Genomic DNA, 52,251 nt, shown 5'->3' with positions numbered 1-52,251 from the left:
ATGAATATAACTATAAGGTACTTGACCCAGACTACAATAAATATGGATTAACTTGCAGTTATACGATTATTACAGAAAATATCAGTAATTGGTTGTAAGGGTATTTTTGTTTACTTGTGTACGTCAAATAGTCTTTGGTACAGTGTTGGGTTGCCACTTGATGTCCAATGTAAAATATGGGTCCTGAATCAGAACCAGTTGAGAACCACTGATTCAGAGTCAAGCACTTTCTTTGGGGGTCACACTATTGTATTAATTTTCATCTCATTACCGAATCCACAGATCTGTTGTTAGGTAAGTCATCTATCAATGCTACGAAGCGGAGTCCAAAAGGTTAAAGAATGAATTCTCTCGGAGGAAAAAAATCCCTATGATAAATCGCAGGTGCTTTGTAATGTTCACATTGAATTAATGACTAGTATTCATCACAGAATTTTTTTTTGTCAAAATCAGAGAAGTCGGTGCCAGTATTTAAGAGGCTCCTTAAGGAGATCTATAAGCAATGCGGTAATTAAACCTGAATGATGACTGTTATTTACGTGCCATGCTGTAATTGGTCACAGCGCAGTGTTATTAAAAAAAGTCTCCAACAACGTGGGATGAAAGCTGCTCAGAACCTGTTTAGATGTTCTTATTGGTTTAAGTACTTTCAAAGTGCAGTTGATCAACATCTTCACTCTCAGCTGAAAGTAATTTGCTGTGAGCTAAGGTTATGATGCATTGAAGATCAAAAGGAGTGTTTCTAAATGTTGCTTTGAAGCGCCAGACTGTATGCAGATTATTTTCTTTGTTTCAGCCCAGTGCATGCTGGGCTGTTGTCTGGCGGGCAGTACTACAGAGGGCAGAGGCGGATAATTTATCACTGCATATTACCTGATTAATGAAAATTAAAGCGGGCTGTTTTGGGCTGGCTAATTGCTTAGATAACAAGTTCAAGCTGCTAGCTTTTAGGTAAGCTTGTTTGTTTGGGCTTAGGAGAGAAAAACAAGGGCACTGCAAACAGATGAGAAAATTCTGTAGTATTGATGAGATTTAGAAGTTGCGCAATTTTAACGAGATCATTTTCAAGGTTCCTTCTAGCTTTTTACCTGGATATTATCAATTAATAGAGACTGCACACTATGATTCCCACCTATACTACTGGATCCATTCTAAATGTTTTCCCATATGGATCATGCAATAGAATCATTTCCCAGAATGAAAACTAGATCATTTTCTCTTTTCAGCAGGGTTGGAAATAAAAAAATAAAAAAACAGACTGAATCCACAGCGCCATGGCAAAATAAATCATCCTTAGCTAAATTGTAAGCTTGCAGTCTGAATTGAATATGATGAGAGAGAAAGACAACAAAATAAGTCAGTAGTCCTATTCACCAACATGAAAGCCAGTTTTGTCCATGGTATATAATTTTTTCTCTGTCTTGTTTTCTTGTGATCACAACATAATAAAAATAATTTTCTCGAAATCACAACTTAAATGTTAATAACTTGTTAATTATTTGCTCTTAGAGATTGTTTTTTTCTTCTTAACAGAATACAGTGATTTTTTAACTCATATATATAAAGCCTCTGAGCCTTCACTTGATTATCACATTTAATTATACACACTTACTTTAGTTAACAAAAGACGAAAAAGACATGAACAGTGAAATTAATAATAATAAGCATTATTAATAAATGTAATAATAAATGTTAAAAATGTATTAAAATTTTATAAATTGTATTGCTTCAAAAATGTGTTAACCACAGCGGCTTACTAGTTGCGCTTAATTTGGCAAACACCAGATGGCAGTAAATTGAACCATTTAGAGAAGCTTTGAGTAACAAACCGATTTCAATATATATATGTAATGAAAGCCCCATATCTCCAGAAAGCTTAATTTAACATCATTACTCTATGGATAGAAGATTATGACTGAGAGATGCAGGTCAGCAGACTTGCGAGTCACAAGATAAAAGTGAGATAAAATCCATCTCCTTGACCTAGAGAAGCCTACACTGCATGTTGCGATAACCTGAAGATGAATATACTGTGCCTGTGATGTTATGAGGTGAATGTGCTTTCTCATGAGGACTGTAAGGCAAAATCACAAGCACACAAGAGAAAATTAAGCCGTGATCACGAGAAAACAACATTTGCTATGTCGAGATGAAATTTGTCAGAAAAAAAGACAGAAAAAAGTAATAGACCATGGAAAAAACGGGCTTTCGTACTAACTAATCTTATGAGGTGATTATTTTTAATGTATCTCTCAAATACACTTTTTTTTTTTTTTTGACTTATTGGAATTGATAAGGAACTATAATTATTTTGTGGAGAAAGTTATGGAACCAAAAATTCCTTATGATTCCCATCCCTACTCTTGAGCCTACTCTGATCTATCTTGTTTTACTATTTAAATAATTACAATCAAACTTATCAGCACTCATACATACAACAAATGAGGGATCATAGAGGCTTGTGCAGGATTAGTGGAGGTGTGGTTTTATGTATGTAATGCTGTTGCCGAATGTTTGCTATTCTTTATTATATCATTACCGTGTAACTGCACTAAAATGATTAAACTGCGTAGAAACTCTATTGTATGATTGAGGTGTTATTACTAGTGGAGTACAGTGTTTAAGAAGCAAAAGCAAAAAATACTATTAGTGGGTAATCTCACAAAACCAGTCAAGAACATGTCTAGGTCACATTCCGACCCAAAATCAAAAGAAATAAGAAATTATAATTTTTTTAAAAGAAATGTCTTTAAGACCATTAAGATTTTTTTGCATAGTGGCAATATTTTGTGACAATTCTTTTGTGACAAAAGTGACAATTTAGCACATTCTTATTACCATAATGCAAAAACAAATCTCATAATTTTTTGTGTAATGTGAAACAAATGATAATATATTATTTAAATTGTATAGTATTTATAGGCATTGTAATGCCTTTATTTTTTTCTTTATTATTTATTTTATTTTATTTTTTTGTATTACATTAATTAGAATGACCATTTAGAATAATGGTAATGACAAAAAAAGTTAAACTCCCAGTAATTAAAATTTTGGGGGGAAATGTGGGTAATTGTCATAATAATAATATCAAAATCACAATGATCCAAACAACAGGCTTCATTTTCTTTATACAAAATATAGTTCCTTATTTCTTTTCTAATGATTGTGGGGTGAAATCATACCAAGACCTGTCTTTGTGAGATTTATCTTAGTATGAACTCATCACAACAGAAAAAAATGTGTCCTTAGTGAATAAAATTGCTCTGATTCTGCCAAGGACTTTTATTTGTGTGTGTGTGTGTGTGTGTGTGTGTGTACAATGTTTATGCGATTCCATGTATCTCAGCTTGTCCAGCCGTCTCAGTTTGCCAAAGGAATTGTGCTCCTGCCAATCAGTCTAGCGCTGTCATAAGGTGGGCTGGCCTCTGTATTCTGACAGCCATGACACATATCTCATTGGTGTCCTTCCCTACTGCTCTTGAGGGGCTTCTATGACGTCTGGCCATTCAGGCACTCCCGCCGCAAGCACTGTGCAGGCTTCCACCAGTCTCCACTATGGCACCGACAGATGGTGCAGTCGTCCACCTTCACTTCAATGCCAGCCGGGATGATCGTCGTTCCAGCGAAACAATTTGGACCTGTCACATGGGAGAAAAAGGGAAGGTTTAGGGATGGAGAGATGAGAGAGAGCTCTCATGAGTGTCTTTTGGAGGAGATGCTGGAGTGATTCAAAACTCAAGAGGGTTTGAAAGTGGAACAGACGTGTGGATGTTTTTCACAGACATGCACTGATGGGCTTGTTTTTGTAACACTAAAGCTCTTTTGCTGCTCTTTTTCCCTATTTTTTTCGCTGTCCCTAATTCTCTTTTTCCTCTAGCTGGCATACTTAGCATTCTAATGCACAACAGGCTGCAGGGGCTGCTGAACAGCCTTGCTGGCACTCTGTGTGATCTGAGCACATTCAGCTCTCTTCCATTCTAATGTGGAGTACGAGCCTTACAGAAAACCTTTCTGATGTACAAACACAGCCCTTTAAAACCATGTTTGCTTTACTAGCAACCATCAAAACTTTAGAAGTGCAGCAATTTGGTCTCAAATAAGGCTATAGAATTAACATAATTTGCTTGAAACTTGCTTAATATCTCTAATAACAATATGCAAGGGACAATGGTTATTATTGCAATTTATAAAACAGATAGTTTCCATTCTAACTTCTAACAGGATGAGCCACAATCGGAGCCATTGTAAAATGCCTTACATTTTAATTAATTAATGAATGCGGCAAGTTGCAATGTTGCTTGGCAACCGTAAATGGCGTACAGTTAGGCCACGTCCACACTGATACATTTTTGTTTGAAAACACATTTATTTTGCTTAGTTATTTTGATGTTGCCACCATTTTATAAAAGCAATGAGCCACAAAAATCTGTGTTAGAGTAATTTTAAGTTAAGAATTAGCACATGTTAACCTCCCCTGAATTTATAAACTGAATAATAAACCTTGACAGGGTGATCAGGACCCAAAAAGTAGCTTATTGCATGGTTACTAACCATATAAATAAATACAGAAGCAATAAAACTATGTGAACCTTTTAGAATTCTGGTTTTCTGCATTAATTGGTCATAAAATGTGATCTAATCTTCATCAAATTCACAAGTATAGACAAACACAATGTGCTTAAGCTAAAAACACAAAAGCAATTATAACCTTTCATGTCTTTATTGAATATATCCCATTTAAAATTCACAGTGCTGTTGAAAAAGTAAATGATCTCTTGGATTTAATAACTGGTCGATCCTCCTTTGGCAGCAATAACCTCAACCAAGTGTTTCCATTAGCTGCAGATTAGACCCGCTCAACAATAAAAAGGAATTTTGGACCATTCATCTTTACAGATCTGCTTCATCATATTCTTGTCATTGTGAATGCTCTCTTGAGGTCATTCCACAGCAACTCTATTGTGTTAAGGTCTGGGCTCTGTCTGGGCCACTCCAAAAGGTAGATTTTCTTTTTTTGAAGCCATTCTGTGCATTTATTCACATTGTCCTGCTGCATCACCCAACTTCTACTGAGCTTCAGCTGGTGCACAGCCACCCTGACATATCCTGCAGGATATATCTTGATAATCTTGGGGATACATTTTTCCCTCGATGATGGCAACGGTTCAGGCTCTGAAGCAGCAAAGCAGCCCAAAAAAATGTGATGCTCCCTCCACCATACTTCTCCGTTGGGATGATGATGAGAGAAATGGTTACAAAGCAACAATTCTTGATCGTAAATCTTCTGAGATCTCTTTTTGGCGAGGCATGGTCCATGTCAGCAGATGCTTCTTGTGAATAGCATTCTCAAAATGTTTGTGTGCTTTTTAAAAGTCAAAGTATATCTAACCCACACCTACAATCTAGATTCATTAATTGGATGCCAGGTTTGCCAACTCTTGACTCTATTTTGCTTTTGTTCACATCATTAGCCTAAGGGTTCACATACGTTTTCCAACATACACTGTGAATGTTTGAATGATGTATTCAATTTATACAAGAACAATATAATCATTTGCATGTTATTACTTAAAACTGATTGTGTTTGTTCATTATTGAAACTAACATAACGATAAAACCTGATTTAAAGACAAATTTATACATAAATGCAGGTAATTCCAAAGGATTCACATACTTGTTTCTTACCACTGTAGATATAATTATTGATTTGAGTTTAAATAATTTTATTATGTCAAACGAAAACTGCGGATTGATACGAAACATGAAACTAGCACAACTATGTTGGAATTTGGTTGCGGTCAAATATACAGTTTAGTGGTCATTATTCGGTACCAAATTATTTAATTAAGAGTGCTGTAACTGACAGATCAGAACGAAGTATTCTAGAGAGCCATGCAATAATTATTTTATTAAAAAATGTGTCAATATTTCAATGTCTAATATAAAATGTTTAAAGGCTCTACTCAGGGTTTTAAATTAATTTATGATCAATTCCAAATAAAGCCTGTTTCAGCAAGTCTGTCCCCCAATGATAACACATTAGTGGCCTGCTGTGGATTAAACGCCAAGCAGTTGGTTTAATTAGCAAATATCTATGCATTTATGTCCGTATTTACACATGCAAATTACAAATGATAATTTATAAATGATAACAAATCAACAATGGAATAGGCAGACTCGATGTGTTGGAATGATATATAGTCGCTAGAGTGGCCATAACATTCCTGTGAAGAGTTTATGGGACTGTAATGTCTTTTCACCATAAAATTGAAAGCTGAGGAGGACAGCCACATTTGTCTGAACAATTCTGTTGGTGTCGTTTTATTTGTGCCTCGCAAGCAACTGACATGAAGGTATTGTCAAGGGATTTCTGATAATGGTAATAAGCATTTTAAAAACATTAGCATTAATTGCTACGTGTTCAAAGATAATTTTTTACAATATCTTACAAAATTATATATTATTAAGAGAGACCTTTGTGTTTAATAGCACAAATGTGGCAGGTTTGATTGAAATAAAATTACTTCCTCTCTCAAAATTGTGCATCAAAGTCCCTTTAAAATCAACATAAAATCAAATTTGACCCTATTTACTTTCCTAATACACGTTCCTGGTCTTACTGTGCAGGACATCTTATATCCTGCACAGTAAGACCTGAGTACAGGTCCACACAGCCCGTCCTTTTAATATATGTGTGGTATAACTATTTAAGATTTACTTCATAATGAGATATAAATCAGTAAAATATCTGCTGTGAAGAAGTGTATACACCATAATTTCAGCGCATAAAAATTAATATTTTATTAATGTTTCAGCAGTGACGATTTCTCAGGGCCAGCAAAGCTTTCTCTGCTGGCGTAACATGCCAAATAAGTAAATATATTTAATAGACTTTTATGCCTATGAATTTACAATCGCTTTCCACTCCTAATTCATCTTGAATAGCAAACAACAAAAAGTTTATCCAATCAGAATTTATTCCTCGATGCTTACAAGCAATGTTTGACAACTGTTTCACAAATCACATGCCCGAAGCATGCTCCTTAGCCAAAGTAGCATGAGAGTCTGAGCTCCACCTCGTCAGGCCTTCAGAATTTCCACAAAATCCCTCAACAGTGTAAGTGAATAGGGATCTAAAGTGACATTGTCAGATTCATCAGCCAATCAGATTGATTTATTTGTTCTTGGTAGGTGTGGTCTTTAGGATATGTCCCAGTCCAGGCCTTCTAGCTTGCCTTGAGTAATGCAATCATGCTTTAAGTGATGTACTAATTTGAAAGTGAACAGCGTGAGATCGTACTGACAAGTCGGCCGTCAACACTGCTGTTATTGCCGTTGAGAAAGAGATCCTTATGGATCTAAAAACCCGAGATGTTCTGCGTGATCGTGTGATTGATTAATTAAACAGGAATGAGGACTGATTTTCACTTCATGCAAATTGGTAAGTGCTTTTTGCATTGTTATAGCAACATCAGGAGTTTTCTAAGTGTAAATTAGGCTGCTTGAGCATTCAGTGTTGGATCAAGTTTTGAAAAGTAACCGTGTAATAAATGGCAAATATTATTAGAGAGATTTTTCTTGGTGTTAGGACTTCTTGGTTCTGGCTTTCATGCATGGATGTGTTTTTAAAACGTCAATTGGTATTATTAGTTGGCTGCGACATCATTTACGCTAGGCATACAGTGTCTTATTCATTGTGAAACTGTGTTTTCTTTAAGGCATGAATCGCACTGAAAGCCTAGACTTAAAATGCACAGGCCATGGCTGTGTTTAAGCATATATGCAAAGCAAGTCCTTGAAAAGAACTGCTGATTTGATGTGGCAGTATTTTCTGAAATATGGTTCTCACTCTATGTCACTGAAAGTCAGCGAGGCTGCATATTGTAAAAAGAGTTCAAGTATCATCACCTCCATTTTACTGTGGGGGAAAACAACTAGATTGCCTTTTAACCACATCACAGACATGTTAATAGACTTGCAGAAGGGCAGTTGGGTTTGCTGTGCACAAATTGCTTAACTTCCAGAATATTGTGCATGCTCCTTAGAGACCTGCAAAAGTCTTACATGAACTTGAATATTTGATTTCTATTCGTAGAAATTATGAGCAGTTGGCAAGAGTGCAAGTTGTGTTCAAGTGATGAAGACAGAGTCCTAGCCAAGAGTAGTTCAATAAAATGTGTCACCAATGCAAGGACACTTTGGCCAGGTGGACAGGTACCAAACAAACAAACAAACTGAAAAACATTCATGTCCTACTCTACACCACAGTGGCCCTGCATGCCTTTATGACCCAGACTGCTTTTTAATAAATAAGACAATATAATCCTTGATTACAACATCACTGCACATTGTACCTGATATAAACAGTTTAATGAACTATGCCTAAGGTTGTTAGATTTTTATTATTTCACAACACTTCTGTTTTCAATATAATGTAAGTGGGTGAGGATTTATAATGCTAAGCTCCAAAAAAGGACTAAAATTGGCTTAATAATAACTTTTAAATAGTTTACCAAATAGTGAATAAAGACTTAAATTTCTTCTATCCATTACACAAAGTGATCGTATTGCTTCAGAAGACTTGGACTACATTGCATGTGCTGTATTGATTATGGTGGTTTTATTTTGTTGTTGTTGATTTTTAGCTCAGCACACCAGAGATACTATTTACTTGCATTATGGCAAATAAACACTGTGAAGTCTAAAAAACAAAAAAAAATTCACCTTTGTGTCTCAAGAAAGTCATATAGGTTTGGAGCAACATTAGGATGAGTAAATGACAGAATTTAAATTTTGGGTGAACTATACCTTAACATTTTGGTCTGTTCCTCACACAAAGCTATAATATGACTTCAGAAGACTTGGAATATAGTGCATGAGTTATACTGACTACATTTATGCCACTTTTGGAGCTTAGCAGTAGAAATTACCATCCACTTTACTTGGAAAACAGAAGCTCCAATTTCTGCCTTAGATCTCCTTTTGTGTTTCATGGAAGAAAAAATAAAATAGGTTTGGAATGACATGAGGGTGAGTAAATGATGACAAAATGTTCATAATTGAGTATGTTATTCATTTAGGTCACCCATACACCTCTTTCTACTTGCTGAACATAGGTATTACCGAAGTTACTCTGAAGCAGTGGAGACCCACGTCATTGCCCTAAAGCTAGCCTGCAACCCTCAAGCATCCAATTACTATGGTAACCACTGAAGCCACTGAGAGATGGTTGCCCACGATTGGCTCACCCACATAGAAACATGACCAACTATCTTTCCAACAATGTACAATTTGAGCTTAGTATTGCTGGACAAATTTTGTAATTAACATTGTTTCAAGTGCCAATGTTTAGAGGAATAATTCAGTAATTTGCAGTCAGTAGCAAGCCTGCAGATTATTTGATGTTGAGGCTTCAAAAATAATAGCCCAAAACCTATTTTAAGGTTCCAATTAATTTAATTAAAAGCACTAGGTCATGGCAGGTTTTATTAAAGGAGAGGTGTGTAGTTACTCATTTCAGTTTTAGTCAGCTATATGTAAGCCATTGGTAAAGTTGACAACAATAAGTACGCCATTCATAGGTTGAAATCTCTGAAATATGTAAACACGTGAGTCTATGGCACTATCAAATCATTGCTCTGTTAGTTTGAGCATCCTGACCAGCCTGACAGGGACATTATCTCAACCAATGGTATGAGTTTTGGGAGGGATTATCTGTTTGTCCGACCGATTTAAGACTTTGAAAACAGTCATTATTTTTGCAAATACATTTGGTGCTGCTAGTGGTGTAAATATTACTCTTCAACTTTAAAGGGGACCTATTATGCAAAATTCACTTTTACATGGTGTTTGGACATAAATGTGTGTGCCAGTGTGTGTACAGTACACAACCACACTATAATGATAAAAATCCACCCATCCATTTTTTTTTTTATCCCCATTAATCATAAGCACTGTCTCTGAACAAGCCGTTCTCAGATTCTGTACAAAGTGACTTCACTTTGTACACTTACCCACGACTGTTGATGGACACTCCTGACAGACATGTTTGTTTGTGTGTTGTGTTTCATTATAGCGCATAGCGAACATTTTAACAGTATTTGTGTGTGTGTGTGCTGCTCATCCATCGTTGCAAAACTGCTTAAAAAACTCTACAACAAATAAATAAACTTATCAAATAACTTCCTCGTTCATTCTCAAAGTTGTTACTTCTGATGGCGTCTCTCCCTCATCAGTGTCTGACACCGGTTCAAACATATAGGGCTGAACACCACTATTTTTGCTGACAGTCATATTGCTTATGATGTATAGTTATCTGAAGCAGAGATGTCAAAATTCTGCCCTATTCTGGATACAGGGAGCACCAGCTCATTTGCATTTAAAGACACACACACAAAAACTGCTTGTTTTTATTCCCACCCAAGAATTGGAATTTTCAACATGGTATTATACATTATCTGTTGGGTATTTTGAGCTGAAACTTCACAGACATTCTGGGGACACCAAAGATTTAAATTACATCTTGTGAAAAGGGGCATAATAGATACCCTTTACCATTACTTCAAGGCTTCCACATTGTTTGTCTTGATATGATTTGGCAGGATGTCAGGTGCGAGCTGTATGTTTATAGCAAGAAAGAATATGCATTGTGAGGCAAAGAGTTGTGCTATAAAAGAATTATGCAGTCATGTCTGAATTTGGATTGACTGAGACTTTGCATTCCCAGTGTCATTACTGATACTCTGCCAGCTCTGTCAATGCTGGGATAAGTGTCTCTTGACATTTACCGTCTCAGTTTGTCCATGTGGAACAATATGAGAGATTCAGTGACAGACTTCTTGTTTGATGGTTTAGAGCAGTTCTTAAGCAAAAGCTATTTGAACAGATTTAACTAAGAGAAAGTCCATCACACTAATTATTTTGCCCGTTTCCCTAAATTGCAACACACTAGAACCTAGGTAAGGTTGTCTAATATATTATCTTTAAGATGTCACTTTAAGTCAAAGTCTTGATAAGATTAACAGGAATAGAATAATAAATCTCAAAAATTTAAAAATAAAATAAAAGAAATCTCACAATAGAATACATTAATGGGAATATCAAGATTGAGGTGTAAACAATTTTTATAACTTTTAATCATGCAATTTTAAAGTCCACTTGTTAGCATGTAATTTTAGTCCACTTATAATATTAGTTTTATTTAATGTTGTTTTTTCCACTCCTTCTCAAACCTTTTGAAATAAAGTGATAGGTCCTCCAATAATATAAATTCTCTTATCATTTACTCACCATCATGACATTCCAGATGTATATGACTTTCTTTCTTCTGCTGAACACAAACAAAGATTTTTAGAAAAATATTTCAGCTTTGTAGGTCTTTTCAGTGCAAGTGAATGACGGCCAGAACTTTGAAGTTCAAAAAAGCATATAAAGACAGCATAAAAGTAATCCATACGACTCCATTGTTTAAATCCATATCTCCAGAAGCAATATGATGAGAAAACAGATCATTATTTATGTATTTTTTTACTAGAAATCTCCACTTTCATTTTCACTTCCATTGTTCTTCTTTGGTTCTTGGCAATTTGCATGTTTCATACATATCACCACCTACTGGGCAGGTAGGAAAATTTGTAGTAAACAAAGGACTTAAATATGGATCTATTTCACTCCCCCACCTGTCATATCGCTTCTGAAGATATGGATTTAAACACTGGAGTCATATGGATTACTTTTATGCTGTATTTATGTGATTTTTTTACCTTCAAAGTTCTAGCTACCATTCACCTGCATTGAATAAACCTACAGAGCTTGTGTTTGTGTTCAGCAGAAGAAAGAAAGTTATACACATCTGGGATGGCATGAGGGTGAGTAAATGATGAGAGAATTTTCATATTTTGTTGAACTATCCCTTTAAACATATGTAATGTTTTTATTGCTACTTTCATATGTGAAATGATGAGCTTGTGAGAGATTTTTTTTTCAGCTTATTTTAAATGGTCTTTTTGTACAGGAGAGGATGTTTTGAGTTCTTCAAATTATATTATGTTTTAATAGTGCCTTTATCTTTAAAGCTGTAATCATTAAAATGTGTTATTACTTCCCAGTAGTGTCACCAAACAGAGTTGTACAAATACTTTATTATATAGATTCCAGAAAATCTCCCCTTTCTTCCGTTGGTTTTACAAAAAGATAGTCCTGCCCCAAACTCACGCCAGTGTGGTTGGGCTGGATGGGCTGCTCAAAAAAACAGAGGAACAGTGCTACATAGTTAAATTGTTAGGTGAAATCAACCTACAAATGGCTTACTTATAGTTGACTTTGCATATTAAGCTGGGATAGGAGAAATTATTTTAATATTGAAAAAATTACACACATCAGCTATAAATGATCAACCTTTCAGGAAAAACCAGCTTAGATCAGCATGAATTTCCATAATGGACCAGACTAGTTTGAGATGCGTAGAGCTGGTGCAGCTGGTAGACCAGCATAACAATTCTGTTCACCAGTGAATAATGTTCAAACAGCATAATTTTCTGATGAACATGGCTGACCAATTGACCATGCTAGAGAGCAGCATTCAAAGCACAACATATGCTTATGACCATAAATGCCTTTTCAGCAGGGAATAAAATTTGATTCCTCATGATATGACCCTTTAAAGATCTTGGAAGCAGACTTGCCTGTGTCCTCCAGGACAATGGCTTTACCGTAGCCTCCCTGAAATGCCACCACCACGGGCTCATCACAGAGCACTGTCTTTCTGGATTAGTTCTCTTCCAGGCTGAAGGCGAGGTTTGTGTAACGGTGTGTGCGCATCTCTGCATGTCTTTGTGTGCAAGTAAAGGATGAAGGCGCAGCTAGTCTCTATTTAGCAACTATACTTTACACCACACTTCTGATTGCAATGTGGATCCTGGAGAATGTAGGTCAGTGTGTGCCAGAAGGGTACAAGGGGGGAAATTCATAGATTTAAAAGTTGTGGTTAGAAGATTAGATATGATTTCTTAACTTATCTATTTTCAAACATGTCTCCCGAGGCACTCTAAGGAGCAACACGATTTCTTTAAAGTTGAATACCGAAACTATGCTGCAGTCGTGATTCTGTGTCATCCTGATAAAATCTGACAAAAAGATTATTTGAATGACACTGTCAACCTGTAAACCTTATGTAAAACCAGATTTTCTTTCTTAACCAGCACTAAAGGTGTGGCTATTCTAGAGAGTTCTACCCCTTTTTAAATGAATATTACTTTTAAACAATAAGTTTAAAAACTTTTTTTTTTTAGATAAAAACTAGGATTTTGGGGGGCCTGGGTAGCTCAGAAAGTATTGACGCTGACTACCACCCCTGGTGTCGTGAGTTCGAATCCAGGGTGTTCTAAGTGACTCCAGCCAGGTCTCCTAAGTAAAAAAATTGGCCCAGTTGCTAGGGAGGGTAGGGTCACATGGGGTAACCTACTCGTGGTCACAATTAATTGTTCTAGCTCTCAATGGGGCGCGCGGGTAGTTGTGCATGGATCGCGGAGAGTAGCAAGAGCCTCCACAAGCTGTGAGTCTCCGCGGTGTCATGCACGACGAGTCACGTGATAAGATGCGTGGATTGACAGTCTCAAATGCGGAAGCAATTGAGATTGTCCTCCACCACCCGGATTGAATACCTGTGCCACCATGATGACCTACTAAGTAGTGGGATCTGGGCATTCCAAATTTCCAACTTCTAAGTTGTACAAGTTTTTAATCAATAAAATGTAAGCTTTGTTTTTTACTTAGTGTTGCAGCTCCTTCTCAATTAAATACACACACTCACATGAGGCTTTATCTCTGTAACCTCCCTGTTACACTTTTGCGCATTATAAATGAAAAATGACTGACTGTGAATAGCACATTTCAACAATGGCATTTGGAACCTGAAACTGTTGATCTTGCATGATTCTACATCTAAAATAACAAACATAACAGTTTCAAATCAGTTCTACCTTCTGAAAATGAGTGTAGATTGGTTATCACATTGAAGAATTTGCCATTTGTAAATGTCACAGGTTGTGGTACTGCCAGGTAAATAGTTTACATAAAAGAGCATAATCTATAAATTGGCATTTGCTAATTCAAATAACCCAGTTTTAATCAATAATTTGAGCTTGATTAAGCCTGTGTCTTCTAGGTTGCTTGACCTATACTCACTGTGCCAATCAACATTTTATATGTCCTACTGACTTAATTAGCTTACAACTTGTGTTTGTGCAGAGCGAGCCATACCTTCTGTACCGGGCTGACTCAGGGATATCTCTTGCCCTTAGCCATCCAGTGAGCCACTGGAATCCAATAATTGTAATTTTGAGATTGCTGACTAGTGCAGGACACAAGAGATAGAGGAGTCCCCATAGGCCAATTAATCGTTCTTAGCATGCCTTCATTAATAGGACACTGTTTATCTGCACCAAATTTCCGCTGTAATTGAGCCCACGGTTGGTAATCAGCACTCACTAGCTGGTCATAAAGATGCAATAGACAGATTTGGTGGGTTTTAAAGTCAGCATGAAAAATTTGCAAACCATTTCTTTTCTGTAATCTTGCATATTTTGGAGTGAAACAGAATATTCAACATGAAACAATTAATGCATTTACATATTCAAATCAATTAAATGGTGACTGTAGCCATTTTTGGGTGAACTATTCCTTTAAATACAGCTATTTATTTATACCACAATATAACATCTGTCTCACTGCAATTGCATGATCACTGATGTATGACAGTCAGCAGAACTATTTGCTTACCTTTGGGACGTTAGAGAGAGTACTCCAAGGTATACTGCAAAGTACACCTTGCAGGTATTTTAGTTTAGTTTCCCATGAAATATACAGAGCCACAATCTCAGTAGAAGCTATAATAAGAAATAGGCTGATCTTACCATTTTTACAGATGGGGCAGCACTGCTCCGGCTCGTACACTGGGTTGACACACTCTGGTACTGCACAGTCAGCGACCACACAGTGCACCTCGTTATTTGGCTCACAGCGACACCATTCACAGGTCGAGGGCTGGAGAGATGGAGAAACAAAATATGTTGAGGGATCTTTACAGTTCTAGCAAAATACATACCACAGTTAAAGTGAACAGCAAACCAAACTGCACCTGATTTAAGAATAGTTCACCCAAAAATGAAAATTCTCTCATCATTACCTCACCCTTATTCCATCCTAGATGGACTTAGTATCCTAGTATGAGTCTCTTTCTTCTACTGAATACAAACAAAGATCTTTATCTCAGATCAGTTGGTCCACACAATGCAAGTGAATGGTGGCCTGAACTTTGAAGGTCCAAAAAGCATATAAATGCTGCATAAAATTAATTCAGAAGATCATTCTTTAATCCATTTCTTCAGAAGCAATATGTTTGGTGTGGGTGAGAAACAGATCAACATTTAACAGATGTATAATAAAAAAGGACATAAATATTGATCAGTTTCTCACCTGCACCTATCATATCGCTTCTAAAGATATGGATTTCACCAATGGAGTCGTATGGATTACTTTTGAAAATCCAAAAAGCATATAAAGACAGCATAAAAGTTCTGGCCACCATTCACTTGCATTGTATGGACCTACAGAGCTGAGACATTGTTCTAAAACTCTTTTATAAGTTCAGCAGAACTAAATAAAGTCACACTCATCTGGGAAGGCACATCATTTTCGGGAGAAATATCCTTTTAATGCATGTTACTGGTCTTATTGTGCATGATTCACTGGTGTAATCTATTGTAAATAATACAAAAAAAAATGTATGCCTTTAAAATGACACATTTTCAGCTTACATCACCAATCCCTGTTGCTTTTTTAACCACTCCCCTCCAACCACTTAGGTCCATTGTTGCAATCAATTCCAGGTGAATAAATCATCTCTCATTTAAAATTGTATTTTATTTTATAGGAACTATGTCAGATGACGTAAGTACATTGGGTTACGAACAGTGTCTGATGTTGACTTTAAAGCCAATAACTAAGATAACTTTGCAATAACTAAGCAATTGTGACAGGGCGGAGAGCGGGGCTGGGTCGTAATTATACACACCTGGTTCCTTGTCAGGCTAATTAAGCCTTCCAGAGGGATAAAGGCCGACTGCGGAAGGTGGTGCGAAGAGAGGGAGATCGTTTACGGTCAGCTGACCGTCATGTGTGTGTTTGGGTCTTTTTGTTCAGTTTTATATTAATCCTATTATTTGTATTGTCAAGCCGGTTCTCGCCTCCTCCTTTCCATTGTTCCCTTTACACTGGTGCCAAAACCCGGGAAGGAGGAGGGATGCGCCGTAGTAGAGTTCTCGCCACTACCATCCACCCCAACGGAGCAGCCGCGGCCGTCTGCCGGGGGACGTAGGAGCCCTGTCACAGCAATAAACCACAAGATCTTCGCAAGTATCAAGGTTACTTTTGGGAGATCATATTATGATAATGTCTAACTGTAAATAAGCATCCAATCAGTAAACGACAACCAATATAAGTTGAGAACGTCCAATTGAGTACATACTTGTCGATGACGACATCCCATATTATTTATAAAGTAAGTTATAAAATATACTGTTCCACCTGCTGAATATTACATGTACTTCAAAAATCTACATGATATATAACTTTAAAATCAATTCAAACAATCATATATACAGTGTCTTGTGAAAATATACAGACCCTTAAGCAATTAAAATTAGCAGAATTACAAATCATACACAACCATTTTTTTTATGTGAGATTGTTTTGAGATATAAAATACTCTCCACAACTGTTATTCAGTCCTCATATTTTAATATTTTGCAGAGCCACCTTTTACAGCATTCTAGTGTATTCCTAAAAGTTGACAAAATTGCCATTTAGCTGGTACACACATTTAATAATGAAGTGATCATCTCTATGCACTACTCACTACGAAGGACAGAGCTCTTGATTTGGGCACTCTGAAGGGAGCATGTGATTCAAATTTTAATGTAGCCACAACTAAAAGCCTTATGAAAGGGCCCTTTGTGAAAAAATGTACTTTCTTACTTTTGTTTGGAACCAATCTTCGAGTGGCGTCCTCTTCCCGAAGTTCCCTTCAAGGGCACAAAAATGGAATACGCCCTTATTTTGCACTCACGGGCATATCCAAAGTAATCTCTATAATGAGAATATCCTTTCCCCTTATACCATCAGCCTCAGAAAAATAAGGATTGAGCCCTTTGATATGTTCTTCCCCAACCTTCAGTTTTAATAGGGCATACATCAGGAAAGAAAAGTCACACGGCAAGCCATTTCACTTTAAATCTTTTGGGGACAGTATGTACCAGCCTCCCACACAGTTAAGGTATGATTTTAGTTGTTCAGGCTAGTCAAATGTCGACGATCATTTTTAGGTGGTGGCAGTGTTAGATTTGCAGCACCCATATTGCTTTGAATATTAGATGAAAAGTTCTAACTTCTAACTAGTTCTCTAAGTTTAACTTTTCTGACCACAAATTCCTGTATCTTATCGGAGTCATTATATTTGTGGTAATTGCAACTACTCCTCTCTGCTACTAAACTCTGTAGTTCCTTCAAAGTGATTGATACATTCTCTGTGGCTTCTCTCACAGGTCTCCTTTATGTTTGCACAGAGAGATTTGAGGGACGACCTTTTCAAGGAAGTGTCTGGGTGGTTTGATATATAGCAGCTTCCACTTTCTGTTAATTGAACCAGCAGTTCCCCCTGGGACATACATAAAAAGCCTTGGATATTATTCTCCAACTTTATTCTAATATTTGCATTTGTTTTAACTTTCATGGTACCATCTTAGGAATGATCTGTAGTCTTCTATTTCACAGCACTCCTTTAAAATAATAGTCTCTTAACTGTGGGGTTCCTATTCAGAGAATATGGAAGTTGTTTAAATGACTCACAGGTAGAGGCCAATTGTAAGCCAACTGTGTCCTCATTAGAGCAATTGTATCATTTCTGTGCAAATTTAGAACATCTGCAACATTGTCACTGAATATTATGCAAACAGCATATAGAACTTAAAACATTGCAACAAAAATATCCTGCACACTGTGAAAAGTGGTTATAAAATAATCACAGAGAATCAAATTCCAACATTCGTAAAGGTGTAAAAGGTATAATATGAATCTAGTTAAAGTAAATAAAATACATTTTTGCATTAGTTAAATCTAGGTTTTAGTGTTTGGTTCTGGGAATGAGACACTGTCACTGAATATCAATTCAGTGCTACATATAATACTGAATGGCAATACAGAGCCACTTTGCAAGCACGGTAACAACCTTGTGCGACCCCGCATCCACATACGTGGACATAGTATTTTGACTTCGCTATACGCAACGCATAATTTACATGAATAAACAAATGACTGAATAATGTTCACGAGACTCTAGAATGTTATTTAAAGGATTAAACTTCTGCGACACCGAGTCATGTGACACAACAGCATGCTGTCGATTTCCTTGAAGTGCTCCTATGGATGCAGTGCCAACAAAAGTGCCTCTTGTAAGAAATCAAAATTTTTTCATTGAAACTGGTTTGATTGTAATGAGGAGAATCTCTAGTTTCTTTTGATATGCCACATTAAAAAATCTTTGAATTTTTTTACATGTCAGCGCTGAGGAACTTTCAACATGAACACATCTTTAGGTCATTTAACTTCATTTTAATATACATTTTGTTATATTTTGTTATCACCGTGAAATACGATTCTATTTATTAACATTAGTTAATGCATTGCTATATATTTACTGTTCATTTTCACATTGACAATAAATGGGTTTCATCCAAAAACTGAAAAATGTTGCTTGCAGTGGCTTTATATGGAATTAGGATGAAACAAAGGTGCATTTTAAACTGTTCGGAGTCAAGTGAAGACAGACAGCACACTGGAGGTTAAGTCATTCACTAAATAGGGAGCAAGGGAGCATCCTAAAGCTTTCTATGCAGCTAAGTGCATTCAATCATAAAATCCCACCAAAAGTTCAGTTTCAGGCTGCAGATGATGTTTGGACGACTCAACATGTTTGGCTGACATGGGACAATGATAATCAGTACAGAGATTCAGAATTTTATAATGAAAAGTTTTATTTTAGCATGGTTGGCAGTGTTTGGATGATGCTGGACATTACTTTGAATAAGAATTATTTATTCAGCTTTACAGAAAATCAGCTGTAATATCTGTAACGTCTCAAAAACATGAATAACCAACACTCCTGGAAACATTAACCATTCTGACTTTCTATAGCTTAGTGTTATTTAAATTTCATAACTAAGTATCGTTGTCCACATATGTGGACATACATTTTTAGGAAAACAATTTTCTCTAGAAAAATTATTATTATTATCATTATTTTAGTTGTTTGTTAGATGCTACTAGTTACAAATCAAAAAGGGAAACAGAAAATGCACACAGCAGTCACAAGGGGGTCTCAAGAGGATAATATTGGATTTTACATTTACATTTACATTTATGTATTTGGCAGACGCTTTTATCCAAAGTGACTTACAGTGCACTTATTACAGGGACAATCCCCCCGGAACAACATGGCGTTAAGGGCCTTGCTCAAGGGCACAATGGTGGTGGCCCTGGGGTTCGAACCAGCGACCTTCTGATTAATAGCCCTGTGCTTTAGCCACTACGTTACCACCACTCCATACTACGCTACCACCACTCCATTTGGTGGTGGATTTGGTGGGTTTGGTTAAGAGTGAATACTTTTGCTTTGTGACCCTGTCCAACATCAAGCAACATTACACATGCAAATAAAAAGAGTAAAAGGCATCAAGTTGTAATCAGTAATGGGCAATCACCATTGCGTTTCAATCACCATCATTTCACTTTAGCAGCTGCTGATTACTGCAATAAAACTTCCATCACCTCCACAGACAGGTTGGTGTATGCATAAGCAGTTTGTAATTTACTTCCATAATCTGATGTAATTCTATATGAAAAAATAAATAAATTAAGGACTAGACTTGATTTGACCTATCAGGATAGATACCAGAATAGAGCCAGATATTAAATTCAGAAACTATTATATTTTGATAAAGATTACAAAACAAACATTTTGAATGTGGAGTAATGTGCACAGATGAAAAACTATAAACTGCACAATAAAAGCAGGTACTTTAGGAAAATAAATAGGGTAAATCTGATTTCATGATGACTCAAAATATTTTGGATTCAGTCAGACTTACTGAATTGTGCTCTGCACCTGTCATTTCGTCTAAAAGATGAGTTTTCTCAAACAATTGGTTAGTATTTCAAACCATTATGTAAAGCTGCTTCATAAAAGCATATATTGCTAACGGATTGTACTGATAAATACTGCAGGATTACAGGGCATCTTTATGTTGAGATCAGCATGCAACTTGCAATAGACCCAATAATGATGTGCTATCATTATAAATGCAGTAACAGTGTGAAACAGGTTTTATATTGTAACATTGGCCATAAAGTACTGTACTTTTTAAATAAATCTGTTCTATAGCTAATACAACCTGCTTTATTAATATCAATTATTCAAAGAGGTTAAACTGATTTATGCATATGCCAGCATGGATCAGTGCTGAAGGTCTCTTGGTCAGTCAGAGATTGTGCCCCTGTCCTGGCAGTGGTCTTGCTCTTTAGTCTTTGCACATGGTGTAAGTGGCACGGATACAATTAAACCTCTGTTCTCTGTTAAATAACAGTGTGGCAGGGCGGAGGGCGGGGCCGGGTCGTGATCCTACACACCCGGTCCTGTATTAGGCTAATCAAGCCTCCGAGAGGGATGAAGGTCGACTGCAGGGGATCGTGCGGGAGAGAGAGATCATTTACGGACATGTCCGTCATATGTGTGTGTTTGTCTTTTGTTTAAGTTGTTAATTAAAATATTATTTATATTGTCAAGCTGGTTCTCGCCTCCTCCTTTCCAATTGTTCTTTCCAAAAAAGGAGGAGGGATACGCCGTAGTAGAGTTCTCGCCACTACCGTCCACCCCAACGGAGCAGCTGCGGCCATCTGCCGGGGGACGAGGAGCCCAGCCGCCTGGATGCGGACGACGGCCGCTGACCGCGAGGGGAGAAGTGGCTCCTAACCGACCGCCTGGAGCGGACAGGGCCGCTGCCAGGGGCGTAGGAGTCCCCTACCAGCCGCTGAAACGCGGCGGGGTTTGAGACCGTCGACCGCGAGCGGGAAGGGGCTCGCTGCCGACCTGCTGGGAGAACCGCTGCCAGGGGCGGAGGAGACCCCTTCTGTTCCCCGAGAACGCGGCGGGGCGTTCCGTCCGTGTACATATTATTTACATTGTCAAGCCGGTTCTCGCCTCCTACTTTCCCTTGAACTACGTTACAAACAGCAACCTGTCTTTTGTGACAGGGGCTTGTGAACATGCACATACAAATCATCTGTCATTGTGACACCTTGTAGGGCAGAACCACAAGTAAAAAATAAAAAAAGGATACATTGTGTAAAATTGGGCACATACAGTTGAAAATACTTAGTTTAACATTTTTGGTCAGTAATAGACTATGAACTTGAATCTGTGAAAAGGGTACTTGAGTAAACCTATTAAATGGGATGATATCAAAAGTGTCTGTACATGAAGTAATACTCAAAATGAATCTTTACCAAGTATTAATTTAATTCATTTAGAAGATGGCGAACTGTGAAAATAATGTACTGCTGGAAAGATTATTTGTGCATGTAGGAAGATCACTCTTTTTCTAAAGATTATCTGCTTATTGTATTATACAAAGATTTCAAAATTAACACCCGACAAGCACCAAATGATAGTAAAGCTTTGGCAAGTACATCAAATAATTATTTGCCAGTTGGCCAGTAACTACGTGAAAAATCTCAACATTGTCTTGTTTAAATAGAATTGTTAGAATGATATTCGGAACATTGCAGATGCAAGTGACGTGCATTACTCAACCTACAAAAGAAAAATATATATTTAAAAATATGAATAATATGAAATACTTTTTCATTGCTGGTACAAAATGCTGATGACCTTTAAAGGGATCATGAAGTGCTTTTTTTCAATATTTTGTATTATCTTCCATGAGGTACAATGATAATGTTGTAAAATATGTTTGCACCAAAACAGACACAGTCTAGTGTATATGTAATTACACTAGACTGTAATATATGGTAACCCTGCTTTTGGCCCTCTTCCTGAAATGCTCGGTTTTGGCCTAAGCACCTCCTTAAAACTTCAACGTAACACCCACTGTTCTGATTGGCTAACATCACGCAGCCCCTCAAATTCTGCAAACTCAATCGAAAAAACATTATAAAACAATATTTCAGGGTTTTCACATAACACGCATCCAACACATTGCATCCAAATATATTAAGCTGTTCATCAAGCACAACCGTTAACACTTGGCACCATAAACAGTCATGACATTTGAAATATTTATAAATGAAACATTTTACTTACGTCTTTGAAGTGTTTTTAACTGCCCCATCCTTTAATAACTGTTCCTTTGCAAAGCTTGAATCATATCATGACAGTTCATAAACAATCAACACTGATATGAGCTGGAACAAATTTGTCTATTACCCTGTGTCTATTATAGTAGCAACACGATGGCATACAACGACAAAACGAACTATGACTGGTCGTTTACAAGCCTCAGTTGCTTCATATGCAAGCAGGCGATTCTCAGCACCCTCAAGAAACAAATCGGCCAAAGGAGAAAATGTATTGGTCGATGCAATTATTAAAAAATTTGGAATATTGGCTGAATAATCAGCCTCGGCGATATATCAGTCGACCACTACTTGACACCGCATCTTTTAAAAGCTGCACGAGATATGTATCAAGTGGTCAGAGATGTCTGTCTAGTGCATGAATAAATATATACAGTATATACACTGTAAATAAAAAAATCCAAAATAGTACAGATGGGTCCCCTTTGGTGTTATGTTTGGAAAAGTTAGCCACACAAGGCCTGCGCTCTTGACCTGCGCAGCAGTGGGCGGGGCCAAGGGTGCTATGACGCATGTTGTGGGATGTGTAAATACAAATGAGTAATGTTTCGTGATGTCAAGAACAGACAGATTTCAAAAAGAGACGTATACTATAAATGCTCTTTTTAGACTGGGGAGAACATTTTGAGTTCTGAAATGTACAGTATGTTTGTATGGTACAGTTAACTCTTATATGTCTAAATATCAAGGAAAATTTGATTCTCCATTTCATGACCTCTACCTATATATTTTAAAAATAGCTTCTCCTTTCAGAAGACGTTCTTACTTTTTTGTTAGAGCTATGTTGCATACCTATAGGCATATACAATGTATGTTTTGTTACACATACTAATTATGGGTGAAGTGAAAACATTTAAAGATATGTACATTTCTGACACATAGTTATTGAGCACTAATTGTTCAAAAACAAAAAATTAAAAAGGTTTTAGTTTAGTTCACTTCAGAGAACATTTTTATGTATGACCATACACTTATTTTGTCTCTTATTAACAAGCAAACAAAGAGAGCATATCCTGCTTAGATGATGATCATGTCCCTGTTCTCTGGTGGTAATCATAATTCTACAATAATCCATCTAAATATTAAGTCTATATTTAGACTAGTTACTGTTTAATAGAGGCTGAAGGTGGGAAAGCTGTACTTAGAGCTATTTTGTTGCTCTTCAAAACAGTGAACTTATAACCTAAAATAAATGACCATGCTCAGAACTGTACATTTACGATATTTACAAATGCTTATGGGAAAAAAAAGACATTTTAAAAAGGCTTAAATAAATGTTTGATGCCAGAATTCAACTATCTATGTCTGCACTACAGCCTGTATTGCCAATCATTCTACATTTTAACAAAATGCTGTTAATCATGTGCATCACAGTTTCAATTATTGGTTGTTTGTTGCAAAGTCCCATCCATTTGAGAGCCGTCCCAATCATCATATTGAAAAGCTGGGCTTCCAAAAAAGATTTATTGAAAACCCACATCCAGTAATCAATCTGATAATTTTTCCTATTCAAATAGCACTCCTAGACTCCCAGAGAAGCATAGCACCAGGCCGGAACACAAAATGATTTTTTTTTATATAGCTTATTGTCCAATGAGCATTGATTTTTGCTCCATTAAAATAAACTTTACAGGTAAGTGCCATTGAATCCCAGTGAAGCACGACTTCAATGGAGCTCAAAAGACCATGAGTCTCACTAACTCGTGTGGACATTTAAGTGGATTACGTTTTCTGATATTTTACACATTATTTGCTGATAGATAGATAGATAGATTATTAGGATCACCTTTACATCTACTTATTCATTTGATTATCTTATTAAGACAATCGTGTGTCAGCACAATGCATCAAATCATGCAGATACAGGTCAAGAGCTTCAGTTAACGTTCACATCAACCATCAGAATTGATAAAAAAAAATTATCTCAGTGATTTCGGCCTATAATGATTGTCGGTGCCAGACAGGGTGGTTTGAGTATTTCTGTAACTGCCGATCTCCTTGGATTTTCATGCTCAACAGTCTACTCAGAATGGTGCCAAAAACAAAAAACATCCAGTGAACGGTAGTTCTGTGGATGGAAATGCCTTGTTGATGAGAGAGGTCAACGGAGAATGGCCAGACTGGTTTGAGCTGACAGAAAGGCTATGGTAATTTAGATAACCGAATAGTATCTCAGAATGCACAACATTTCAAACCTATAACACATATAATCCGAGGTGATCTGCACGCACGCACGCACGCACGCACGCACTTGCAAATTTTGCAAAAAATTGCAAATATGTAACAAACCAACTTTGAGCTTGTGGGTGAGCTTGGTACCTCAGGCATCACTGGAGACCATTTTTGAACCCAAGAAAAATCCTGGTTGTGCCATAATGTATGGGTTTTTTGAAAATGTGAATGGTAGATAAATTGGCATGAGGCAAACAAAAATAGATACATATTTGCCTTGTAGGGCTGGATGAGGTCTTGTTCTGGTGTTAGAAATGAAAGATATCAGGCCTATTAGTATCAAGTACTCGCACTATATGTCCAGGGACATGACGATTTGCCTGTTCATTAAAGCGGCCCTGGCCATGACATCAAAATAACATCACTCCAGCCTGGCATCCAAAGTTAGCAACCCTGCCAGCATTATCTTTATTTTCCGTATTTTAAAATATTCCATGAGAATGTTGGCAAGTGAGAGCCCGCATCAAATAATTCAGCAGTGCCATTCAGATTGAATCGTGAACCGATTCAGACCGATTTCCTATCACGTGTGACCAATTCATTGTAAAGAACCAACTCAAATGAGCGATCTGATTCTGATTCAGAACTGCCGATAGTAGACACTTGGTACAAGGCATGATGTAGCGGTGTAGCTTTTGTCAAAGCTACGAGCTACCTAATAAAAAATATAGCTTCGCTACTGAAAAGCTACTTGATTTACAGTTTTTCTCAATTGCTTTGGCTCAATTCTCGAATGAGAATTATTTTCTTCAAATCAATAAGTTCAAATCTCGAACCAGATTTGAATTTCAAATTAATTTTCGTATTAAAAGCAAAATGCAGGACAATTGTCAACAATTTGCACAACAACTAAAAGCACATGGCTTGCTCATCAAAACTGATGTTTTGATTCTCAGTGAAATTGTCATGCTCTTCGCAACTTCTAAATAGTCTTTCATCGTGTGAGCCATCACATGCAAAATGATCCATTCAGTTATCAAAATCTCTCAGACTTACATGTATATTCCATAAACATCTATGACATGGAAAGTTTATGATGTCTGCTAAATATCTGGCCAGACCAACAAGAGTGACAGGATGTCCACAAAAAAGATGGGAACTTAGTGGGTTTAAATGTGTTTTGTGTTCATGTCTTTTTTTTTTTTAAAGTTTAGTTCCTGTTCCTGTTTCATATCATGTGGTTTCCTGGTCATGTGATCCTTGATTTTAGTTCAGTTGTCCCATTGGTTGTCCCTTGTCTGTGTATTTAAGCCCTCATGTTTGCCATTGTCTTGTCAATTATTGTGTTGGTGTAATGTAGTGAAGTCGTTTGTTTTGTTTTGGATTCATGTTTTGGTAAATAAACTGCAATTGGGGTTTCATTTCATCCTTGTCCATTCCTGTCCTTGCCAGCTCATTATCATTACAGCTGCATACTGCAGTTTTTTTTTTTTTTTGCATTTTGTGGCAATTTTCTGTTCCCTATATTTTACTTTGCTTTGGAGTGATGGTGGTGTAGTGGGCTAAAGCACATAACTGTAAATCAGAAGGTCGCTGGTTTGATCCCCACGGCCACCACCATTGTGTCCTTGAGCAAGGCACTTAACTCCAGGTTGCTCTGGGGGGGATTGTCCCTGTAATATGTGCTCTTTAAGTCGCTTTGGATAAAAGCGTCTGCCAAATGCATAAATGTAAATGTACTTTACATGTAAGAAATGTGTAAATAGACATGCAAATTGGAATTGTTTACATGAAACTTATTTACTTACACTGGCCAATTTACTGACACAATAACTAGGTATTAAAGCATGAATAAATGTTTCTGGTGAGTTACTACATTTTGCAGACATGCAATAGAGTTGTGATGTCCCATAAAACAGTTGTGACCATTGCACTTACAGTTTAGAGAATGTTAAGACCGTTTTGCCAAAGCAATTGAGAAAAACTGTAAATTAGCAAAGCTACCACCTCGACTCTCAGAAATGTAGTAAAGCTAATAGCTTCACTATTTGTAGCAAACTACTGCCCATCACTGCTTTAAACAAGATTTATTTTCTTCTATTTGTAAGGGTGACAACTGATGATTTTCAAGGTTATGATAACCTTTAAACAGTGGCGGGTTGTGCATTTAAAGTCTAGGCCTTCAGTGTGATTCATGCCATCAAGAAAACACAGTTTCACAATGAATAAGACACCGTATGCCTTTGGGCATCATACATTATGTCATAGCTAACTAGTAACATCAATTGACATTTTAAAAACACATCCACGCACAAAAGCCAGAACTTGAAACGACACTTAATGCTCAAGCAAGCCTAATTTTAACTGCAGCATGACTGTTTTGTGAAATGAACGTCTCCCAAACAGACATTCAAAAATGATAATTTTTCATAAAAATCTACCAAGGAGGTCTATAATAACTGGAAAAATCGATCTAATAATATTTGTGATTTAAATGTTGCTTGCAATAAATTTCGTTTTGTCAGCGTACACGTTTATGCTGTGTTCCATTCAAGTTTGATGTGGGATATTCCTACTTGATATAAATAATAAATGCATTCCATTCACCGATATTCTAAACTGCAACACTCCCGTTAGATTAGCAGGGGTTTGACTCTCATTAGAGATGTCCACTAGCAACTGAACTGATAAACAATGCTGCAGCACTATTATTTGTGCTACAGGTGTACAATTATCAAAAGAGATTATAACGCCTGTTTCTGCAAGCGTTTGTTAAACAAGCTTTAATATCATGTAATGTGAAAACTAACTCATTTATCGATATTACTTAATAAAGTGAAAGTTTATCGCTTTGTATATCTCCCTGGGTGTCGACATGTTTGTGTGACATCATGCCCCTGCATCTCAGTAAAATCTGAGTTGAGAATTTCTGCATGAGCCTACAAGTTGTAATTCTGACTTCATGATGCATCGAATGAACCTTTCCTAGTAGGAAGTTGTAAAATCCGACTTTCCGAGTTGAATGGAGCGCAGCACAACTTTTCAAAACTTGATCCGACACCGAATGCTCCAGCAGACTAATTTACATTTAGAAAACTCTTGATGTTGCTATAACAATGTAAAAAGCTTGAAGTGAAAATCAGTCCTCCTTTCCTGTTTAATAAATAAAGCAATCACAGGGTCATGCAGAACATTTCCTGTTTTTAAATCCATAAGGAACTCTTTCTCAATGGCAGTACCAGCAGTGATGACAGCTGACTTTTTTTTTTAGTTGCTCATTCATTTTCTCTGTTGAGGGATTCTGTGGAAATTCTGAAGGCCTGAGGGGGTGGAGGTCAGATTCATGTGCCGCTTTGGCTAATGAGCTCAGCTTTTTTTTTTACATGCAAAGTCATATAATTCAGCATTTTTATGCAGTTACAAACAGGCTTTTCTGTAACATTCATGAAGTTACTAATGAAATATAAAGCAATCAGTTCACACATATGATACTTTAAAATACATAATTTTATTATAAACAGGGAAAATACATTTATTTTCCTCAACCCACTGGCAAATAGGTTTTCTTATGTTTTACTGTAAAGCATAAACCTCACTTAATATCTTTCATGTAATATCTTACATAATTTTTCTTCTCAAATAAATGTGTCTTTTTGTAGTAGACAATTTTACTGTAAAGAAAAACAAATAATGAATACTGACTAAGACTGATAAAAGATGAAGCTTTTTAGCAGTGCAGAATGGGCACTGTGACGATGGAAAAAGCTTAGTAGTTTCAGACATAATGGCGCCTTAAAGGTCATGCATTTACAAAATAATAATGATTATTAGTCTCACTATGTTAAAAAAACACTAGGATTGGGGAATACAAAGCAGACAGGATGGGTAAATCAAGACAGGACAACTAGAAGTGACCACCAGTTTCAACTTTTAAGCAATTGGGATAAGAGACTGAACTTTCTGAAACCATTTCATATAGTTCCAATTTCTACTGGCCTTCTTAATCAGTGTTTTAAATGAGAACTATGCTTTTCCTCAGGCAATTGGATTGGAAAATCAATTTAAGCAATTCATTTTAGGTGCTTTTTATAGCCGTTTCCTCTAACAGGTGTCACAGGGTTTGAGAGTACACTCACTAATTACTGCTCAATGTAGCATATGCAGGTGAGAGGGCATCTTATTTTTGAATATACATTTGGGTGAGAGAAAGAGAGAGAGAGAGAGAGAGAAAGAATGAGAGAACAATAGAATGAGAGGCAGATGTTATTATTCAGGCTTTTCTAAGAGCTAAACAGATTACTCTACATATCTGCTTTAATAAAGTTGCTGTCTCTTGACAGTGATAGACACTGCCTTGTTTTGATAGAATTTGAATTGACAGCTGCACTTGGTTGAATATTCAGCATGAAAAATGCATCGTTGTCTTTTCTGAAATGGGGAACAATACCGGCGCACTGTTCTTTTGTTAAAACTTTGAGCGATACTCATGACAAGACAATCAAGAACCTTGAGGAATGCAGGGTGTTATCTGATTCATTTACAAAACATGGTTTTCTCTGAACACTTGAAGATTATGCAATAAAATTCCACAGAAGTTGCCCAGTTCTGTGTTCCTATCAAAGGTGTATGTAATGCTATTTTGTTTATGTTGTCTATTAAAAAAAATTGGGAATAGTTTACCCAAAACTATTATTATATTCCATCTTTCCTTAAATGCAAAATATATTGGACAGAATGTCTGTGCTGCTCTTTTCTATGCAGCAAAAGTGGATGGTTTTTATACTGCCGAGCTCCAGAACAGACAAAAAAAAAATCACAATATAAATATCATAAAAGTAGTCCATATGACTCTAGAACTATATTCTATGTCTTTTAAAGCCATACGACAGCTTTGTGTTACAGACAGACCGAAATTTAAGTCGCTGTTTACTGAAAATCTTCCTCTCCACCTCTTAAATCTCATTTACATACAAGTTCCATTAAAATATTGAGCCTTTAGAAACTTTTTACCAGGTTTGATGTTATTGACAGCAAACGTCATTGGCTTAATCAATGACATGGAGGCGTGATACGGTTCATTTTTGGGTGAACTATTCCTTTAAGCCATTCCCTCTAAATCCATTGGTTTCAATCAGTTTTGTCATATCTTTATTTTCTCTCCCTCTCTCACAGGTACTTCCCTCCCTGGTGATCCTAGGCAATCAGACAGGATCATTCGGAGCTCACTAGCCTTTATGCCTGAAGATCTGAACTAACCCTGTAGCTCCAGCCTCTTGCTTGCAGCTGAGCAGTGGCTGGGGTTGCGGCAGTGAAGTGGCTCCCTTCCATATCTGCGTGGGAACCCTGTAGGTGAAACACCTACCGTGGGTAAGTTACAGAGGTCTTGGAGAATATAACATATGAGCAGAAAAGGAACCACTAACCCTGAGTTCCCCAACCTAACTGCTGAAAATGCAGAATTTTACCACTTAATTTACTGCAATTCAGTTCAAACATTGTTTTTGTATATTTTTAAACTCCCTTTATGTTTTCTTCCTATGTACAGTGGCCTAAAATAGTATTTAGACACTTAAGCCACTTAAAATATATGTATGTCCCTACAAAATGTAATACAATATCAAAACAAGTGCCATCTGCAGACAATTGATTCTAGATCTTTTCTCAGTACTAACTTCATATTTCTTGCCATTTTTGCAATTACATTTAACCAAACTGGACTTAAAGTAATTTTAGTGGACTCTTCAAGTTCACATGTTTCCTAGCAGAGTAGCCACAGGTGTAGTTCCTCACATTAACTAAGGACATGTTTCACTAACATCTGACATCTGAAAAGGTCATGAAAATTAACAAAATCTTAAGTCATGGAAATTTTTACAGTGTATTATTTTTTTCTAGTTGTGTTCTAAAATAACGAATCACCTAAACGATGCTCTTGGTTAGTGTTTTTGTAGAGTAGAATTTGCTTGCAAGCCATAATGATGTCCGATTTGTGAGCAAATTCTTGTTTTTGCAGTTATTGTTTGAAATGGCACACAGATAAGCCTGAATGATACATTAGTGAATCACTCTGCATCAATTTTTGTTTCCTGATTTCACAAATGATTGGAAAAGTCATGAAAATCATGGAAATGTATTGATTAAAAAAGGGTGAGAACCCAGTTAAAATATATGGCTGTAATGCACTGGGGCATTCCCTTGGTCATTGTGCTGGACGATTAGGATGGGCATGATGAAATTCTTGGATCAGGGACGGGTCCAATATGTCCTTGGCAGTTACCATGATCTCTCCTCTGGTCCATAACCCTCCCAGTACACCAGTATTGCATGTGGCTCCCTCGTTGTCTTGAGTTCATGATCTCTCTGACCATATACGCTGGGGCTCCATCTACCTCCAATGAAGGTGGAGGTTCAGAATCCGTGGTTCCAGAGCCAGACGCCAGGTGGACATGTTTCAGCAAGGACACATGGAAGGAAGGCGAGATATGGTAATTAGCAGGAAGCTCTAAATGTTAAGTAACTGGGTTTATTTGACGGTTAATTCTGAAAGGACCCACATACTTGAATTGAGCTTCCTGCGGGGTAGTCGCAACTTGAGATCCCTTGTGGAAAACCAGACTCTCTGTACCGGCTGATAGTTGTGATGGGGACACCTCCGCCGGTCAGCCTGAGCTCGGACAGCTCGCTGTAACCGGACATGTGCGCTGTCCCACACCCTCTTGCTTCACCTAATCCAATCGTCCACCACTGACACCGTAGATGTTCTCCTGACCAAGGGAACATAGGGGGTTGGTAGCCCAGCACACATTGGAAGGGGGTTAGTCCCATAGAAGTATGGGTGACGGAGTTTTGTGTATATTCGGCCCAAGGCAGGAAGTCGCACCATTTTTTTCTGTTCACGGCTACAATAGCTTCGAAGGTATCTGCCAATCTCTTGTTTCAGACATTCCACCTGTCCATTGGCCTGAGGGTGATAACCAGAGGTGAGACTCATATTAATGTTCAACAGTTTGCGGAACGCCTGTCAAACTCGTGACATGATCTGTGGACCTCGATTGGACACAATGTCCTCTGGTAATCCATAGACTCTTAAGACTTGGAACAAAGCATTAGCGGTTTCCATGGCAGTCTATGATAACCAGAATGGTAGGGTATCCATGGGAGTTTGGCAGGCCTGTGACAAAGTCGATGGACAGGTGTGACCATGCTCTTTGAGGTATGGGCAGAGGTTGAAGCAACCTCGTGGGCAGTTCTCTGGTGGTCTTGGATTGGGCACTCACCTGGCAAGACTTCACATAATTAGTCACATCATGAATCAAAGATGGTCACCAGAAAATATTACGCACCAGGTTAACAGTTCTTTGGATGCCAGGGTGTCCTGTGCTCAAGGAATTGTGAACCCATTGGATAGTCCTCTGACGTAGAGTTTGGGGTACGTAGGGGTGGGGCAGTTAGGTGGAGATTGTTCATGCTGTTGTGCTAGATGTATTTCCTACTGCTATGTTGACAGATGGTGGCAGGATGGACCCAGGGTGAGGTTGGAGGTGAGGTGGATCATGTCTGCATGAAAGTGCATCTGCCTTGCTGTTCTTGCTGCCAGGGCATTAAGTGACTCTGAAATTGAACCTGGTGAAAAACAATAACAATCGGGCTTGGCATGGATTCCATCTTTTGGCTCCCTTGATATATTCAAGATTCTTGTGATCGGTGATAACTTGGAATGGGTGAACTGCCCTCTCTAACCAGTGATGCCATTCCTTGAGTGCCGCTTTCATGGAAAGTAACTCCTTATTCCCCACATCATAGTTACGTTCAGCTGAGTTTAACTTCCTGGAGAAGAAGGCACAAGGTAAAGCTTGCCTGGTGTTCAGTGACATTGTGACAGGACTGCTCCAATCCCACAATCTGAAGCATCTACCTCAATGATGAAGGAAAGATAGGGTTCAGGATGTTTCAGTATCGGAGCGGTCGGGAAGCTTGACTTGAGGGAGATGAAGGCTTGGTATGTGGCATCATTCCATGGCAATTTGCTTGGCTTTCCCTTGAACAATGACGTGGTGGTCATAACAATTAAACAATCAGCAATGGCAAAATGCTTGGTAAGGCAGGGTAAGCTGGCAATACTTCGCAATGTGACAGTGGAAACAGCATGGTATTTATATAGTTCAAACAGGAAGTAACCAATGAAAAAACTGTACAGAGTTAGTATTCGGGAGAGGGCTCCCTCTGGTGGTTGGTAGGAGGGGTAATAACCTTGGATGTTACAATGGCACTTGGTTCATTATATTTACCTGATCATTTTAGGAGCCACTGTATCTGACGCTTTGTATTGCAAATTTTATGTATAATATGTAGATAGATTGATGGTGGTGGCGTAGTGGGCTAAATCAATGAACTGGTAATCAGGTAATCAGAAGGTTCCTGGTTCGATCCCCACAGCCACCACCATTGTTTCCTTGAGCAAGGCACTTAAGTCCAGGTTGCTCCGGGGGGATTGTCCCTGTAATAAGTGCACTGTAAGTCGCTTTGGATGAAAGCATCTGCCAAATACATAAATCTAAATGTATAAGAGAGGAGTGGAAAGGTGAAGGAGGGATGCTGAAAGAGAGGTAATTTGCTGTTGTACTTTATTCTCTAAAGGTTTCGATTGACAGGATTATATGAACATGCTCTTCCTGAAATGTCTTTGGAACATAAAAATAAAGAAATGTAATGGATGAGCTATTACCATGCTTAAAAATAGATGCAATGGACTCTATTATGTTGCTCTAAATCCCATCGCTCCTTCAGTCAACCTCAGACCGGTGGACATGACATTTAATAAGCCACATAACTGCCCGGGTCAGGCTTGGTTAACATGGGTCAACGTGCATCGCTATGATCTTACAATTGGAGTCTTTAATTTTGAAGTCTCTCACTCGCTCTGGCGACTGATTGCTCTGCCCCATTTCACCACAGAAAGCCCACTACGTGTCTGTAAGATTCAGATCTCAGCGGGGCTCCTCCCACTCCTGTCGAGCCAAGTAAATACAGTCCTCGGAAAGAACGCCATTGCAGCGGCTGAGGAAATGCCAATGTGGCCCACACCAAAGGTTACACTGTCTGATTCTCTTAATTGGATCAGCTATCAAGGGCCACTGTGCCCTTTGTTCCTCATTCACAGCTTGACCTCAGTGTTTGCCTTTTAATTCAAAGAGATCTAACTGGACGCAAGTGAGTGATGGTGCTTAATTTGCACAAATTCAGAGCAGAACATTATTTAAAATGAATGCCTGCTACAGGCTGCTAGTAATGAATTGTTTCAGTTTGTTTCTGTGTTTTCAATAAGTGTTTCAACTAGTGCTGTCAGTCGATTAAAAGTTTGATAATGAATCGCATATTTTTTCTTAGTTAATCACAATTAATTTCTGATTTTCAAAGTTCTGATAATTGACTCTAAATATAGTTATTTTCCTTTCAAAATGCATTTATTTCCTACTTTTGAAAACAAACAAACAAAAAAGGGATTGCCTACATGTGCACCATCACATCTCCTGAGCTTTCTGTCTCTCTGAAGCATGTTGGTTCAGCCTCCTCCATCTTCCTGTGCTCATGGTCAGAGTACTCAGGTTCAAATATATATGGCTGTGCAAAAACTTGTATATCCACTTCTCCTCTTAAATCAAAATCTTCTGACATCTTTGTTTAAATTTGCTTCAATTTGTTTACGCCATTCAGTCTGTACAGCTTTTCTCCTACTCTACTGCTCTTCTGGGTGTGTTGCACATGCAACGTGAAAACATCACACGAGAGATCACGTGACCTCCACCCTCTCGTGAACGTGAACGGAAGCGATGATTTATAGTTAAAAAGTACTTAAATATAAATTTTTTTGCACCAAAAGCGATCTTATCACTTTATAAGACATTCATTTAACTACTTGAGTTGTATGTATGACATTAATGCTGACTGTTTGTGCTTTTTGGAGCATCAAAAAACGTTTTACCATCCACATCCATTATAAGGACCTACTGAGCAGAGATATTTTTCTATTTTTCTTAAAATGTGTTCTGCTGAAGAAAGGAAGTCATATGCATCTGGTATGGAATGGTGTGTAAATGATGAGAGAATTTTCATTTTTGGGTGAACTATCCCTTTAAGACTTGCCGTGTTTCTGTGGTAATTCAAATGTTCATTATTAAGGCTGAGAAATACTTGATTTCAGTCACAAGTTCAATCTAGGCTTGTTTTGTACAACAAATAGCGATACAAGCTCCTTTCCACATAACTTTATCACTAACACTGTATCCTTGCTATGTGTTTGTGGTTTGCGCATCATTGAAATTACTCTGGATGGACACATCGCAAAGGTTCCGCCCTTCCAACCAATGTTTTTGCTGGTTTATGCTGTATTAACGGTAAATGTGTTAAACATGATAAAGAAAAATTATAGCATTAAACTTTCTTAATTAATCGTATGTGTTAATGCATACATTTTGACAACTTTATTGAATACTTAATGGATAAACATTATCACATTACTTATTACATTTTAAGGTAACCTTGTTAAACCCCTACTAACACAACAAATTCAATGTCTATATTTCCACCTCGTCCATTGACATATGAAAGTCATAAACTTTTCTAAAATTTGTCTCTGAAGAAAGCAAATATATGTTTGTAATTGATGCTTGAAATGCATTCGATGTAAATTCCAATGTAAACATTTCAGTAAAATGTGTAACCCAAGTAATGTAATTCCAATTCAAAATCAGTAAATGTAATCTGACTACAATAATTTAAAATGTATTATTTGACTAAAAAAGTAATTTGATTACAGTGGCCATTTACTTTTTAATAGCATTGCACCTACCACTATTGGTAATCAACACCATAAAATAATGGTTTAAAAGGTAATAGAAGGTTTTAAGGTAGATAAATGTCCTTTTCTAGCAGGGACACTAAGGTTGGAGAGAACGTGCAGGTGAAATGCTGTATTGATGGACTTGATCTTTTCATCAAACAGGCTTACATGGGCAAATATGTCTAGCTGAAACATGCTCTTGCATCAAAACACTGGGCTAATCTCCTTCTAATGGAGAAGGATTACGTGTTAGATTTTAAAATCACAGAAACTCTAATTAAAAATAAAATGCTTGACTTCGACACTCTTTCCCTAATACTAATTATGTAATTCAACCTTAACCTTCTTGTTAGCCACATAAATGTTTCCTCAGATGTTGGTGCCTATAGTAAGTGCTTTTTCTTTGTTAGTCTTTATCTTTTTAAGCAATATAACACAAACAAGAGGGCTGTTGTACTGAAAATCAACATGGCTGTGATTAAGCTCTATGCTGAAAAAATGTGCTGTATGTGGCAACGTATAAATTGATTGGTCAGAAATATTATTTAACATTACTGAATCAACCTGAATACATTAGGTTACACCAACAAACCAATTTTAAGGGTTAGGTCAGGTAGAAATACTGTAGTTCCTTAGGGCAAAAATGACAGAATACCACTTTACAGTGTAGCCACGAGGAACAAAGTAACAAAAATAGTTCAAAATGAAGCCAAAACAGGATTGTCACGCACACACACAAGACAGTCACAATGTCGGAGTAAACTGCTTTATTCCACAAAGCAGGCAACAGTACAAAAGGGCAAATCCAGTGAAGAGGAGTCAAGGGGGGGCGTGAGGTCGAAGCCGGGGAATCAAAATAGAACAGAGGGCAAATCCACGGAAGAGTAGTCGGGGGGAGCGTTAGGTCGAAGCCGGGAAATCAGTAAACAACTAGACGAGACTAGCGAGAGGAAAAGACGGGAAGCTAGGGGAAAACTAGTGCTGGCAAAGTGAAGGGGTAAACTAAACAATAACCAACAAGAGTGAAACGAAAGGGTTGTGATATATATAGGGGAAAAAACGAGCGGTGCAGGTGAAACGAATAACCTAGTGATTGGGACGAAATGCGGTGAAACTAATACTCTGGTGATTGTGAGCGAGCGCGAGAGCCAGAGGGGGCGGGTGCAGGTGAAACTAATAACAGGGAACGTGCACGCTAACAAAGGGACTGTGGAGTTATATACGGGACGAAATGGGCACAGAAGAGGTAAGGGCAAAACGAGACAAGGTGAATGTTACATAGCCCCCCCTCAAGGGATCGGATACCAGACGATCCCAACAAACAAAACCCCAGAACAGAAACCCCACAAAAGCCCAAAAACAAAATGAGGGCAGTCCAAGGGGCACAGAGGGTAGGCAGGAAGTCCAAGAGGGCAACAAGGGGCAGACAGGCAGTCCAAGGGGGCAACGAGGGGCAATAAGAAGGTCCACGAGGGCACAAAGGGAAATTAAACAGTCCACGGGGCCAATAGGGCAGTACAAGGCAAGGTCATGGGGAACATAGCGGAAAGGCGGGTGGCCGGGAGATCTGGGGGGCAGCCATAGGGCAGAGACAGGGTCGGGGGGCCTGGAAGGCAACTGTAGGACAGGGACTGGGTCCGGGGGCCTGGAAGGTGACCACAGGACAGGGACTAGGCTAGGAGACCTGGGAGGTGGCCACGGGACAGGAACAGGGTCAGGAGGCCAGGGAAGAGGCCACAGGACAGGAAGAGGGTCAGGAGGCCAGGGGAAAGGCCACAGGACAGGAAGAGGGTCAGGAAGTCCGGGAAGATGAACGGTTACTGGGGGAGCTGGCAGAACCAGGTGAGGAAGGGTTTCCAGGGGCAGAGCCGTGAAAGGCGGGCCGTGGAGGACTTGGGAGATGGAGCCCTGGAAGGCGGAGCCGTGAGAGACTCAGCAGGCGGGGCACTGAGTGACTGAGGAGGCGGCGCCGAGGAAGGCTCGGGGGGCTCAGGAGGCGGTGCCATAGGGGGCCCGAGAGACAGGGCAGAGGGAGGTGGTGCCGCAGGAGGCTCTAGAGGTGGAGATCTGGAAGGCTCTGGCAGCGGAGCCGACGGAGGCGGCACCATAGGAGGCTCTAGAGCCTCCTGCGGCACCACCTCCCTCTGCCCTGTCTCTCGGGCAGAGACCTGGAAGGCTCTGGAGGTGGAGCCGAAGGAGGCTTTAGGGGCGAAGACCTGGAAGGCTCTGGAGGCGGAGCCAAGGGAGGTGGCGCCGTGGGAGGTTTCTGAGGCCAAGACCTGGAAGGCTCTGGAGGCGGAGCCAAGGGAGGTGGCACCGTGGGAGGTTTCTGAGGCGAAGACCTGGCAGGCTCTGTCGTCTCTGGGGGTAGAGCCGTAGGAGGCTCGGGAGGCAGAGCCGCAGGAGGCTTGGGAGGCGGAGCTCTAGAAGGCTCTGGAGTCCCTGGGGGCAGAGCCGTAGGAGGCCCGAGAGGCGGAGCCATAGGAGGCTCGAGAGGCGGAGCCCTAGAAAGCTCTGGAGTCTCTGGGAGAAGAGCCGTAGGAGGCTCGGGGGGTGGAGCCGTAGGAGGCTCTGGAGGGGGAGCTGTAGGAGGCTCGGGAGGCAGAGATGTAGGAGGCTCGAGAGGCGGAGCCGTAGGAGGCTCAAGAGGCGGAGCCCTAGAAAGCTCTGGAGTCTCTGGGAGCAGAGCTGTAGGAGGCTCGGGAGGTGGAGCCGTAGGAGGCTCTGGAGGGGGAGCCCTGAAAGACTCGAGAGACGGAGCCTTGAGAGGCTCGGGAGGAGAAGGAGCCCTGGAAGACTCAAGAGACGGAGCCCTGAGAGGCTCGAGAGACTTGAGAGGCCGAGCCCTGGGAGGCTCGAGAGGAGGGGCCCTGGGAGGCTCGAGAGGAGGGGCCCTGGGAGGCTCGAGAGGCGGGGCCCTGGGAGGCCCGAGAGGCGGAGCCCTGGAGGACTCTGAGGGGCGAGCAGAGGCTGGCAGAGTCATGGATGACTCTGAGGGCGGAGCAGAGCCCCACAGAGCCGTGGAAGACTCTGAGGGCGAAACAGGGGCCGGCAGAGCCGTGGAAGACTCTGAGGGCGGAGCAGAGGCCGGCAGAGCCGTGGAAGACTCTGAGGGCGGAGCAGAGGCCGGCAGAGCCGTGGAAGACTCTGAGGGCGGAGCAGAGGCCGGCAGAGCCGTGGAAGACTCTGAGGGCGGAGCAGAGGCCGGCAGAGCTGTGGAAGACTCTGAGGGAACCTCTGTGGTCTTGAGCACAAGACGAGACTGGGGAGAAGGTGCCCTCTTCCTTCTCTTTCTCCTTCGGCCAATAGGGAGCGTGGCCATGGGGACGGTCGAGGTTACAGGCGCTGGCTCCGGGACGGTTGAGGCTACAGGCGCTGGCTCGCTGACCGTGGCAGGCGTGGGCGCTGGCTCGCTGGCTGTGGCATGCTTCGAGACTGGGGCCGTGGCGGGCTTCGAGACAGGGGCCGTGGCGGGCTTCGAGACCGGGGCCGTGGCGGGCTTCGAGACCGGGGCCGTGGCAGGCTTCGAGACCGGGGCCGTGGCAGGCTTCGAGATCGTGGCCGTGGCAGGCTTCGAGACCGGGGCCGTGGCAGGCTTCGAGACCGGGGCCGTGGCAGGCTTCGAGACTGGGGCCGTGGCGTGGAACTCTGGTTCAGTGTCTGCCTCCCCCACAGTAAATGAGGAACCAGCGAACAGTAGGGCGAGGTCAATAAATTGAGCCAGGTTGAGGGAGCAGGGACCACCAGGCATGAACGACGAGGTTGGCTCATTCAGTCCACATTGAAAAATGTCTTTCAGAGCCACCTCATCAAAGTTCACCTGGTTAGCCAGGGCACAAAAGTCAACCACATAAGCCTCCAAGGGTTGACTCCCCTGACGCAAAACCGAGAGTCGGGCCGCTGGCTCCATAATGTTAAGGGTAAGGTTATGAGTTCTACAACCGCTGCCCTGCATAAAAAACCCTTGGCAAGCGTCCGAAGAGCCATCAAACTTCTCGGGGGGTTGAAGGCTTACGGCACTCAGGGGTGCGTTGGGAGCATCAACGGGCTCAGGGGCAGACACAGGTGAAACAGGGTGAAATAAATCAGACATAGTACGTACCTGCTGCCCCTGGGCCATGAGCGCTTGGTCATGTCTCCCAACCGTAGATCCTTGTGCCGGAGGTGCCGTGAAAATCTGCTCTAGCGAGCTGTGAAAATCCTCCGTAGGATACATTGTGTCTGTTCTGTATGGTTGGTTATTCTGTCACGGACACACACAAGACGAGACAGTCACAATGTCGGAGTAAACTGCTTTATTCCACAAAGCAGGCAACAGTACAAAAGGGCAAATCCAGTCAAGTCAAGTCAAGTCAAGTGGTTTTTATTGTCGTTTCAACCATATACAGTTAGTACAGTACACAGCAAAACGAGACAACGTTCCTCCAGGACCATGGTGCTACATAAAAACAACAAAGGACCAACATAGGACCACATGAGACTACACAACGAAATAAAATACCTATATAAACTACCTATATATACCTATATAAAGTGCACGTGCAAACATGTGCAAAAAGTACAGGACAGTACAACAAATTACTGACAATGAACAGGACAATAGACAGTACAGCGCCGACCAGTACTCAGTAGTGCAAAAAGATGACAGTTTCTAAAATGTAAACATAACATACTATGAGATAATGTTCTATGCACATAGCAGTTATTGAGGTAGCAGACAGTTATAAAGTGACAGTTATTAAAGTGCAACTCAGGACACGTGTGTGTCAAACCAGTCTCTGAGTATTGAGAAGTCTGATGGCTTGGGGGAAGAAGCTGTTACACAGTCTGGCCGTGAGGGCCCGAATGCTTCGGTACCTCTTGCCAGACGGGAGGAGGGTAAAGAGTTTGTGTGAGGGGTGTGTGGGGTCGTCCACAATGCTGGTTGCTTTGCGGATACAGTGTTTTTTGTAAATGTCTTTGATGGAGGGAAGAGAGACCCCAATGATCTTCTCAGCTGTCCTCACTATCCTCTGCAGGGCTTTGCGGTCCGAAACGGTGCAAGTCCCAAACCAGGCAGTGATGCAGCTGCTCAGGATGCTCTCAATAGTCCCTCTATAGAATGTAGTGAGGATGGGGGTTGGGAGATGTGCTTTCCTCAGCCTTCGAAGAAAGTAGAGACGCTGCTGGGCTTTCTTGGTGATAGAGCTGGTGTTGAGGGACCAGGTGAGGTTCTCCGCCAGGTGAACACCAAGAAATTTGGTGCTCTTGACGATCTCCACAGAGGAGCCGTCGATGTTCAGCGGAGTGTGTTCACCTTGTGCTCTCCTAAAGTCAACAACCATCTCTTTTGTTTTGTCGACATTCAGGGACAGGTTGTTGGCTCTACACCAGTTCGTCAGCCGCTGCACCTCCTCTCTGTATGCTGACTCGTTGTTCTTGCTGATGAGACCCACCACGGTCGTGTCATCGGCGAACTTGATGATGTGATTCGAGCTGTGCATTGCTGCACAGTCGTGAGTCAGCAGAGTGAACAGCAGTGGACTGAGCACACAGCCCTGTGGGGCCCCAGTGCTCAGTGTGGTGGTGGTGGAGATGCTGTTCCCGATCCGGACTGACTGAGGTCTCCCAGTCAGGAAGTCCAGGATCCAGTTGCAGAGGGAGGTGTCCAGGCCCAGCAGGTTCAGCTTTCCAATCAGGTGCTGGGGAATGATTGTGTTGAATGCTGAGCTGAAATCTATGAACAGCATTCGAACGTATGAGTCCTTATTGTCTAGGTGGGTGAGGGCCAGATGGAGGGTTGTGGTGATGGCATCGTCCGTTGAACGGTTTGAACGATACGCAAACTGCAGTGGGTCTAGTGAGGGGGCAGCTGGGTCTTAATCTGCCTCATGACGAGCCTCTCGAAGCACTTCATGATGATGGGTGTAAGTGCGACGGGACGGTAGTCGTTGAGGCAGGACACTGAAGACTTCTTTGGCATGGGGATGATGGTGGTGGCCTTGAAGCACGTTGGAACAACGGCGCTGCTCAGAGAGATGTTGAAGATGTCGGTAAGAACATCTGCTAGCTGGTCTGCACATCCTCTGAGCACTCTGCCAGGAATGTTGTCTGGTCCAGCAGCCTTCCGTGGGTTGACTCTACGTAGAGTTTTCCTCACATCTGCCGTGGTAAGACAGAGCACCTGGTCGTTGGGAGGAGGGGTGGACTTCCTCGCCATCACGTCGTTCTGCACTTCAAACCGAGCGTAGAAGTCGTTCAGCGCATCTGGAAGGGAGGCATCTTTGTCACAGGCAACTGATGTTGCCCTGTAGTTGGTGATGGCCTGGATGCCCTGCCACATGCGCCGCGTGTCACCGCTGACCTGGAAGTGACTGTGGATTCTCTGGGCGTGTGCGCGCTTTGCCTCTCTGATTGCCCGTGACAGTTTGGCCCTAGCTGTTCTTAGGGCTGCCTTATCGCCTGCTCTGAAGGCGGAGTCTCGGGACCTCAGCAGCGTGCGCACCTCCGCAGTCATCCACGGCTTCTGGTTGGAGCGTGTGGTGATGGTCTTGGAGAAAGTGACATCATCAATGCACTTGCTGATGTAGCTGGTCACTGATGCTGTGTATTCCTCCAAGTTGGTAGAATCGCCATATGTTGCAGCCTCCCTGAACATGTGCCAGTCAGTACACTCAAAACAGTCCTGAAGAGCAGAGATGGCTCCTGCTGGCCAGGTTTTCACCTGCTTCTGAAGCGGTTTTGTGCGTCTGACGAGCGGTCTGTATGCTGGAATTAACATAACAGAGATGTGGTCTGAGTAGCCGAGGTGGGGGCGGGGCTCCGCCCGGTACGCGCCTGGGATGTTTGTGTAAACAAGATCAAGCGCGTTCGCCCCTCTCGTTGCAAAGTCCACATACTGATGGAATTTAGGGAGCACTGTCTTGAGATTTGCATGGTTGAAATCTCCGGCGACAATAAACAGTCCGTCGGGGTGAGCGTTCTGCAGTTCGCTCATAGCCCCATACAGTTCACAGAGCGCTTCCTTAGCGTTAGCGCTGGGGGAATGTAAACTCCGGTTATGCAAACAGTGGTGAATTCCCGTGGTAGATAAAAAGGTCTGCATCTAACAGTCACAAGCTCCAACAGCGATGAACAGTAACTAGAGACTAACATAGAGTTATTGCACCATTCCGTGTTGATGTAAACACACAAGCCACCACCGCGAGTCTTACCGCAGAGAGCTGTATTTCTGTCGGCACGAAACGAGGCGAGCCCGTCTAGCTGAATGGCGGCATCCGGAACTCTGTCGCTGAGCCACGTCTCCGTGAAAACAAAGACGCAGCAGTCTCTAAACTCACGCTGCGTAGCCTGCTGGAGTCGGATATAGTCCAGTTTATTGTCCAGGGAGCAAACATTTGAGAGCAGGATAGACGGGAGAGCCGGCCGGCTAGGGTTTGTTTTTAGCCTAGCATGGACCCCCGCCCTCTTTCCGCGCTTCCGCTTTCTTGCACACCGCTTACGACGTCCTCTCCCCCGGCCACCGGCATCAGGCGACGCCGAGGGCTGGAGGCCTGGTCTCCGCAGCAAGCCGAGTATGCGTAGCGCCTCCTGCAGGTCATCATGCAGCTTGGTTTTTGCATGATTCTTATATTTGAGTAGTGTCTGGCGATGGTAGACACGAACACTGGTTGCTCCGATGTCCATGTGTTGCAAAAGTCGGGCTTTTTTAACAAAAATAGCACCGTTGTGGATCCGGAGTGGCCGCTGCGTGCTACCGCGCCGCCATCTTGGATTACAACAGTGAAGAGGAGTCAAGGGGGGCGTGAGGTCGAAGCCGGGGAATCAAAATAGAACAGAGGGCAAATCCACGGAAGAGTAGTCGGGGTGAGCGTTAGGTCGAAGCCGGGAAATCAGTAAACAACTAGACGAGACTAGCGAGAGGAAAATACAGGGAAAGCTAGGGGAAAACTAGTGCTGGCAAAGCGAAGGGGTAAACTAAACAATAACCAACACGAGTGAAATGAAAGGGTTGTGATATATATAGGGGAAAAAACAAGCGGTGCAGGTGAAACTAATAACCTAGTGATTGGGATGAGTGCGGGTGAAACTAATACTCTGGTGATTGTGAGCGAGCGCGAGAGCCAGAGGGGGCGGGTGCAGGTGAAACTAATAACAGGGAACGTGCACGCTAACAAAGGGACTGTGGAATTAAATATGGGACGAAATGGGAACAGAAGAGGTAAGGGCAAAACGAGACAAGGTGAATGTTACAAGGATCAACTGTTGCATGTAGCCGAGCAACACCAGTTCTGTTACTGTATATTAAATAACAGTATTTTTGTAACATCACTTATCATCACTACTTATGTTTGTTGGGTGATGTGGCCAGCATGCAAGGAACATAATTTAGCTTACAACCTGAAGGAAAACACTGTGTATTGCTATAAAATGCTGATTTTGTAAAAATGCAGCATTGAAGTTGGCCAGCCTTATGTTGACACAACAGAACCGATGAGTGATAATATATCAGATGCTGCTAGCAAGGAAATTCATCACTCTGTGTGAGACTGAATTACACAGACTCTTCACCCCACTGTAATCCTCATATTAAACATTGTTCAGGCTTTAATATAATCTAAGCAAATAATCTTTGCAATACATTTATTGTTAGTAGACAGGCTGCCTAAAAAGGCCGGAAATGACATTATCTCAAGATTATACTCAATGAATCAAACCAGGAGTTGAATGTATTCATCTATTGGTTTGATTCATTGAGCATAATCTTGAGATAATGTCATTTCTGGCCTTTTTAGGCAGCCTATCTACTAACAATAAATGTATTGCATAGATTATTTGCTTAGATTATCCACCTTTTTCCTATGTTCCTATGATGCTTAGCGCGTAATGTGGCCGTTACTTCCATTGTCAAGTAAACACAGCTGTTGTTGCGGCGTTCGTCCATTCGTTCTTTCATTGCAGTGTTGGGATTTTGAGGAGAACATGTCTGATTTCATGAGGACATACAGTACATCAATCACTATATCACTGTGTTACTGAATGATAATAAACTGCAAAAAAAGTAATAAAGACAAAGAAAGCGCAAACAAAACTGGCATGCTGTTTCAACCAGATGAAGTTGAGATTTAATCTAAGCACAAACGCAACATTTCGAGCAAAATTATTAGTTGTTTTAGTATAGTGTTTCAGATGTGTGTACTTGTACTTGTCACCTTGCATGTTCAAATCAGACAGACACACTAAGGAAGAGCCGGGAAGTTCTCATACTTGGGTGTGTAATCGATTTTTCACCTTTTCCAATCGGATGGTAATTTCCTTTTAAATCCACATGCAAGTTTAAACTTTTGTTTGCCGGGTGAATGACTGGTGAGAGGTAATGATTCCCTGCCATCCGGGACTCATTAGGATGCCATTTTAAACCACAAATGTGATGTGGTTTTTGACTACCTCTGTATGTGTTTTTGTGATCCAATCACCAAAAAATGTTGCACCCCTTTTACAACTATATATAGCGTGGACCATTTGCGATTGGATCATCCGGAATGCATCTTATTACCAGCTGTAAACAGGGTCTAAATTTATTGCAGCCAGAGCTGAATGGCTTTCGGCAGAAGTCCCATCCACATTCATTTCCCCAGTAAAACCCCAGGAAAAAGGTGGATATTAAAGCCTTGTAGTCCATGTAGATTCAAGACACAGACATTCAATCCAAATGAATCAAAATACAAACAAATGTAATGGAATAAACATAATTACCAATGCGGCCAGTGAAGTATAAAATAATAAGTATAAAAAGAAGTATAAAAAGACATTTCTGGGATGTCAAAGGGAATATGTTCTCCAACTCTCCTTAATCAATATATCCTAGTTATCTTAAATATATTTTTAGAACTATGATTTTGCTCTGTGTCAATACAAATGAATGCTCATATTCAAATTAATATTACAATGAAATCAATTGATTAAAAAATGCTGAATGGAACAAAATTTGTTCAAAGGTATGTTTAATCGCTGCAGTGTTGTCCAGACGGATGAAATCCATAAATGGTGGTAACAAGTGCTGATAACAATCTTGCGCAGTAGAGCCCAAAAACTAATTTTGTGTGTGATGATATATTGCTTTGCCCTTTGATGATTTCTAAAACGTACATTTCAGATTGCAATAGTTGAAACTGCCCACTTTAACCCCAGAAATTGACTTTGTGTAGGAAAATGTAGCAGGCCAAATCACCACATCAGTGATGTGATTGTTTGTTGTGATCACATCAATTACTGTTCTTGGGTCGCAGGCAGTTTATAGTTTCAAAGCAATGATATTGTACAGTGTGTTATGAACAGAACTCAACAATTTGTGTGATTTATGGAATTCATACTTCACTGAATGGGATTCTTTATGTGTCAAAAATAGGGTTACCTGAAAATTAAAGGTAAAGTGTGTAATTTCTGCGCCAATAGCAACACCAACCGGAATTGCAAAAATTATTTGTTTTTAAACAGTTTTCCTGAACGCTCTCCTTGTCTTTCATCAAAAACAGATTGAACCAGCCCAAGCTCACACAACTGGATAAACAAATGTTTCTACAGTGTATTTGGCTGGTCTGGATGCTAAAACAAACAGTGCAATCATTTGAAAGCACCACAGAGCCCCTCTGTTCACAATGTTTTTTTTTTAGATATCAAAAACAAATGGCTTATTTACTGTATAGTTGGAAAGGGTGAAATGTTGAAAAATTACACACATCCCCTTTAAATATGGGAGGTAATAACTGCTATTTGCAACCTGCCCTGTGGAAATAGATCGGAGACCTACTGGCATTATATATGATATGTTATGTTGTATATACATTATACATCATTAGATAAATATATTAGTGAGTAATATTCGTAATCTGCAACTGCTAAGTAAACTACTTATGTTATATTAGGTCCCTGCTGATTATAGGCAACTTGTTCTTCACCAAAGTGCTCACTAAAACATGTTAGGTCTGATCTGATACCTGCCTAATTTATTAGTTCCGTGTCATACAAATCTCAAATTGGCCAGGTAGGACTTCATGCACAACAATACTCATGTATCTGCCTATGGCTGATGGGTCTTTCAAGAATGCACCATTGCTTTGTTGTATGATTGATTGGTTTGCTTTCTCTCTCCGATCAATATAAATAACCTGAATCTAAAGTCAAGAGAAAATGCACACTGATGCACACTAGTTTTAAATGGATTGCTTTGTCAAGTGGATTGTTTCTGTGGCACAGCTCTAATCAAATTACAGTTGATATTGATGGATAGGGCTTATCATGATGAGCTAAGAGAGAGAGAAAAAAGAACAAAACTGAATCCCACAACATTCCTTATTGCACTCATGCTCAGACTCACCCACCCATGGACAAACACACACACTAAAAGCAGAAAATCCACCTACAAGTATTCTCTTTCTCAATGCACTTTTTTTGTGGATTCTTAAATATAGTCTTATAAGCAGTAATAGACCTAGATTTGTGAAACTCACAGACTTAATGAATCAATTAAAACAGTATAAATTACAATCCACATACAGCATATGAATCTTAAGACTTATTATGAGTCACTATGCTGTCCCAAGGCACATGGTTGAAATTTCAGATGGAGAGCAAGATAAATGCACAGATGTAGCTAATGATACACAATACAAGTTTGTATTCTTATCATATAGTCCAAATAACTATTTTGATAATTGGAAGACAGTGTGATCCTACCTTGAATTCCTCTAGGATTTTGTAAGTCTTCCCTTTATATTCACAGAAGTTTTTGACCTCTTTGCATTCAGCGCAACAACCGTTGTGTTCCACCTTAGTGCACTTGGGGTGTATTTTAGGGCACTCGGGTTGGTCACAAACAGGTCCGTCCTCCGTGCACACGCATGGGCAGTTCGAGTGGCCCGGGAAGAGGCGTTCCCCGAGCTTGTACACAAAGCCACTGTCATCAACACAACCTTTCCCTCTGTAGTCATCGAAAATGATGTCATTGTTGGCAGTTCTCTCTGCCTCGTCCACGGCGGGATAGTCCTCAGGGCCGACAGAGGCCGGCGAGACGGCTGTGTTCAGGGCGAGCAGCACGATGCAAATCGCCGGGAGAAAAGGGCCCATCCTTCGCCGCGGCTGTCTTGACGCAGTCAAGGAGAGTGTCTCAGGTCCCTTAAATTGTCCGTCTCCATGCTTTAAATATGACACTGAAAGAAATGTAAACAACCCATAGCTTGATAACTGTGCATGCATTTTCTTTATTTTAGCAGATGTAATAATAAGATGGTAACACTTTACCTTAGTGTCATGGTACAGTGTAAATACATAAATAGCCTTCATATAATTAGTTTGTAGAACTGCTTTGTAACACATTTTTTTTGTTAATAATATGGTTCCTAATTATAGCCACATACAATATGTGGACACTGTAATGTATTACCATTTATAGCATAAGTATATAGGTTGATGAGTCAGTGCTGGATGGGTTAATGTATATTTTAAAGTAAGACCACATCCAGGCTGGATGTGGTCTTACTTTAAATTATACATCAACCTTACAGTTTTAAACATTTATTTTCTAACATAATGGAAAAATTGCAGCACTTAATATATTCAAGGGATGAATTACTTTTATTACACATGCTAAGTAGCTAAATAATATTGGCATATGTACATTTATCATTAAGCCAGAGGAGGATAGGCTCCCCCAAATGAGTTTGGTTCACCTCAAGATTTTTTCTCTCCACTAACTAAACATCTTATCTACATCTACAGTCACCGTTAGCTTGCTTACTGGGGGATTAAAGTCGCCATGAAATCAAAGTTAGTCTGCTTTTAGTCTATATTTATTCCCTTTAAGTCATCAATATGCTAGTGTACTTCCAAATGCTGACAAATTTCGTTTTCAGAAGATATAAACATTTAAAATCAGAAGTATCTCTCTTCCGGCTTGACAGACCGAGGCACAGTCACGATGACACAGATGGTATGAGAAACTTTGTCCAATTGAATGCTATCTAGAACAGAACACTCCCTCCCCTAGCGTGTCTGGCTGTGTTCTAACTGGCGCTGATCATGCCTTCGCAGGTTACTTCAAAGCACAATCCATGTTGTAGGGTCAGTTCCAAGCAGATTTAGTTTTCACTTACCATTATCACCTTTCAGCCTTCTGAACCTCTCACAGTTGAGGGTAATTGTCTTCATATGGAATAGGGCATAGGAATGGTGACTGCTAAATAAGACACGCTGATGCCAAAGCTGGACGAACGGAAACTCGCTGGAGTTTATTTATATTGTTCTGCAGACAGAGGTTTCTTAGATATACCGCTCAAGTAAGTGTTCATTATTCTTTATGCTTAGTGTTTTGTGATTCAAAACGAGGACAATTTAGCCTTTTGCATTCATCTGTATTTGCATAAGTCCCGCCCTACATTTATTTTTTCTGGTTCAAAAAGCCATTTCATTGGAAATATGTCACAATACAGTAATAAAGTCGGTCACAACTTTTGTTTCATGGCAACTTTAAACACTAAAAACATTAAAGGAATATGCTGGGTTCAATTCAAGTTCAGCTCGATCGACAGCATTTGTGGCATAATATTGATAACGCACCCAAAAAAATTACTTGCCCCGCCTTTACTTAAAAATAAAAAAGCAAGAAATCTAGGTTCAAGTGAGGCATTTAAAATAGAAGTGAATGGGGGACAATCCAACAATTTAAAAATAGTCACTGTTTCAAAAGTATAGCCACAAGACATAAACAATATGTGTGTTTGACATTATTTTAATATGATAAAATCGCTTACTAAACTTTTCTGTGTAAATTTAGAGCCAATTTTACAACTTCGTTGCCATGACGATGTAGTCAACAAATCCTAAAAAACTAAAATTACTGTTAAAATGACAATTTAAACAACATTAGAGCTAAAAATCCATGAGTTTTAAGAGAATAATTAATAATGTAAGTGCGTTTATAGAATTATAAGCTTCACATTTGTGCTTTTAAACAATTATAAGTGACTGACTGTAGCTTCAAAAAAAAAGGTTTTTACTTTTTAAAAGAAAAGGAGGAGTGGTAGTCAACATTATGGAACAAATGTTGTTGATTGAGCTTAACTTGAATTGAACCCGGAATATTATAGCATATAAATTGATTTCTAGATTTCTAGCCTATGAAGCTGTTCACTGAGGGCTTTACATTGAAGGCATTATGGCATGTTTGTCTGTAAAGCTGCTTTGAAACGATATGCACTGCACAATACAAATAAAAATGACTTGACGTATATTCACAACAACGTTACACTACAGTATGTGTAAATATCTGCTATCATACTGAATGCACTACCAGCTGAAAATATCCATAGAAATGGATGAAGTGTTTGCTTAAAACCCCTAAGTGTTTTTTTTCCTCTGGTGTATTGCCTTTCATTGTGTGCACTGGGCCAGGAAATGGTTAAAAGGTGTGTGTGTGTGTATATATATATATATATATATATATATATATATATATATATATATATATATATATATTCTTCTTTTTTATTTTTATTTTTTTTATTCTTTTTTTTATTATTATTTATTTATTTTATTAAAAATGTGACTCAAAGAACAAAGTTTTCAATAATCAACGCAAACAAAAAACACAAATAATTACAGGCATCATAAACTGTGCTCAACAAAGTTGGCCAATATGCTAAAGTCTCGCAGAGGGACGTCTAATTTGCTTCCCAGGGGACTGCGCGGATTACAGGAACAACAGGTAGCTCCCCGGCTTTTTATTAATTCCTCAGAGCACTGCAGATAAGTGTGCACTGACCATGTCCGTACAATTCTACACTCTGAATTTCATCTTCTAGAAGAGCCCTGAAGAAACGACACGGTTTCTGTGTCACTAACGAGTGCGTAGTAATGGGCTTTGGTCCAATTTCCAAATGCTTCTTCACTCGTGAAAGCACGAGAAATTAAGCATAAAACTGCACACTGGCGGAGAGACCGTGTGAGATTCCGCATTTAGAAAAGCATTAGAGGAAAGCACTTCCAAGAAGTGTCTTTTTAAACGCCGAAAGATTGGCTGCTATTGACAAAATGTCTAAATTGAAATGACTGCCTCAGGCATGCTGAATGCAACTGTGCAGAGACTACCTGCCTTGAATGAGGGATGCATTATCTTTTTTTTCCTTTCTTTTTTTCTTAATTTTACTAATAAGCATTGCATAAACATGACATATCCAGTTGAGCTCAAGTGACTGGACTAGACCTACCTTGTTCAAATGTCGTGATCCACTTTGTTGGAATCGTAATCAAGCGAGCCAAGTGCACCTTCTTGATGGTAAGTCAAACAGAATAATCATTCCAATTGAAAAATAATTGCTTACTCCAACAGAACAGATAATCCAGACAGAATGTCTTTGCTTTAACATTTAAAAATGAAAATAGACCATGCATTTGCCCCGCAGTTTTGCACCCGACATATCCAGAAACGCTGTTATACCTCCCTGATCATTAAGTTGGATGAAAAATGAAGGGGATAATATCCAAAACAGCTGTATTTCCCTCTTGTGTTGTCTGGTCATCTAGTCATCCGCGGCATTTAAATCAACTCCCAAATACTGCAGGTGTAACGCCATTTGGTTTCTAGCACCTCCGCCGAGAAAACAACAATTTTACGTCAAGTTAATAAACGTTATTGGATTCAACAGCATTACGTTTCCCCCGTGCGAAAGTAAGTTTATCTACATTAGAGATGCTCACACCTCACAGGCTTCCGTGAATACCGTCGAGAAAAGCACCGTCAGACAGCGCACTAATAAGTTGAGTGCGGGGAGGAATGAGAACAGAGGAGCGTTTCATCCTCAATAGGTCGCTTCGATAAGTTCAGCACCACGGACAGTGCCCTAGTCGCAAAAGAGGGAAAGTGCTCTGTGCTTCTCTATTCATAAGTGATTTTGCCAACTGTGCAACAGGAAAATGCAAATATGTATTAGTCTCATCATTTTATTTTAAATTAAAAAGCCATCAAACCGAGAAAAGTCACTATAACATAGGATTTCATGCATTTCATTGATTTTAATTGTAACTAAAACCACACATTTATGCAAAATTGCTGTGCAGAACACAACCCATAGGGGCCACTGCATTACTGTATTTGATAGCACGCTGAGTGTGGGCAAAGCAGGCATTATTAATTATAGATGCCCCTGAACTGAATTAGAATGTAAGTACGAATTATACAAATGGATTTTGAACACATAACTGCATAATACAAGCTCTCCACTTTAGTTTGCACTTGTAATACTGTTCACACTGTGTCTCATTATATTAATAGTCTCCAGGACTGAAATAATTGTGGCTTCTGTATTATTATTGTTCTCATGGTAACACACAATGACAGTTCTCCAGAAGTTAAAAATAAATAAAATAGAAGTAACTTCAAGTGGTGACACTCTGAATTCTTAATCAGTAGGCATATTGGAAAAGTTCTAAGCACCCAGATTTTGCTTTTAAATGGCATCTGTTGCAAAGCACTACCTTAGGCCTAGACTGTAAAAGTGACAACCTTAAATTGTTAACCCAAGGAGCTATTTCTACTTGATCTAACCCTTAAAATGAGTTTTGTTAGTGAACACAAATGGATTCAGGTTGATTTGGTGAGGTTAATTAATATTTTGACTTGATTCAAATAATTTAATTGAGATATTACCAAAGCACCATTTTTAGGTTAAAAATGTTTGTGTCCTCAATCACCTAATTCTCTTCATTAATATTAAATGTTA

At 39.8% G+C, this 52,251-nt stretch overlaps 1 protein-coding gene across 1 annotated transcript; it reads right to left on the bottom strand.

The window, feature by feature from the left end:
* Positions 1 to 3,489: 3,489 nt before the first annotated feature.
* Positions 3,490 to 50,876, bottom strand: vwc2l (von Willebrand factor C domain containing 2 like). The gene is made up of 4 exons (XM_052143087.1): positions 50,740 to 50,876; positions 47,213 to 47,685; positions 14,913 to 15,042; positions 3,490 to 3,638 (listed from the first exon to the last, which is right to left on the bottom strand). The coding sequence occupies exons 2-4, from the start codon at positions 47,600 to 47,602 to the stop codon at positions 3,490 to 3,492; spliced, it is 669 nt and encodes a 222-aa protein (XP_051999047.1). The 5' UTR covers positions 47,603 to 47,685; positions 50,740 to 50,876.
* Between the last annotated feature and the right edge of the window lie 1,375 nt (positions 50,877 to 52,251).

Source organism: Xyrauchen texanus, chromosome 14 (genome assembly GCF_025860055.1).
Source record: "Xyrauchen texanus isolate HMW12.3.18 chromosome 14, RBS_HiC_50CHRs, whole genome shotgun sequence".
Classification (NCBI taxonomy): Eukaryota; Metazoa; Chordata; class Actinopteri; order Cypriniformes; family Catostomidae; genus Xyrauchen; species Xyrauchen texanus.
This window is presented reverse-complemented; position numbering and strand designations above follow the sequence as displayed.

Bases quoted from the DNA above. Each gene is read 5' to 3' on its own strand.
- vwc2l (XM_052143087.1), bottom strand. From the start codon at position 47,602: ATGGGCCCTTTTCTCCCGGCGATTTGCATCGTGCTGCTCGCCCTGAAC. The intron at 15,043-47,212 runs GTAGGATCACAC...CCATCTCTCCAG, and splicing joins AAATCCTAGAGGAATTCAAG to CCCTCGACCTGTGAATGGTG. The intron at 3,639-14,912 runs GTAAGATCAGCC...CCCATGTGACAG, and splicing joins CTGCCCCATCTGTAAAAATG to GTCCAAATTGTTTCGCTGGA.